At 37.7% G+C, this 52,873-nt stretch overlaps 2 protein-coding genes across 3 annotated transcripts; both read left to right on the top strand.

Moving 5' to 3' along the window:
• The first annotated feature begins 1,863 nt into the window (after window positions 1-1,863).
• rfwd3 (ring finger and WD repeat domain 3) lies at window positions 1,864-9,446 on the top strand. The gene is made up of 13 exons (XM_065291316.2): window positions 1,864-2,036; window positions 2,513-2,710; window positions 2,807-2,925; window positions 3,130-3,251; window positions 4,500-4,709; window positions 4,828-4,919; window positions 4,999-5,113; window positions 5,355-5,571; window positions 5,649-5,799; window positions 5,881-6,057; window positions 6,147-6,361; window positions 6,515-6,732; window positions 8,888-9,446. The coding sequence occupies exons 2-13, from the start codon at window positions 2,526-2,528 to the stop codon at window positions 9,029-9,031; spliced, it is 1,965 nt and encodes a 654-aa protein (XP_065147388.1). The 5' UTR covers window positions 1,864-2,036; window positions 2,513-2,525; the 3' UTR covers window positions 9,032-9,446.
• A 1,499-nt stretch (window positions 9,447-10,945) lies between these two features.
• On the top strand, window positions 10,946-48,238 carry glg1a (golgi glycoprotein 1a). 2 transcript variants are annotated; one of them, XM_065291307.2, is made up of 28 exons: window positions 10,946-11,288; window positions 21,843-21,872; window positions 23,857-23,943; window positions 24,115-24,330; window positions 25,319-25,522; window positions 25,608-25,679; window positions 26,560-26,746; window positions 26,832-27,043; window positions 27,561-27,682; window positions 30,148-30,249; window positions 30,334-30,487; window positions 30,676-30,720; window positions 33,205-33,342; window positions 33,448-33,534; window positions 33,993-34,055; window positions 35,811-35,924; window positions 36,019-36,107; window positions 36,362-36,479; window positions 37,041-37,133; window positions 37,635-37,772; window positions 37,876-37,999; window positions 40,602-40,744; window positions 41,378-41,479; window positions 41,625-41,732; window positions 43,565-43,685; window positions 43,770-43,876; window positions 45,616-45,779; window positions 47,288-48,238. In XM_065291307.2, the coding sequence occupies exons 1-28, from the start codon at window positions 10,983-10,985 to the stop codon at window positions 47,352-47,354; spliced, it is 3,513 nt and encodes a 1,170-aa protein (XP_065147379.1). In that variant the 5' UTR covers window positions 10,946-10,982; the 3' UTR covers window positions 47,355-48,238. The 2 variants fall into 2 exon arrangements, with proteins under 2 accessions (XP_065147379.1, XP_065147381.1); XM_065291309.2 differs by lacking the exon at window positions 30,676-30,720.
• The last annotated feature ends 4,635 nt before the right edge of the window (window positions 48,239-52,873 follow it).

Raw genomic sequence — 52,873 nt, forward strand, 5'->3', positions numbered from 1 at the left:
ATTAATTTATATATTACATTTATATTTTAATCTGTATGTCATGTAACCATAAAACAACACTACAATATGTCAGATAAATGAGAAGATAAACAGCTATGTACTAATAAAATAAAGGTCAGATAATAACATGGTCATATAAAATAGGTAATAATAACAATAACTATGTAAAGTATTACTGATAAAAACTTAAATATATATTATTTAGATAGCATGCAAATATGCTATTAATTACCATGTCTGTCCCAAACTCATGTGCGCCATCGTGGACTTGTGTCAAGGGTCCCTAAGGTCTGCACTACATGAAGTTTACTTTTTAATTGTTTGTCACATTTGTCATGTTTATTGTATTTGTTGATAATAAAGAGACAGCTCTGGGCTGCATACTACATTCTCCTGTAGGTTTGAAAAAATTGACGGTGCATTTGCAGTATGACTGCACTCTTCTGTTGACTAAAATTTCCTCCCATGCACTGTACGCGGATCCATGCATATGCAAAAAAGCAAGTATACTTTAGCCTAGAGTCTCCAATCTTGACACCACCTAGGTTCTGATGAAAGCATACATGTCCCGACATGTTCTTGAGGTAATTTTTGATCACACCTCTGTTTCTCAGCCAGGAAGCCAGGGCCCACAGGGGGGCCTCAACAGATTTAAAAGGGGGCCTTAAAGCCTTGAAGTAAAAAGGTAGAGAACCACTGCTCTAAAAGCTGCATCTGCAGATCAAAAGAAAGAATCAAACATTTCATTTAACAAGGAAGTGTATGTGATCTCTCTTCTACCTGGGGAGATGACGGGTTGTCTACCATCCAGAGCAAGAATGACCTTAATGCATGTGTTATATGAGATACATTTTTGATAAAGAAACAAAAGAGGTTACAAGCAGACATCCTGTCAACACCTCCGCACACACACACACACACACACACACACACACAGAGAGAGAGAGAGAGAGAGAGAGAGAGAGAGAGAGAGAGAGAGAGATTGCTCATGCAATTGCAGTCATATATCAATGAAAGTAAAGTATGTATTCGACTTCGAGCGGCGCTGTGTAGACCGTTTTGCTCTTGTGACATAAAAGTACCGCGAAAGCATAGCTTTTGAATCGCTCTCGCGGTACTGTGATGTAATATACCGATTCGTCTGCGCAGCCATATGTAGATAAACAAGCTGAGGTTGAGTTTCCAGACAACTCGGATTTAACATTTTGCTCCGAATTAAAAAGTTTAACTGAAACCCTATGTAAATTAAAGCAAAACAAAAAAGCAGTTAAAACATACCAGATTTGAATGGGTTTTGAATCACTTTTAAATTGAGATAAATTAACTTTCCTATCCCCCATACTTGAGTAATAAAATACGTATTATTTATGTCTATGTATGTATTTTTTTTCTAAATCCCTCGTAATTGAATGTTTGTTCTTATTCATTGTCTACTACTATGTTTTCAAATGTCAAATGTTAATGGCATAATGTTAATAAAAAACTCAGATTTAAATATTTCCCACCTCAACCCGGAAATAATGTCTGGAATGGCGCTCTTTTACTGTTACTAAACACTTTAAATATTTTGTTACTAAATCATTAGTAACATTAGGGTAGGAAATATCCTAAATACGATTTGTCTGGCAGTATTATCCAAGTCGTTCAGTGCACAGAAGAAATCAAGGGTTTACACAATAATATTTAAGTATTTAATAGATATACACGTCTGATAAACAAAATAAAAAAAAACTTTTTTTTTTAAATGAAAGTATGCCTTTCCTCCTCCCTGGTATTCACATTCCATCCCAGTAGGAAGCGCAAATGCACCAAAATCTGTTTTGCCAACCGCCATTAATCTCAAAAGAAGAAGAACCAGTGGGCGGAGCTTTATGTTGGCGGCTGTGTTCGTAGCGCGCAGTGTCGTTTAGCGCATATTTATAACGGGCTTGTCGATCTACTTTTGAAGTATTTGATCAGACTATGGTCGGTTTTTAAAACTGGTGCGTTGATGAACGAAAAAATTAATTCTGCCATAAAAGACGATCTTAGTCTGGGTAAGATATTTAAGTATTTAAGCTTTACTGTTGTGTTGTGGTTAGCAACGTTAGCGTGTTTACTTGCATGTTTTCGATTTAAGTTACATTAAAGATGCGGGGAACATCGGTTTTGATTTAAAAGCTGCTGGGTTTTGGTGTGTTTGCATTACTTAAATGACTCGTTATTTTATTAGCAATCTCTAAATTTAACTGGACAGCACAGATAACTTGTAGGCAATTACGTAAACTGAACCGTACACACTTCGTTAAACCGGATAATGTTTGCTACATGTAAGTAGTTAAACTATGTGAGTTGGACAGTGCATGCTGTTTGTTAGCAGACGAGGTATGTGGATTGATTTTAGGCCATAAATCACTTTGCTCAAGCTCACTTCCCCCTCTGTTTTGCAGCGATGGCCCTGACTTGCGGTATAAATTCCGCATGCATACCTGTGAGTTTCAGGTTGTTTTTTCCTTATTTTTGTCTCCTATAGGTTTTATTTAAAGATGGAGGATATGGAGGTGGATCCACAAGTGGAGGTAATAGCGCGTCCAAATGAGGAGAATCTGATTGTAGTGTCTGATTCTGACAGCAGCACGGATGAGGAGGATTCATCCATACAGATTATAGATCTCTCTGATCGAGCCAGACGTTCAGCCGTTGGCAATGCCCAAAGACAACTTATAGATGAGTAAGGAAATGTATATGTGCACAATCAAGACACAGCACTTCTTTAAATACAAGTTCTCAATGCCAAATTTAACACCACTCTTGTCTTTGCTCAAAGTCAATTTGTAGGACACAGTTACACCGAAAGACTTCTGTCACTCATCCACACAGTGCAAGAGATGTCACGTGCAGCTCCTGTGCTGCGCTCCAGCCAAACATCCACCACAACAACGTCAGGTGAGTTAGACATACAAATCTAGTATTGTTACTAGCATTTCAACAAAAATACAAAAATGAATACTGATCATGCACAGTCAAGATAAATCATTAGTTGTTTATATTTAAGACTGTACCTTAAAGACTTTGGTAAGTTAATGTAAATGATCCTATTTACGTTGGATGTTAAATGAGACTTAATATGAATGCATGTGTTAAATGCAGAGCCCAGTATTTCTACAGCGTCTGAAGGGACGGATGCTGTAGCACAGCCCCAAACACAGACAGAAGCACAGCCGCAAACACAGACAGAAGCACAGCCAGTTCATCCAAAACCAGACACTGAGGTGATTCATACATTGCCAAATATTATTATAATAATAATGATTTACAATTCATATATGATTTGGCAGAAAATGTTTTTTTTTTTGACTTTATCCAAAAAGTCCTTACAGTAGCTGTGCTTCCATTAAAGATTTGCATAACACTTTCAAGTTGACCTTATAAGTTTCAAGGGACAATGGCCAAAGACCATTGAGGTGCTCGTTGCGACATTCGTCTATTACAGGACAACTTGGTTTGAATAAACGAACAGACACTGATTAGCTACTTGCTCTACATTTATTTGTGTACTGGTAGCACAGATTGTTACTTATTTGCGCAACTTTGAGTGACCAAGAGAGAAAGAACGTCCGTTTCTCAATCCGTTAACATGAACCTGAAGACATCTCACTGGGCGAGGTTGTAGTTTATATTTTTCATAATTTGTGACGTGCACACAACCGCAGGACGCACTCCACCACCGCGGTTGTGCGGTGATCATCACAACCATCACAGCTCTAGATATACACACAAAATGATCTTGAAATACCACAGTTTTGGCAAGTAAAAACAGTGCATTATTATGTTTTGAACAAAAACAGTTCAGAAAGAAATCAGATGTGCGTTTCTGTGGATCTGTGCTTGTCCGGTCTTAAAGGGACAGTACCCTTCTAAATCTGCATATGTTTGTGTCATTATGTTAATCAAACAACAGAAGACAAAAGGAAAATCACTTCTGTAGCTTTAAGAAGATTAATTATATTTCATTTATAGAATGAAAACCGTGTTATTATTATTCATTTTATTCTTATTGTTTTTATTTTGTTTTCCCTATCCCAGTGTGTTTTTTTTGCTGATCCGACAATAATTTTATCCCTGACTCAAAAACTGCAATGTTATCCATTTAACAACTACTATATTGTAAAAAAAAAAAATTATTATTGTCAAGTATCTTTTTTTTTTCTCTGACAAGTGAATGACAATCACACGACAATGCTTAATATCATGCCCCTTTATCTCTGTTTCCAATTGCCTGATAGACCTCCTATATGGGAGTTTATGCGAAATGTTTCCATTGGGCGCATTTTCAATTCACTATTTTAATTTTCGCAATTTGAAGGGTAATGGAAACTCGGCTAGTAACACAAAGGTTCTTCTCATTGAGGAGTACTGAAACTGTATGTCAGAAGGTTTGATTTTGTGTCACATCATAAAAGCCAAATGTGTGTGAACACTTGTTTTTGTCCTGACTTGTTCATGTTTATGTCTTGTAGCCGGTCTCAGAGTCCATCCAGCAGACTACACCTGCGGTAAATCCCGCTGCACAGGGCGGTGGAGACGATGAAGACGGTGAAACCTGCTCCATCTGTTTTGAACCCTGGACAATGGCTGGCAAGCACCGCTTGGCTGCCCTTCGCTGCGGTCACCTTTTTGGCTATGAATGCATTAATCGCTGGCTCTATGGTGGAAATAAATGCCCACAGGTGGGTGTTGTGGTTTCAGTGAGATGATGTTATGCTTAAATTATAAGTGTAGTTTGGTATTATAGAAACATATTATTTTTTTCAGTTTTTACATTTTACAGTTTTTTTTTCTCTTTAGTGTAATAAAAAGGCCAAACGTGATCACATCATCTTTCTTTATGCACGAAAACTCCAAGCCATTGACAACACGGAAGAAGTGCAACTAAAGAAGTAGGAACTTTACACGATATGACCTGGTGCTGTATCTTGATAAGAGCTGAGGATTGTTTCTGACACTATATTTGTTTAGATCTTTAGAGGATGAACAGCGGTTACGCAGGATGAAAGAGGTGGAGACTGCTCAATGTCGTCTGCAGTTACAGACAATAAAGGATGAAAACACAAGACTACAGAAAGAGGTTGAGGTGGGTGTCTTTTTCAGGGGAAGCCCATCTCTGTTTTAAAAATTATTTAATCTTGGTGCTAGTGGTTTAGTCAATTAGCTTTTTAATAAAAGTGCAAATATCTTATAAAAATAGTTATTATATAAATATTGCTTTAATTAGGGATGAACCGAATGTTTGACACCCGAAATATTTAGCTTAAAATAACGGAGAAGCATTTTTGTAAATAAAAAAACATATAAACTCTCTTTCTTCTCTGTAGGAGTTGCGAAGATTAAAGGCTCAGGTGGCCTTCAGTTCTTCTCAGGGTGCTGCGTTGTCTTTATCCCAGCGGCAGGACTCATCCAGTGGGGGACGCTACGTCTTTTCTACAGCGGTGCTTGTTTCTCAAGCGGGGGGCTGTCGGGTGTTGGCCCACTGCGAGCGCCTCGGATGCCTCCTGGCATCCCAGCCCTCCCCACAAGCAACGTTTTTACCAGGTGAGAATTTGTTTCTGATTTCCTTTCCGTTGTAAAGTGTTTGCATTACGTTAGCATGATCGTTTGTTGCTCTCAAGGCTTTGGGGTGAAGAAGATCAGCACCGCCAATCTCAAACCCAGTCAGTACGTCCCCATTCACTCCAAACAGATCAGAGGTCTCGCCTTCAGCCAACAGCATGACAGCTTACTGCTGTCCGCAGCCCTGGACAACACTGTTAAACTTACTAGGTAACCAACTGACTAGTTGACCGTTCCTTTTGTGGAATAATGGTGCGTTTATGTCTTAACTGATGTATAATATCTCGACAGCTTAATGGCAAACACAGTGGTCCAGACCTACAACACAGGCAGACCTGTGTGGAGCTGCTGCTGGTGCCATGATAACAATAACTACATCTATGCCGGTCTCTGCAACGGATCGGTGCTAGTGTACGATACACGAGACACAAGCACTTTTGTGCAGGAATTAGTACCATTGGGCTCCAAGTAGGTTAAAATTTCTTTTATTTTCCAGAAATAAAACCATTAGCTTGTGAGTCTTTGAATTGTATTGCTACTCTACTCTTTCATCACAGGTGTCCGGTGGTGTCTCTGTCCTATATACCTCGCGCTGCCTCCAGTTCGTTCCCCTGTGGCGGTCTCATAGCTGGTACGCTGGATGGTGGCTGCTTTTGGGAGCACAGCGAAGGAACCGCGTACACACCTCACATTCTGCCTCTGGAGTCCGGTAACTGCACAGATATACAGGTGGAGCCGGACAGCAGACACTGTCTCATCACATACAGGCCTGGTAATGCTCTCATCTATATCAGAATTGGATACGATGTATAGTTATTATAGTTAAATATCTAGATATTTTTAAAATTGATCATTTGTTAAATCTGAGCTTGTAGGTCATGCAGATGTTATAGATAAATTTTTTTGCTGGTTGTATGTTTTTCAGGTCGTTTAAACCCAGCTCTGCGTTGTGTTCTGATGGAACTCAATCGAAGCCCTCATTCAGACAACGGCCAGCCTCCAGTGTGCTCTTGTTCGCCGGTCCAGACCTTCACTGCTGGCTCCTCGTGCAAGTTACTCACCAAGAACGCTGTCTTTAAGAGTCCAGCTGGAGAGGCTTCTACATTAGTATGTGCTGGAGATGAGAGCACAAACTCAACCATGGTGAGCAATGTTTTACTCGGGAGCTTTTGTGGACAATGACTGCATTAACATATCAGAATATTGCTCATGTTCTGGTGGGGTTTAACTCTTCCCCCCATTGACGAGTTATTTTGTCAATTAAGAGAAACGCTTCCCTGCCTATGACAGGTTTTTATGGCAATCCATATTTTTGCTATTATCCACTAGGTGGAGCTCTTACCCAAAGCATCCACTGATCCAAAAACCGTAAAAACTCCGTGTATGTTTTGATCATTGTTCTGAATCTGTCTCTAACAAAAGTTGTTTTTCAAAAATGCAATTATCTCAGCCTTTGAAGAAAATTTTGTATTGAGTTTTTTTTTTTTTAAGCAGAGTTATTTAATTTGATGTAAAGTATGTTTATATATTTATAGAATAAATATTTCTGGAAAGCAACACTTTTTTGAGAATCATAAAAATGCTAGTGCTGACAGGCAACTTTTTTTTAAAACGCTGACCGGGAAAGAGTTAGCCAAACAAACTAAGCCAAAATACTAGTTTATGAATCGGTGACAAAAACGGTTTGGCAAGATGAAAAAAATTAAAAAATCATTAAAAAAAATGCATCAGGTATATTTCAATGCACATAGTGTATTTGTTGATTTTATGCAATTAAAAATTACATTTGAATCATTTTTTATAAAAGTTAAAGGAATAGTCCATTTTCTTAAAAGAAAAATCCAGATAATTTACTCACCACAATGTCATCCAAATTGTTGATGTCTTTCTTTGTTCAGTCGAGAAGAAATTATGTTTTTTGAGGAAAACATTGCAGGATTTTTCTCATTTTAATGGACTTTAATAGAGCCCAACATTTAATACTTGACTCATCACTTAACAGTTTTTTACAACGTTTTTTCAAAGGACTATAAACGATCCCAAACGAGGCATAAGGGTCTTATCTAGGGAAACAATTGTCATTTTTGACAAAAAAATTAAAAATATGCTCTTTTAAACCACAACTTTTCGTCTAGGTCCGGTCCAGTGTGACCTAACGTAAATGCATAGTGATGTAGGGAGGTCACGTGTTACATATATAAAACGCACATTTGCGGACCATTGTAAACAATAAACTGACACAAAGACATTAATTAGTATCAGTTGACATACAACAACGTAGGAAAGGTCCTCTTTTAACACACTTGTAAACACTGGGGCGGAGTTTCGCATTCGTCCTCTGTGACCTCTTGACGTCATGACGTATTGCGTGGGGTCACGCTGGCGCATCACGACCGGATCTAGACGAAAAGTTGTGTTTTAAAAGTGCATATTTTTTGTCAAAAATGACAATCGTTTCACTAGATAAGACCGTTTGGGATCATTTATAGTCCTTTGAAACTCCGTTGAAAATTATTAAAGTCCATTAAAATGAGAAAAATCCTGCAATGTTTTCCTCAAAAAACATAATTTCTTCTCGACTGAACAAAGAAAGACATCAACATTTTGGATGACATGGTGGCGAGTAAATTATCTGGATTTTTCTTTTAAGAAAATGGACTATTCCTTTAAGACTGAATAGACCTGAAAATGCCAAATGGTGAAAATGTCAAATGGTGTAACCGCCAATTGCACCAAAGAATGAGAAATATTTAATAATTTATCCACCTTGATGGCATGTAAGCGTAATCATCATCAAAAAAAAATATTTTTACATATAATTTTTTGTTATTTCTAAATGTACGTTTTAATGCGTGTTTGTAATATTTGTTTAGAGTCTAGACATGTTGAAAACAGCTCTGTTTTCTAAATAATCTTTGACAAATGATGTAAAAATGTATGTAAAAAAATCATATTACACTAAACTAGATATTATATTTTATTCCACATTTTTTATTGATTATATTTTTATTTAAAAAAATACTAGTTACACCAATTGACACAGACCGGTTACACCACATTGACATTTTTGCAATTATCCCCCGAATATTCTTTCAAAATGAAATGAACCCAGAAATTTTTGACTTAAGAGAATATATGCAAGTCATCTGAAAATTTATTTTAACTTTTTAACTCTCTTTTATATTTAATTTAACCATACGGACACAAAAAGATTAATGTCACGTCATTGACCCTTATATACGTCAGAAAAGGATAACTGGCACTTGTGTTCACACTGATTTCTCTGTTCTGTCTGCAGGTTTGGGATGCTGGGACTGGGGCCTTACTCCAAAAACTTCCTGCAGATATTCCCGTACTAGATATCTGTCCCTTTGAGGTGAACCAGAGCAGCTACCTGGGATCTCTAACTGAGAAGATGCTAAAGGTTTATAAGTGGGAGTGATATACGGGTGCTGATCTACAGTATTCATACATTATAACAGCTTCTTCATTTGCAATCAACACTATCCACATTTCATATTATGTTCTTTATATACCGTGTTTCTTTCCCGGCCTTCAAATAAAGTGCAGAATCAAGAGTTTATTTTATGTTATGTTAGATTTCCAGTCACTTCTATCTTGATTGTTTGAAATCAGTGTTTTTATTGTGTATATATGTGTATGTTTTTATTTATTGTTTTTACCTTTTTTTGAAACAATAAATAACTTTTATGTTCTGAAGAAACATAAGTGTAGTGTTACTTATAAATATTTTCTGAATTGATTTGTTGTTTGTAAAGGAACTTTAAGCAGCACATCTGCATATATACATATACATACACATATACACATACACACACACACACACACACACACATATATATATATATATATATATTACTTTAGACAGCACAGGTATGTCCAAGTTGTGTCCATATCCAGAAGAACAAAAATATCAGACATTTAAACCAGTATTGGTGTTTAAGCTTATTCACTTTTTTAAGGCTGACTGCACCATTTTTAAATAAATGTTTATACAATATGTTTGTATTTGCAGTGTTTGGCAGCATTTTGGTGAATGTGCTTAAATAGACATGAATCTTGTAGGCTTGGTTATTTCACTGTTAGGGAATAAATGATTGGTTTGGATAGAATTTCACTAATTTATTACACAATTTGTGACATAAATCTATGAAAAACGTATCTTTGAAAAGCTCATGAGGCTCTAACTTAAGTTATATTTTAAGACATTGTGCAAAGTGTAAATTGCTGTCTCTTCCTCTAGGGAGCGCAATTTACACTAAGTTATACCCATTTAAACTTTTTTTTATCATTTGAACTACTTAAACCATAATTAATTAAATATGTTAACATTACAATTTGGTGCATGCCGTATAGACATACAGCCAATAAACCTCTGTAAATTATTTTTCAAATCCATTTAAAAGTAAGTTGTGGTTCATCTTGAAAAATACCTGTGGTAAGAAAAGTAACTGGTACCACGTGACGATCCCAGTATGTGCTACGTCAGCAACGATATAGAGGATTTACACCTCACAATTTAATTATATGGGACATTTTACAAGATATTTTTAAGATAGAAATAAATCTTTGGTGTCCCCGGAGTACGTACGTGAATTTCTAGCTCAAAATATCATATAGATAATTTATTATAACATGTTAAAATTGCCAGTTTGTAGGTGTGAGCAAAATATGTTGTTTTTTGGGTGTGTCCTTTAAAATGCAAATGAGTTGATCTCTGCACTAAATGGAAGTGCCATGGTTGGATAGTGCAGATTAAGGGGATGTTATTATTATAATAAGATCCCCTTCTGACATTACAAGGGAAGCCAGTTTACCTATTTTTTTCACATGCTTGCAGAGAATGGTTTATAAAAAACAAAGTTACTGGGTTGATCTTTTTCACATTTTCTCGGCTGATACAAGGACTGGGGACCCAATTTTAGCACTTAAACATGGAAAAAGTCAGATTTTCATAATATGTCCTCTTTAAATTTGACACATAAACTAATATAAATAATTATGTGGACCCGTTTCTCGTGACCAATAAAGGACGACGTCCGGGCTGTCAAACCCCGCCCACTTACAGAGCTTCTCTCTTTTATGCTTATTGCTTTGTTTATTTTATTCATACATATTTGATCTAGTGATCTATATGATTTCTTGTGTTCGTCTACGTGGCCCATGTTTGAGCCCGATCACTACGGCATCGTGCTACCGTAAAACCCAGCACAAGTGCTAAGTGACGAATCATACTATGGAGGAGGATTTGGCTACTGAATATTAATAAGATCTCGTGTTCCAACGCCTTCGTAAACTACGTAAGCGGCGCTAATGCATAGTCAGAAGCCACGCCTACGCCGTAGTAGGATTCGCAATTTCGCCAAGCGAAGATGGCGGCGTGTAGACGTGTGCAGCGAGTCCTGCTGTTGATATTCATCTCCGGCTGGATCTGTTGCGCTCATGGAGCCAAATCACTAAACGCAGAAAATGAAAATGTGGATAATGTCGAGCGAGGCAAAAACCAAGCGGAAGTGGGGAAGGCAGCGGCGGCTGATGGGGCCTCCGTGGTCCGGCGCGGCAGTGGCTGGAAGCTCGCTGAGGACGCGGCCTGTCGGGAGGACGTGAGCCGGATCTGCCCCAAACACTCCTGGAACAACAACCTCGCTGTGCTGGAGTGCCTGCAGGACCGTAAAGATGTAAGAAAATACAACCTTGTCTTCATTTTGTTTGAAGTCTCTTTGTGTGCTTTATTATTGACGCCAGTTATGGAGCAGAAGAGAATGGTCATGAGTTTGTTTTGTCTGCAGTAACAACTGGATTTGCTGTGTGCTCGTGCATTCGTGTGATTTCATGCTATAGATAATATAGGTACTGACACATGTATAAATGATGTGAGACGAGCTCAAGCGACGTCTGGTTTCCAAATATATAACAAGAAAGGCCTCGAGGCGCAGCCAGCAGCCCACATACAGCCATAGCGAGGGTTTTAATCAGATACTCGCGATTATAAAAGTATAGTGTGTACGGAAAACCCAATTTTTTATGGCCGTGTCTCAAACACTATCGAGTCGCCTACATAGACAGCATTTTGGGGCGAGACGGACATGCTCTGAGTCAGCTGAGCTCACTGGCTGTCCTGTGACATCACACTCACGCTTCGGTTCTTCGTGACGTCACGGGCACTTTTCGACTTGTGTTCGTTTCAAAATGGCCAAATAACCAACACTTAGCAAAACTTTAATTCATTTTAATGACTCATATTTCTCCAATCCAAAAAAATCGTATACTTTCAGATTAGTTGACAGCCGTCTTGAGGCCTGATAATCAAAAATCTGTTTTTTTTCCTAGAAAATCTCATAAATTACTCACCCTCGTGCTATAGGTGTATGTGACTTTCTTTTTACAGTTATTTGTGTAAAAATAATTTTATATTTAAATGTCATTGTGTTATCTTTCTATATGGTTAAGGGTTAAGCTGCACAAATTGCATTCATCCATCATTAAAGTAATTCAGATGAACCCAGTTGGTTGTCTTCTGAAGTGAAAAGTTATGTTTGCAAGAGACAACAGTTATGGTTTTGTTTAGTAAAAAAACAAAATAATCAATAAATTCCAGTATATGACGACATCTGTTTTGTTGCTATTTCATTATCGTAAACTGTTATTAAATTATGAGAGAATTTTTTTGTGAACTATTCCTTTATTCACAAATTATTATTTGCTTATCTAAGTTAGCCCATTGTTTGATTAAAACGGCACAGATTTTTTAATCCATTGCATGATTACAGAATGGGCACAATGTGATGTCTATAGTAATTTGCTCGCCTGGGGTGTTTGATGTGTAATACGAGATGATTTGTCTATAGTTACCAATTACAGTCCAAACATTTCCTTTGTAATCTATTCCCTACATCCATTGATTATAAGCTTAGTATTGTGTTTGTACATTAAATAGTTTAACACCCGTAAGGTAAAGCCGGTTTCATGCTAATAGTGATTTTGGGTAAGTGGCTGTTTATCACCCTTGGAGGATATTTGTGTGGAGATTTTGATTTAGTTCAAGCTCCTCTATTATTGCGCTTTTCCATTTGATTGTACAGGCCGGTACAGTTCACTTGTGGGGGGTTTCCACTGTGTACAGTACTTCGTACCTGATCCTTTTTTTAGTACCTCCTTAGTTGATGTTCCAAGCGAGCTGCACTGATACTAAAAAGTAACGTTTAAACACTGTAGATCACTGATTGGTCAGGGAGAATTGTCACTACTAGCGTTGTTGCTAAATGCAAGATTAGCTTATCCTCGTGCCTCGTCGAGCCAATCAAGTGATGTTTTCATCTGTGGTATGTTGTATTTATGGGTATCAAAGACACCACTTCCGCCATATTTGTGACCGTCTTGGCAGTGAACGCAGCATATCTAATGCAGTAAATCACATGTATTAGTGTAATTGAGGGTTTACCAGAGACAAATTACTGATTTTACAATCTGGAGTTAGATGTCGGCTGCCAGTCAGTGCCTACAGTTGTTCGGAATCGTGGAAGAGCGCAAAATCAACAAAATGTCGAGAATGTTTTCTGCATTGTTTGTCATATTCTGTATGTAAATTTCCAGAAATTAAAAATGTCTCAAAATAAATTAAATGTAATATCTCTGTCATTATAAATAAAGTAGACAACTTGGTAAATATTTTTGGCTTTAATTTAGGGATGCACCGATAGGATTTTTTTGGGCCGATACCGATTTAAACGGACAACTTCTGGCCGATGCCGGTACCGATATTAAACACTTGTATACAATACTATACAGTTGGTCTATTAGCTAGTTTATTTCTGCATCAAATTATTTTTACTGAACATGGATTGGATCTAATTAACATTCAACTGTCCAACATAATAAGAGAGGCACAAATTAAGCTAAAACAAATATAATAAGACAGCATGACAACCTTCAAAGGTGGTTTTTGATATTCAGCATTTATTTTATTAACAACATTAACTAATTTTTACATATAATGGATTTCTTTATGCATTTAATTAATAAACAATCGGTATCGGCCTGTCTCGTGCTATTGCCGATATGCCAATGGTTTCAAATTCATAAAAAATCGGCCGATAAATATCGGCAGCCGATACATCGGTGCATCACTACTTTAATTTACTAATGCGAATGATCAATCCCTGTTATAGCACGCTGTATTTTGTTATCATTAACAGCCCTGCACCCCACAGTTAACAGTGAATCACATCTTACACATAAGTACAAAGTTTATTGGTAAGTTATAATGCATTATTTTCATGACGACACACGTGAAAAGTCCTTGTAAAACCTGATTGGCGCACCTGTTGTCTCATATGCAAGGATCTGGTAAAGCAATATCATAATGTATATGTTAATCAAAAAACAATCTGCTACTTAATGTTATATTAATTTATGTAATAATAAATTAAATTTGTTTCTCTGTTCTTAAATTATTATAACTTACTGTTTACTTGATTATTGAATTACTTTCAATAATAAATAATAATAATAATAACTATTTACTATTCTTTTAATATTAGGCAAGAATTTAAGTTATCCTTGGTCACTTCTGTTGAAGGCAATCCTTCATTCTGCCAATTTAACTTCTTTGGAATAGAATAAAATTGTAGTTCAGGGTTCCTCTGACGACTGTTGCTACAGCCAACATCGCAACATATCCCGGACAAATTGTAATCTTGTTGTGAACCTCCTGGGAGTGTTTTATTGATCTTTATCCGGTAGTTGTGGCTGCTGTGACCATAAAATAAAGCAGAGCGCGCAGCTGTGACGGGGACAAAAATGACGCCGACAACACACAGTGACGTCACATAGTCCAGATGAACCAATTCAGGTGTGCCTCATACATCCTGAAAATTGAAGCTGCTGGCTCTTTGATTGCCCCGTGGTGGTTGGATGTAGTACAAGTCATAAACCCCGCCCTCTCCATGCAAACGAACGGGATTCGGGTCAAAATAAAATAATAAGTTACACTTCCAATAAAATTTTCCAAAAAATGGTTTTGGTCATTTAAGGTAGTTCTTATCACACTGATATATATTGTTCATTTTTGTGATAAGTTTCATTTTAGCTAGCAATTTGATGCGATAGAAACGGGGGGTGTCATTATGATTGACATTTGTGATCGATGGGTTCTCTTAACGATAAAAAATATAATAAATAAAATTAACTTTTTTCGATTTCTGTGTTATTTCACACACCTTATTTTTCGCACGCCTTATTTTTGCAAGCCAGTCAAATGAGACGTTTAAGTGGCGTGGTTGAATTGGGCGCGCGAGCGTTTGGGCGGCACTTTGATACTGCGGTTCTTTTGATATAAGGACGTATTTCTTTGTTCTGCTGAACACAAAGATATTTTGAGAAATGTTTGTAATCAAAGCATTTTTGAGCAACATTCTTTTTATAGTATTTTTCCTACTATGGAATTTAGGGGTGTTTTTTCTTTATTACAAATATCTTCTTGTTCAGAAGAGCAAAGACATTTATGCATTTTGTAATAAGATGCGATTGACTAAATGATGAAAGAATTAACATTTTTGGGTGAACTATCCCTTTAAGTACTTCTCTGATGTATTGAAAATCTGCTTGCTTTGTCACATACATAAAGTTTCTGTATGTATGTGAAAGGACTTTGTATGCTTTTTGTCAGTATGTTAAATGTTATGAGCAGCTATGAACTTCATAATGCAGTTTAATGGTCTTGTAAAGTAGTTTTTAAATCTTTATATATTGGATCTTAAAATGTATGTTCCTATTTATTTTAAATTGGTCCATTGTCTCTGTTGCATCAGACTGAGGCACCATAATTGTCCTACATATTACCAAGTTAAAATTCACACCCAAAAGTGTGCAGTTACTTTTAGTCTGAATAAGATGTGGAGGCCAAACAGAGCTGAAAAGGATCGCTGTGTCTCAGACTGGATTTGTGAGCCATTTTTAGTAACGTTGTGACCCTTATCAAGGGCTTTTGCTCAATGGGACTAGAGAATGCCATGCTTGAAATTTACGGTGAGCTGTTAACACTTCTTTGATGTGCTGATGATGCTTCCTTGTCTGGGCTTGTGCTCAGCTGTTCAAATAGACATCAGTATCAAGTTATCAACTCTTATTTGTTGATCGCACTCCTCGTCTCCCCACGCTGTTAAGTTCAAATTTGTGTGCGCTCACGAAAAGCTATTTAATACAGTGGAGCAAAATCGAGTTAAAATGCAGCCCTTGTTTTTAAAGCAAAGCAAATGTAATGGTTAACCTTCGAAGTTAACAGTTAAAGAAAGAGTTGCCTTTGATAAATCGATTCAGTCTTAAAGGAAGTTCTCACAAAAATGTGGTTTAAAAAAATCTACATGATGACTCAGTGACAGCACCACGCACATTTACATGTTCTGGTAAGATTTAATGAACGAGTTTAATAAACGAATCGTTGTAAGTTAGGAGGAGTGAGATCGTGTGGGTGCTTGAGTTGAGATTGCGATCTTTTTACAATTAATCGTGCATCACTAATTTGCAGAGGATGTTCATTTTAGTTCATGTTTCCGACCGACAACCACAGCTTGTTAACCGAACACTGATACGATTTATATCAAATTGTCATCGAGTAAAAATACTGTTGATGGTTGTCTTTGACCCGGTAAACCATACAAACATTTTATTTCATTTGCAACAGAACAGGATTCATACATTATCAATATTTCATGCTACATGTCATCATCAAAGAGCACGCAATCTGTCCAGAGGATTAATATCCAAAGATATTCACCTACCCCAGTCGCCATTTCTAAAGCAGGACTTCTTTCAAAAAGGTTTTGCTTTTTGCACCTTTCTTTGTTTGTGCCAAAAGCGAGATGTTTATGATCGGGGTCTAGGACTGAGGTGATCAGCGACAGTCTGGACACACGTGCGTCTCTGTGCCGCTTCCATACCATACTCAAGCATGGTACATATGCTGTAGGAAATGATTTTTGGGCAGCACTGATTGGCGTCATTTTACAGGACCTTCACAAATTAAGGATAGAAAAGTGGCGCAATGTCTCTAGGCACGTGTCGACGCGCACTGTAGGTTGACAATTTTTTTCCTTTTAACAGAGCATTAATCGGTCATAAATTCTTTCCTTTGGTTAACTGTTATCCCTACCGCTGAGATGTTTTAGCAAAAAAGTTGTTTTTCTAGTTGTTCAGGTGTTGAAATATTTCAGATGTTAAAGAGCACATGTTACATCGTGGTTTTTGGTTAAAAAACTTTTTCCACATACCGTACTAGGGATGCTTAACGATTAATCGCGATTAATCGTTAGCAGAATAAAAGTAATCGTGTGTGAACTGTGTATAATAACTTTGTATAAATAAATGTACACACATGCATGTATATGTTTTAGAAATGTTTACATGTGTATATACATTTGTATATTTATGTGTAATTTATATTATATATAAATATAAATACTTAATATATACTTTTTTCCTTAAAATTATACATGAATGTGTTCACATTTATTTATATATATATACATATTTATTATACACAGTTTACACACATATGTGATGTAAACAAATACTTTTATTCTGCTAGCGATTAATCACGATTAATTGTTTAGCATCCCTATACCGTACATTATTGTTGCTCCTCTAAGTCCTGCCTCCCTGAAGCGCATTCATTTTGTACAAAGCTCATCGTTCTGAAAAGCGCAGTGTCCTCCGATTGGTCGACTAACCAGAGCGTTGTGATGTTTGTCTGACTAACCAGAGCGTTGTGGTGATTGGCCGACTAACCAGAGCGTTGTGGTGATTGGCCGACTAACCAGAGCGTTGTGGTGATTGGTCGACTAACCAGAGCGTTGTGGTGATAGGCCGACTAACCAGATCGCTGTGGTGATCGGCCGACTAACCAGATCGCTGTGGTGATCGGCCGACTAACCAGATCGCTGTGGTGATCGGCCGACTAACCAGATCGCTGTGGTGATCGGCCGACTAACCAGATCGCTGTGGTGATCGGCCGACTAACCAGAACGCTGTGGTGATCGGCCGACTAACCAGAACGCTGTGGTGATCGGCCGACTAACCAGAACGCTGTGGTGATCGGCCGACTAACCAGATCGCTGTGGTGATCGGCCGACTAACCAGATCGCTGTGGTGATCGGCCGACTAACCAGATCGCTGTGGTGATCGGCCGACTAACCAGATCGCTGTGGTGATCGGCCGACTAACCAGATCGCTGTGGTGATCGGCCGACTAACCAGAGCGCTGTGGTGATCGGCCGACTAACCAGATCGCTGTGGTGATCGGCCGACTAACCAGAGCGCTGTGGTGATCGGCCGACTAACCAGAGCGCTGTGGTGATCGGCCGACTAACCAGAGCGCTGTGGTGATCGGCCGACTAACCAGAGCGCTGTGGTGATCGGCCGACTAACCAGAGCGCTGTGGTGATCGGCCGACTAACCAGAGCGCTGTGGTGATCGGCCGACTAACCAGAGCGCTGTGGTGATCGGCCGACTAACCAGAGCGCTGTGGTGATCGGCCGACTAACCAGAGCGCTGTGGTGATCGGCCGACTAACCAGAGCGCTGTGGTGATCGGCCGACTAACCAGAGCGCTGTGGTGATCGGCCGACTAACCAGAGCGCTGTGGTGATCGGCCGACTAACCAGAGCGCTGTGGTGGTCGGCCGACTAACCAGAGCGCTGTGGTGGTCGGCCGACTAACCAGATCGCTGTGGTGGTCGGCCGACTAACCAGATCGCTGTGGTGGTCGGCCGACTAACCAGATCGCTGTGGTGGTCGGCCGACTAACCAGATCGCTGTGGTGGTTGGCCGACTAACCAGATCGCTGTGGTGGTTGGCCGACTAACCAGAGCGTTGTGATTGGCCTGAACACTTCTGACGTTAGCCAGAAATGTGACGCTATTTACAATATTTGGAAGATCAGCTCTCAATACAATACTGACAGGAGTTAATATTGTCTTTACTTCCTTAGTAAACTGTTGCTTACAATCCGTGTGTTCTTTGTAGTCCAAGTAAAGAGATCACTCACGTCATCGTTTACTTTGGGGTTTGAACCTTTGCACATCATTAACATTTACTTACCAACACTTACCAGGAAATTTTAAATTGTGAATCACATAATAGGTGCTTTTTAATAAAGTATTGCCTGAAAGTCGCCATTTGTGAGAATTTTCTTTTCTTTTAAATCATATAAACAATACAGCCATTGTCAAACGTACAAATGCTGACAGCTGCCATAGCTTTCTTGCTAAATTGTCGTGTCAAGCATAGCTGGAGTGCCATTACTGATAGTCACACAGGAAGACGTAACCTTTCACTTTTTTTCTATGTAGCAGAGTTGTATGAAGGAAACAGTCATGATGTCAAATCATACAAAGATAACAGTGAAATAAACACAACCAGTACATTAGTCTGCTCTATACAAACCTTATAATATACATCCACCAATCAGTTAAATAGATTGTTTGGTGTTTATTGTGACACTACCAAGAACTGAAAGTTTAAAGAGAAACCTTTGACACATTTATATTCATGTTTTTGTTTCACTTCTTTCTGTTTATTCTCCATAATCGGAAGGGCCTTAATTCTGTTAAATACTATAATACACTTCCTGTATTAAATGTGTTGTATTAAAGGCTGGATGTATTAACCTCCTAGTCATAAACTATAATAGATGTCATATATGTGATGACAGTGTTTCCCACAGGATTTTGAGAGACTTGTGGCAGTGATGACGTCACACGCTAATTAGCATATATGTGACGTCATCACGTGTTTGCGTTTGATCGAGTGTTGGCACCTGAAATATGTTACACTACTACTCTTTGATCTGTCACGTTACATTGCATTTTAACACAACTGGTTGCTATTTGCTATCAGTTCTGTTGTCAGACATAAAATGAGTAGACTATAGCCCTATTCGGATGGGATTAGTTTTACGGTTGTAGATGGCGTAATGTAATTTTACCACAGGACGTCTGTAATATTGATGGTCAATTCGGACGGGATTAGAAATCTCAGTAAAACATTCAGAAGTGGGAGGGTAACTCGATTGCGCAGCAGGTCACCTCTCTCGTCGTCATGTGCACGTTACCTTGCTTCCTGATATCAACATGACACAGACGAGAAAAACTCGAAACACTGTGTTTTAATTTCAGTTTGGGGAGAACGTCAGTTTCAGGAACAGTTCCGTGCGTCTGAGAAGTGAATTTGACTTTTTAAAGTTTGTGTCGTGGTATTCAGGAACTGACTTGGCACTGACTTGTTTTTTCGCCTAGTACGCAAGAAAATGCTTAAGCACTTTTATATTTGAAAGAAACCCGCAAAATAACAGGAAATTACGAAATGTATGCGTTTATTTACAGCTGGTCTATAAATCACCATACATTTATATTAGGGCTGGAACGACGCGTCGACGTAGTCGATTACGTCGATTACATAATTACGTCGATTTGCCGGAAATGCGTCGATGCGTCGCACTGTTTACATTTTGAAATGAAGGCGGCTTCAGCTCCGACCGGGTGACACAAGTGTTATACCAAACAGACAGAACGCGATCAAAAGTGTGGGAATACTTTAAGCAGAGACCAACTAAACACATACTGTGTAAAACTGAAATGGCATACCACAGCAGCGCAACACCTGTGTATGATCATCTTAAAAGAAAACAACCTGGGGCTCTCCGACCTCAAAATGACGAGACGTCAGCGTAAGAATTTGAACTATTACAGTAAGTTTTTATACTTACTCTATAAACAATAGAATCAATACATATTGTGCTTAATACAGCTGTGTTTACATCTTCGTTTAATACGAGCTGCGAGACGCCTGACAGACGCGACATTGCATCGCTTCTGGGCAGTATGTTGAAACAGTAAATAAAGAGCAGGACATGTTTTTATATTAAGAAGTTATGAAATAATAAGTTACTGTCACATTGAGAACTGATAGGCATGTGCCCGCGTGCACTGAAAGCCAGCTGGCAGTGCGGAGTTCCCAATGAACGTCTTTTTTTGCGAATATGTGCGCAGATATTACAGAAGCTCGTCTTGTAAGGTATTCCTGACATGCGTTTATTTAAAGTAACAGCGGCGTAAACGCTGTTTATAAAATATTAGAAGATCATACTAACTGAACTTGTTTTTTACCCGGAACTTAAGAAAAGTTAAATGTTAAAGTTAAATGAGAATGCAGTACTACTAATAGTAATAATATTAACAGTAATAATATAACCATTACATTTTATATAAGGGTTCATGAATCACAATGAACTTATTTTTACTTCAGTCTGAACTAATGCTGAGTTAATGCATGTACTAATCATAAACTAATGTTTAAAATATTAATATATGCCTATTTTATTGTTTAAGGTGAATAATGCCTCTTTTAAAGTGGCACTGCCACTTTATTTTTCATGTTGAAAATGTTGGTTTGTGTGTTTGTTTAATTAAGAAAATGCTTAAATAAAATGTTGGCGTTAATGGCAGATGTTACATTTATTATTTGTTGGGGAATTATATGTATAAAAAAATCATTAGACTATTCGATTAATCGAAAAAATAATCGATAGATTAATCGGTTGAAAAAATAGTCGATAGTTGCAGCTCTAATTTATATTGAACTCTTACTGCTGTTGAGTTTTGTTGTCGGGTATAGCGGGTGCTTGCAACAATGAATTAAGAGATTTTTAAACAGTAAAATATAAATGTAAATGGGAATCATGAAAAATCTATTTGCGGCGGCCAGTGTTGATTCCGTGGCGATGCGCCACGAGTAAATCAATGTATGGGAAACACTGGATGAGAGTTAAAGCAGCAGGAAAAGGCTTAAAATAATATTTGCTTATGTGCTACTAGTTTGTATCAGTTGAATACCAGAAGTCCCAGGATGAAGACAGTTGACTTCGAAAGCATAAACATGAGATTTAAGATCTGAAAACAAATCCAAACGTACAATATGGTTGTTATAAGTGTGTCGTGACCATCTCAGGAACCGTAATAACCAGATACAGCCCAAATGATGGTTAAATGTCTTAAATAAACAGACAACAATGCTCATTTTAAAATAGGATCACAACTCATGTGTTATAACACGGCACAGTTATGACTTTACTTGTGTTAAGAGAGATTATTTGGGTTTGGGAGGTAGACGTTACAAATGATGTGTGTATGAAAAAAACCCATTATCATTCCGTTTATACTCTCTTTTTTCTTTGTTTTTAGGACAACGAGATCACCTCAGCCTGCAATCATGTAAGTCTTCACACTTCAACTGCATTGCTAACTAGTTTAACACAAGTAACTATTTGTGATCTTGTCTGTAAAATCCAGTCTAAATTCTTGATGAGATTTGGAACATCAAAGTAATTTATGTTGGAATATTTTATGTAGAAAACAGTAAATCACACAAAAATGACTATACTGTGGTGAGAAATGTCAGATAATTGTGATCCAGTCAGTGAAAACCATCTAAAGAAATACTAGGGCTGGGTAAAAAATATAGATTTTAAGATTTTTTTGGTCTTTAATTTAACAAAACGCTATTGATTCGGGAAATCCCTGAATTGACACACTATATTCGTGCTTTAGTTCAGGCAGGGCTTGTGAGGAGTGCCTGATGGTCCTGGGCAACCATGAACAATGCTCGTGGTAGTTTATAAAACCCACATGGGCCAGTGCTACGTTGCCACAGTTTATTATTTGCAAGTGTTTTAGGTCTTCCCCATTTAAATATTCAATATTTATTTATAACTCGCGTGCTGTTTGAATATTGTCATCAGACAATGTGCAAACATTCACGTTTCCTTGGAATTGATAAGACATATTTGCACAATTATTTGTGTAATGCCGCTTGGGATACACCAAATTTTCGGCAACCGAAATTATACGGACGAAAATGGCCAAAAAGGGTTTACGTTAGGGATGTGCATTTATGTCATTTTTTCATTTCGATTAATCCATAGGTCTGAAGAATGAGTACTCGATTAACTGGGGGCGGGGCAATCAAAGGGGCGGGGCGTAGACGTCATGGTGAAAATTAAAATATTTTGATTAAAACACTCAAATAAAACTTAATTTTGAAGAAACTATGACAGAACAATGAACACATACTAGATTCCTAATTAATTATATGTTTTTAACAGAAACCTCTAACAGGAAAAGCTGCGGGATGAAGTGAAACTAAAGGGTTAATAAACACAAACCGAAGCGCTTTCTATTTGACGCACTCTGCATAATATTAAGCCTTTACCACATAAATATACAACGTGCATCTATCTGCATAAAATGCAAGACTTCAACTAAGTTTTCAACTAAGTTATCTAAAAAAAAGAAAGAAAGTTTAACTCCCTTTGTGGATGTGCATCAAAAACAGCGCCCTTTTAAACACGTCCAGTCAAAGCTCAAGCTTCATAACATTAAGCAGCTTTAAGTGTTTTGCTATCATTTTAGCGTTTAGCTGTGTCGTGTCGTCCTCTTACCTCAGTCAAGATGTAATGGTAATGCTCGTATGGCTCTCTGTATCTCTTGACATTTGATGTTTAAATATGAGATGATAATCCATTGAACTTTTGACGGCGCTGTACATTTTTCACCTGACTGACTGTTTCCGAAAATCACGACATCCTTTTAAACCATAGTGCCTCAGTGATGTGAGTTGTGGCTGGCTTCACGGGATCGGCGGGCTGGCGGGCTGTCGCGCATTGCGCGGATCGGCGGGTTTCTGCGGTGCGGTCGCGCAGAATTATCTGTTTGTTTTTGAATCACGCATGGTAATGTTACTGATGTCATACGTCGGTCTGCGTAGCTTGACACGACGTCAAACACGCATCTCCAGACCCAGTCTTTACTACCACATGCGCTTGTAATGCTCACCAGACATCCAAATGCCACCATATCCACAATAAATAAATAAATAAACCCACATGATCATCGTTTTCGTGATCGATCATCGATGCCACGTTCGAGTACTCGAGCAATCGAGTACTCGTGCCCATCCCTAGTTTACGTATAAACAAAGGACGCGAACGAATGTAAATGTCTTCGTTTTTCAAAATAACCATGTACGTGTAAACATAGCCTTAAAATTAAGACATTTGAGAAACTCTTACTTGTTTCAAATACTTGGTTGTCGAGAATCTTATAGCACCTTTCTAAGATATAGACATTTAAATAAATTACTTGGTTCCTTATTGAGTCCATTCACAGATTCTGTCAAATAAAATGTTATAATTTCTAGTTGCTGTGGAACTACAAGCTGAATTTGACAACCGATCCAAAGTTTGAGAATGTTGCCAGTGAGGTTTGCAAGAGTACCATCACTGGGGTGAGTAGATATTTACACACGTCTCTCTTATATTTCATTTACTTCCTTTTTATGAAGTCGTTTCTATAACATTTCCTAAGAGTTATATTTAGATCTAAGGAAACATGTGGTTTAAAGTCTCTGTACACAAAGTCAAGCTACACCAATTTGCTCATGATTATTTTAATTTAGATTAAGGAGTGTGCGGCAGAGGAGCGCGGGAAGGGTTACCTGGTCTCGTGTTTGGTGGATCACCGCAGTAATATCTCAGAGTACCAGTGTAACCAGTATATTACAAAGATGACCTCCATCATCTTCAGCAATTTTCGCCTCATCTGTGGCTTTATGGACAACTGCAAAGAAGACATCAACACACTGCACTGTGGCAGCGTCAACACCATTGAAAAGGTAAACATGAGCACTTCGTGTATAAACTTACAGCAGCCAATCAGGCTGTGCCTTTTTTTTTTTTTTTTTGCAATAAATAGTATTTTGCTATGCAATCAGTAGCCACGTTGACAGCTACTTTAAACTGTATGTAATGTTTATTCTGTCCTTGTTTCATAACTAGGTCATTTTTTGTAGGTTGTACAGTACCATATCTTCCTAAACATTTTTTAGCCCAGTTCTTTGCATCCCAACCATTCTGTGACGGTGTGTATATTTGACATTGCATGTATATTGCATTTTACACTGATCACAACTACATGAGCACTTTAATAAACGGAAACCAAAACTTTAAAAATACTTTGGGGAACCCCACTTGTGAAAACTGCTTAAGATTTTTATTCTGGTGACAAAATGTACTTCACACCCACTATAGAGATGTGCCAATATTACATTTTTCACCGATAGAGGAGAGCGGGGCACAACCTAACGCTTATTGATTTTGACTCAATCATTTAAAAAATATATTGGAGTTTAATTATATTTTTACACAAGCAACACACACATCTCTGCTACAAATGAACATTTGAAGTTTGTTTCTAGTACTTACCATTCTTGGACAAATACACCAAACGTGACAGAAGTGCAAACGTGTTACAACTTACCCCATAGATGGTTAATAACTAAATTCTGAAGATTAAATTTTCTGATTGTTAAATTAATCATTTATTGATATTAATATTGAACATTAAACTACTGATGTTTCATTTACATACTTACATTTTTATACACTTTCTATCAAATTTCATTAAATTAAATTCATTGCATGTTCCGTTTGTCTTTTGATTGACAGAATATATTGACCATGTCTACTGGATGTTGTTAAACAGTTGCCTGAGTGTTAAAAATAGTTTTATCGGCCGATACAGAATATTGGCTGATATATTGGTGCATCTCTGGTAAAAAGTAAAGTATACTTAGGCCTTTAAGCTCTCTCGCTCTCTCTCAGGATCTTCACTCTCAGGGAGAGGTGATCTCGTGTCTGGAGAAAGGACTGATTAGCGAAGCCGAGGGGCAGCCTGGTCACTACATTATCAAAGAAGAGTGTAAGAAGGCCATCATGCGTGTGGCCGAGCTTTCCTCCGACGACTTCCACCTGGACCGCCACCTCTACTTCGCCTGCCGGGAGGACCGCGAACGCTATTGTGAAAATGTAACGTGGAACGCACTTGCGCATATACTTGCGATCATGACAATCTTGTGTGCTAATTATTTCGCTTGTTTTATTTGTGTTTCAGACTCCGGCAGGAGAAGGCAAGGTCTATAAATGTCTCTTCAACCACAAGTTTGAGGAGGGCATGTCAGATAAAGTACGCATTTTTTTTTTTCTTTTATCTTTAATTTATAAGGAATAATTAAGGTCTTCACATAGTTATTTTTTTTTACATTTGGTGTAGTTGCACTGCAAAAAAAATGACTTTCTTTCTTACACTGCAAAAAAATTATTTTCAAGAAAAATAATTCTTATTTCGTACTTTTGTCTTGATTTCAGTAAAAATATCTAAAAATTCTTAAATTAAGATGCATTTTCTTGATGAGCAAAACGACCCAAGAAAATAAAGTGTAGTTTTTAGACCAAAAAAATCAAATTTAAGTGATTTTGTGCATTAAACAAGCAACAAAAATCTGTCAATGGGGTAGGCAAAAAAATCTTGAAATTTTTTTTTTTTCAAACACTAAATTCAAGAAAAATGTGCTTATCCCATTGGCAGATTTTTTTTTTTTTTTGCTTGGCTTGTTTAATGCACAAAATCACTTATTTTATTGGGTCGTTATGCTCATCAAGAAAATGCATCTTAATTTAAGAATTTTTAGATATTTTTACTGAAAGCAAGACAAAATACTAAGAATTTTTTTTCTTGAAAATAATTTTTTTGCGGTGTACTATTTTTGTCTTGTTTTCAATTTAGATGTATTTTCTTTGAGCAAAATAACCTAGGAAAATGAGTCTAGTTTTTAGAAGAGAAATATAAAATTTAAGCGAATTTGTGCTTAAACGAGCAAAAAAAAACAGTTAATGGAATAAGAAAAATTTTCTTGAATCAAGAAAATACATCTTAATTTAAGAATTTTTAGATATTTTTGCTGAAACAAGACAAAAATACTAAGTTAGAAAGTCATTTTATGCAGTGCATTGTTCCAATTAAATTAAATCACCTTTTATATAAATGTGTGTTGTGTTATTTGCAGTGTAAGGACGCCCTTTCCACTCGCCAGAAGCTAATAGCTCAGGACTATAAGGTCAGCTATTCACTGGCTAAAGCTTGCAAACCAGACTTGCGCAAATACCGTTGCAACATGGACTCGGCGATGCCGCGTGCCCGGGAGGCGAAACTTTCTTATCTCCTGTTGTGTCTTGAGTCAGCCGTACACCGAGGTACAGCTGCCGACGTGCATGCAACGAAACCGAGTCTTCTACAGGAAGATTTCTTTTTAAAACACACTCATGCTTTGTTTTCCAGGTCAAACCGTGACCGGGGAATGTCAGGGAGAGATGTTAGACTACAGACGGATGTTGATGGAAGATTATTCCCTCAGTCCAGAGATTGTGCTGCATTGCAGAAGCGAGATCGAGAGCCAGTGCTCTGGCCTTCACCACAAGGGTCGAACGCTCCACTGTCTCATGAGAGTGTCTCGGGAAAAGGGAATAATGGAAAACCACTGCCAGAAAGCTGTGAGTATTTACGTACACATGCTGGTTTCTTGCTAAAAGGGCTGGGGGATACTCCTTAGGTCCATTTGTCTGGATAATGTGTCCAGTTTTGTGTTTGGAGATCTGTTTTGTTGTCATTAATCAGCATTTTATTGGACATCGATCATTGAATACCAGAACTGCTATTCAACAGATTTTTTTGCTATTTAAAATGAACCTACCTTGTAATAACTGCAGTGATTTTAATGCACTTTTATTTTATATTGTGGCAGTAGGCAGGTTCACCTCATCCTTGTGTCTTTTCTTATAACTTGTCGTACTTATGCCCGGCCCTCCTTTCTAGATAGTTTCCTTTATTTCAACCGGATAAGCATATTTGGGAGCATTCACTGTGTCTCGTAGCTCCTGTAATGAATGAACTGAGGTCGAATTCATTTCATTCATAAATGCAAGAAGATCCGTTTTCATTCATATTAAGTAAAGCGGTGGTCATGATGAACGATGCTGATGATGTCTCTGACTGTCTGTATCCCATCAGCTCCAGACATTGATACAGGAAACAGACCCCGGGGCAGACTATCGTATCGACCGGGCTCTGAACGAGGCCTGCGAATCCGTCATACAGACCGCCTGCAAACACATCCGAAACGGAGACCCCATGTAAGTAACTCTGTTTTTGTAATGGTCGTTGCTATCAACATCGGTTTTCAGAGATCATGCACCCCGTCTTTAAATGGGTAGAAGACTACATGTGGCAGAAATAATTGGTTTCCACTCCCTTACAAATGGACAGCCACTACAGAGAGAGGGATTTGATTCGTACAATCAGGGGTTACATTGAGGGGGCGGTTTTCTGATCTTACTTTATATAATTAGACTTCATTATCACCATGAATATAGTCTTAAAAGCTGGCTTGGTCTTCGAGAGAGAGAGAGAAAGAAAGATTTGTTATTAGTGTGTTATTATATGCTTCTTGTTTTATGTATAATGCTTTGGCAATATTGTAAGTGACACCATCATGCCAATAAAGTTCCTTTAAATTAAAATTAAAAAAAGAGATTTAAGGTATAGGCAAGCATTGACCTTCCTTTCATGAGAATGAATGAAATCAGGTTGTTATTTCTAAAACACTGCCCTCAATGTCCTCATAACTTACCTTTATCTGATCATAATAGACCTTATTCGGCCCACAACCATTTTAATTCAGACTGTGAGGGTTTAAAGTCGAGAGCGTGCACTTGTTGTGTATTGTTGTGTACAGGGATATTGGTTTTTAGCCATCAAGATAGAGAACAAAATTCACAAATTCCAACAGGCAGAATCTGAATTCTTTTTGTTTTATGATTGGTTTCAGTACAAATACTTCTTAGGATAAGTAAATATTGGCTTTAATGTTGGCGTGGTTTCTCATATTTGTGATGAGAACTATTCCGGCATTGTGTTCACTCTGACCAAACCAGTTTTAGACTAAGCATATATTGTGTTGTGGTTTTTCAAAACCTGTTTGCGTGTTTCAGTGCAGTTCATTTCTGTAGATGAAAGACAAACATTTCTTTTAAAAGCTTTTCTGTTGTAGTTTAATGTGCAGGAAGATAAAACTTAAAACCTTGAGAAATGTCAACTTCGGCACTCTGGTGCTATCAAAATTGCTACAGTGTTTGTGTTTCCATTACACTTAAAATTGTGCAAATTTATAATGTGAATTGTAAACATCAATTGTGCAAAAATTCCCATATATCGCATAGGGATGCACCGATACTGGTATCGGGTATCGGCCTCGATACCACATTTTCTAACGTACTCGTTAAAAGTCCCCCGATACCAGGGATCGATACCACGGTCTGAGAAATGTCTATGTTTGAGCGGCGTGTAAGGGGTTAATGCCTCTTGTGTTGTCCAAAGAGGCAGAGTTTACAACAAACTGGAAAACTAGTCCCTTGTTTTTTTGTTAAATTATATGACTAAAGCTGTTACCTGTAAATTTAAATCATGTTTTTTTATTAAGTACTCTGTATCGGTATCGGCAAGTACTGAAATGCAAGTACTCGTACTCGTATTCCAAAAAAGTGGTATCGGTGCATCCCTAATATCGGATACGTTTTACGCTCACATAAGGTGGTCTTTCAGGCTATTTGAAAAAGGAATATATTGCAAAACTGCAATAGAAACTGTTTTATGCACATTTACAGGTCACCTGACATGTGTTAAAGTCCCATGATAATTTTTTTATTGCGAAATCGAGTACTATAACGTCACAGAAACACCTCATACATGGCCACTCCCAAGTATAACATTTGCATTTAGTCATTTGGCAGACGCTTTTGTTCAAAGCAACTTACAAATGATGTAAACAATAAAAGCAATTATAGCAACACAAGAACAAAAATACATAAGTGCACTGGAAATAGTCTCATCAAGTCTACCACAGTATACATAGCCATGGGTTAGTTTACCTTGCCATTAGTTCTTGGATAACATATAGGGCTGTAACGATTTAATCGTGCAAATGCGCGTTTTTTCAATGAATGAATTTGAATGAATTAAGGTGAAATCCCGGCACATCCTAAAGCCAGGGGGCGCTCTCGTGCAGAAACTCCCTTTGTGCCACAGAAGTATCATTACAAACGCTAATCCAGGAAATATTTATATCGCTGTTCTTTAAATTGTTTCAGGTATTTTCATAATATTAGATCATATTAAATATAAGTAGATCATGCTAGCTAAACTTGTTTTACTCTCAATTTTAGAAAAGTTCAATGTTAAAGTTGATGCTTATTCAGTTTGTTTTATTTTTATTATTTCATTAAAATTATTATTATATGCCTATTTTAGGCTATATTGTTTAAGGTGATGTTAGGCTGAATTTATGCTAGAAATGTGATTTTGTTATATTTTCCTTGGCACGGTCACTTTATTTTTCATGTTGAAATTTTTTCATGTGTTTGTTTAATTGAGAAAATGCTTAAATAAAATGTCAGCATTAATGGCCGATGTTACATGTTACTTGGACATATAGTTTGTTTAAGCAATTACAGATGTTATACCTGTAAATAAAAAAAAAAGAAATGAGATGCTTGTTGTAGGATGAAAGTGAAACTAATGCTGTGTTTGTGTGTGTTTGTAGGATCCTTTCCTGTCTTATGGAGCATCTGTACACTGATAAAATGGTTGAAGGTTGTGAACAGAGATTACTTGAGCTGCAATACTTCATATCCAGAGACTGGAGGTGAGTGAAAACTACTTTTACCTGTTAAATATAACCAAAGACAATAATGTTAGATCAGATAATATCCCATAATTCTCTTTACAGGCTGGACCCAATCCTGTATAAAAAGTGTCAGAATGATGCCGCCCGTATTTGTCACACTCACGGCTGGAACGAGACCAGCGAGTTCATGCCACCCGGGGCAGTTTTCTCCTGTCTGTACCGCCACGCTTACCGCACTGAGATGCAGGGACGACGGGTACGTGCGTTTACTAAAATATACTGAACCAGTATAACAGTCTGTACATTAAACTTTGAATTGTGGATCAGGAAATATTGTAAAAAATTTGTCATACAGTATGTTGTTATCGGATCCAGTAAAAAATGTTTAAGGCCATAACTAACTGAAACAGTAGCTTATCTGAGACTTCCTGAATGTAACCGCAGGGTTCATCAGAAAGCTCTGACGTAAATACCAAAGTAAGTTTGAAAGTAAGTATTCCTTCGGTTTCTTAAGGGAGCGAATCTCACGGGACCTGTCAAGAACGCTCACTTTTTATCCTAAAAACAAAAGGAGGAAACAGGATTGGCATAAAGGAAGTTTAAGTTTAGTTTTTAATGACAGTTAAGCATAACTAACAATTGTTTTTATAATGCAAAACTGCCCTATATATGAAACCCCTAAATACCATAATGTAAAAAATGAATTGTCCTTTTTTTTACTTTGAAATAGTATTCTGTAAACTAGTATTTGTTGTTGTTGTGTCTGGACTGGGTTGATTTGTTTTACTGTATTAATGTAATGAGAAATCATGCAATGGAAAGACACAACTGCCATTCAGGTCAATTCAAGTTTCTTTATTAAGGTTTTCCACAGCTGTACAAAAAATACATTGTGGAACAGACAGTAAAGTAGTAATAATAATTTTATAATAAAAAATAGGGACAAAATCTCATAAGAGACTTTGTATTAAAAATATATTAATAAATATAAAGAAATAATTGAGGAGCTAGGATAAAAACGCTGCTAAACCCGCCTCTGTCAAAATTGAGAGGGTTATATTAACTGAATGCTCTCGGCACATATTATATGTTCATCCAATACTTTTTCTTCAAATCTGCAAAATTGCGACCCGGGTCATTTTGTTCAAGAGTTTGATGAAAAATGTGTTTTCTCATTTACAAGAAAACATGTCACACTTAAATGGTTTTGCATCTGAGCTCTTACCGTGGGTTCACACCAGCCGCGCTTGAGGCGTCAAAATTGCGTCTACCGCATCTAGTTTCCTTCGGGTGACTGCTCCTGGACTATATCAAGCGTTCCTCCATGTTGAATGAGTGACTACGGGCGGGGCTGCCGCCACAGCAGCAAGCAGGCTCCTCATTGGTTAACTTGGCGCGAAAATCGACCAAAGTTCAAATTTTTCAACTCGGGCGTCAGACGCAAATTCACGTGAAATGCAAAATGCACAAAATGCACCATTCGGGCGTACCGCGACGGACGCTCAATTTGCGGCATTTGCGCTAACGAAGCGTAATCGCATCTGCCGCGCTAAACGCCTCATTCGTGCCGCGAGACCTCCAGACACGTGTCTTTACATTGACTTAACATAGAAATCACTCGCGCTTGATGCCTCTACCGCGGCTGGTTGAATGCAGCATTAAAGGAATAGTCTACCCTTTTGCCATATTAAACTATGTTATTACCTCAACTTAGACGAATTAATACATACCTATCTTTTTTCAATGCGTGCACTGTACATCGCGTTGTGAATGTCTTGGCTTTTAGCCTAGCGCCATTCATTCCTATGGTACCAAAAAAAAGTTTTCTTTTGTGGCACCATACTTACTGGTATAACTCCTCATGTAACAGTTTTTAAATAGGGAAAACACGGAAGTGTTTGGTAGCTTCCCTGTTTGGTACCATAGGAATGAATGGGGCTAGGCTAAATGCTAACACATTCATGACGCGCTGTACAGTGCACGCATTGAAAAAAGATAGATATGTATTAATTTGTCTAAGTTGAGGTAATAACATAGTTTAATATGGCAAAAGGGTAGACTATTCCTTTAAAGGGACACTACACTTTTTTTATAGACTCATTTTCCAGCTCCCCTACCACTTTGGAATCCATTCAGCTGATCTCTAGGTCTGGCGCTAACACTTTTAGCATAGCTTAGCATAATTCATTGAATCTGATAAAACCATTAGCATCGCGCCCAAAAATGACCAAAGAGTTTCAATATTTTTCCTATTTAAAACTTGACTCTTCTGTAGTTACATTGTGTACTGAGACCGACGGAAAATTATACTACGCACTGCCTGAAAAGAATCCCCCTTGGTTACTTTGAATAGCAGGGCACTACGTAAAATCATAGCACCTGCTGCATTATGCTTCGTCAAAATACATGCCTGCTACACATGTGTCGAAATTGTGGCAAGCTTCACATTGTGCCCCTTAAAAAAAAATTTAGTCCCCACCACTGACTATTAATAATAACATGTATGAATTCATAGTAATATAGCATTTTTCTTTGCTAAATATTTCTTGATTTGTATTTTGGAGTGATATATGACCTGAACGTGTTCTTGACAGGCTTGGTGACGTTCACCCTTTATATTAAACATGCCTTTAAGATGCATGTGAAAAGCAAATTAGCAAGTCAAATCAGTCTTTCTCTCTTTAAAAGATTTACAATCACATCAATTCATGGTTTGGGGTTATAAATGGAGTGTTTTATAGTTCATTTGATCAAATGATTTGGGTTTCGGGATTAATTGTAGAGCTTAATTTACATAATCAATATCAAAATTGATGACAATCAAACACGGGTTGCTGCTGTTTGTTAGTTGCTTATTTGTTTGAATAGAGTTGTAGAAGTGTGAGAGTTTGTTTTTGACTGCATGGGTGTGGGTCTATGTGCTTCATATGAGTGTTTATAAAGGCATACTAACGCTTTAGATTGAATATGTAGTTATCTCGGGACTGTAAAACGGAAGTTCAGAGGATACTTCACCAGAGGGCGCTGGACATGAAGCTGGATCCTGAACTGCAGCAGCGATGCATGACGGACCTCGGAAAGTGGTGCAGTGAAAAAACCGAATCCGGTCAGGTCAGTATGTGGTTGTAGCTGTGGAAACGCATTGTTTAAATGTTTAAACTTTATGCACATCTTTGCAAATATAAGAGACACACAAAATGTTTGTGTGTTTGGCAGGAATTGGAGTGTTTGCAGGATCATTTAGATGATTTGGTCTCTACCTGCCGGGATGTGGTCGGAAACCTCACAGAACTGGAATCCGAGGTATAAAATTAGGATTTCTGTTATATTGTCATTTGAATTTGAAAAGCCTTAAGGGGTTCGCACACCGGACAAGAAGTGTCGCATCGCATCTAGGACAACTCTGAGGTATCGCTCACCAGAAGTGCACATTAAATAGTCAGATAGCATCTACTTTAAATGCAAAATATACATTTGCAGCCAGTGTTAATCGCTAATGATTTGGGAAAATATGATGTTATTTAATGTTAAAATATGTGAGTGGATTTAAGCAGTGTCCAGAGTGACAGCGGATAGCTGCCGGCAGGCGCCACCGGTGTGCGTACATTCATAGAAAATAATGTGTTCTGTTTTTAGATTCATGGCGCAACGCTGTGCCTCTCGTCCGGTGTGCGACACCCCCTTCAGTGTTGAGCCAGTGTTTTGGTTTGGTGGCTTGTGTGAGATAATCTTTACTGTTTGTGTGTGTGTTTTTTTTTCAGGACATTCAGATCGAAGCGCTGTTGATCCGTGCCTGTGAGCCCGTCATTCAGTCTTACTGTCATGTAAGTCATGTCTTGATTTTAAAGCTTTTTATACTTAACATTATAAACATCAATTAAAGGGATAGTTCACCCAAAAATTAAAAATTGTCATAATTTTCTCACTCTCATGTTGTTACAAACTTGTATAATTTTTTTTGTTTTAATGAACACGAAGAAAGATACTTTGAGGAATGTTTGTAACCAAACCGATCAGAAGCCCCACTGGCTTCCATAGTAGGAAAAAAAGAGTACTATGGAGGTCAATGGGGCTTGGATTTTTACTCATGACAAGCCACGCGTACACAGGCTAACTGTTTCTATCTCTTGCTCCCTTTCTCGTTCTCTTGCTCCCTCTCTCGTTCTCTTGCTCGCTCGCTCTATCTCTCTCTTGCTCCATCTCTTTCTCATGCTCTCTCTCACACACTCTCTCTCTTTCATGCTTGCTCGCTCACTCTCTTTCTTGCTATCTCTCTCGCTCGCTCTCTTTCTTGCTCGATCTTTCTCTCTCTCGCTCGCTCGCTCTATCTCTCTCTTGCTCTATCTCTCTCTCTCGCTCTTTCTCATGCTCTCTCACACTCTCTCTCTTGCTCGCTCGCTCACTCTCTTTCTTGCTCGCTCGCTCTTTCTTGCTTGCTCTCTTGCTCGCTCACTCGCTCTCTTTCTTGCTCGCTCGCTCTTTCTTGCTCGCTTGCTCTCTTTCTTGCTTGCTCTCTTGCTCGCTCACTCGCTCTCTTTCTTGCTCGCTCGCTCGCTCTCTTTTTTGCTCACTCGCTCGCTCTCTTTCTTGCTCTCTCTGTCTCTTTCTTGCTCGCTCACGCGCTCTCTTTCATGCTTGCTCGCTCGCTCGCTCTCTTGTTCGCTCTCTTGCTCGCTCGCTCGCTGTTTCTCTCTCTCACTTGTTCTTGCTCGGTCGCTTGCTCTCTTGCTCGCTCGCTCGCTCTCTTTCTTGCTCGCTCGCTCGCTCTCTTTCTTGCTCGCTCGCTCTCTTTTTTGCTCACTCGCTCGCTCTCTTTCTTGCTCTCTCTGTCTCTTTCTTGCTCGCTCACGCGCTCTCTTTCATGCTTGCTCGCTCGCTCTCTTGTTCGCTCTCTTGCTCGCTCGCTCGCTGTTTCTCTCTCTCACTTGTTCTTGCTCGGTCGCTTGCTCTCTTGCTCGCTCGCTCGCTCTCTTTCTTGGTCGCTCGCTCGCTCTCTTTCTTGCTCGCTCGCTCGCTCTCTTTCTTGCTCTCTCTGTCTCTTTCTTGCTCGCTCACGTGCTATCTTTCATGCTTTCTCGCTCGCTCGCTCTCTTGTTCGCTCTCATGCTCTCTCTCACACACTCGCTCTTTCTTGCTCGCTCTCTTTCTTGCTCGCTCGCTCGCTCTCTTTCTTGCTCGCTCGCTCTCTTTCTTGCTCGCTCGCTCGCTCTCTTTCTTGCTCGCTCGCTCGCTCTCTTTCTTGCTCGCTCGCTCGCTCGCTCTCTTTCTTGCTCGCTCGCTCGCTCGCTCTCTTTCTTGCTCGCTCGCTCGCTCGCTCTCTTTCTTGCTCGCTCGCTCTCTCTCGCTCTCTTTCTTGCTCGCTCGCTCGCTCTCGCTCTCTTTCTTGCTCGCTCGCTCTCTCTCGCTCTCTTTATTGCTCGCTCGCTCTCTCTCTTTATTGCTCGCTCACTCGCTTGCTGTCCATCTTGCTCGCTCTCTCGCTCACTCTCTTTCTCGATTGCTCGCTCTCTTTCTTGCTCACTCTCTTTCTCGATTGCTCGCTCTCTTTCTTGCTCTGTCTCTCGCTCTCTGTCTGATAGGAGGTGGCTGATAATCAGATAGACACAGGAGATCTGATGGAGTGTCTTGTTGCCAACAAGCACCAGAGGGAAATGAATGAGAAATGTGCGGTCGGAGTCACACACTTCCAACTGGTACGTCTGCTGATCACACTCTTCATCTTGTTTTTCATTACTGTTTTACTTTCTTTAGTTTTTTGTTTTTTAACTCAACCGTACTTATCCTTAGATCCAGATGAAAGACTTCCGCTTCTCGTACAAGTTTAAGATGGCGTGCAAGGAGGACGTGCTCAAACTGTGTCCCAACATCAAAAAGAAGTGAGAGCAAAGCTATAGTCATTGAATTTGTCAATCTAAATTAGGAAGGAAGCTCAAATATGTAAAATATTTCCAAAGCTACATTCAGTTTTAAACCATAATTGTTGCCTCTTTATCATCATATATGTTTAAAGCATAAAATTGCAGGTTACTTTATGTGTCGATCCTTACATCTCATAATGTCAAACTTGCATTCTTTTAAATCAAAGTCAGTTGTTAAGGTTTGGGTGGGTGTTGTTATTGTTTTGTCTCAGGGTGGATGTGGTGGTCTGTCTCAGCACCACTGTGAGGAACGACACTTTACAGGATGCCAAAGAGCAGCGAGTTTCCTTGAAATGCCGAAAACAACTCCGAGTTGAGGAACTAGAGATGGTCAGTGGCGATTTTCATTTCTCCATCTCAATTCATTATCAGTTTCTCTTTCAACTAATCTGGCAATGAAAACCTTACATAGTTTCACAGTTCAAAAATAACACGTCACCCAAAAATTTGACATGGGTGTAGTTCCAGAGCCATCTGAGATATTTTTAATTTGTAGCACTTTTATGCTGTAAAGTCTTAGGATAGCTTTCTGTGAAGAGCGGACTGAAATTTAAACCACTTATTGTACACACTACACTGGCACAAAAGTTGTGTTGCTGTATGCCAAAGTGTAAAGTACTCGAGTATTTTTACTTTAGTATCTGTATCTTTTTTTTCTGTGGCAAACTTTTACTTTACTATGCGTAATACTGTACTTTTTACTTGACTACATTTCATACCTTTAAGACTTAAATACATTAGCATCTTGTTTAACGCAGTATGTTTTTTATGAACCATATTTAACAAGTACACAATATTATCAAAGCATGCAAAAGGTAAATATAAGGCTTGAGTAAACATGTACTGCAATATGGTAGATATGCTCATATCTGTCACCCTCGTGTCATGCAGTCTGAGGATATCCGCCTGGAGCCGGAGCTGTACGAGAGCTGTCGACAAGACATCAAACAGCACTGTCAGAATGTAGTGTTTGGAAATGCTCAGGTAACCCTACACGCCTCTATTCATAGGCCACATGTCAATACTTGGACTGAAACACAAATCCCTATACCAATGTATATTTTGTAAACTCAGTTTGGGCTACTAGCTTTTCAAAATGCTCTAATGTTTTTTATACATAAAAAATTACTTAAAGGTGCATTGTGTAATTTTAAGAAGGATCTCTTGACAGACATGCAATATAATATACAAAACTATATTATTAGTGGTGTATAAAGACCTTACATAATGAACAGTTATGTTTTTATTACCTTAGCATGAGTCGTTTTTATCTACATACATCGAGGGTCCCCTTACATGGAAGTGACCATTTTGTTTTTAGAGAAACCCTTAATGAACAAACATATTGATAAAAATGTAAACCTTGTAAGTCGAAATCTCCCATATACATAAATCCTAACTCGAATGTGAAACCTGTTCAAGCCTGTTCCCCAACTCAACTTGACATAGTATGTGTAAAAATGTTGCTTGTGTGTTTGTATAAAGGTCATTGAATGTCTGAAGGAGAACAAGAAGTTGTTGAATCCACACTGTCACCAGAAAGTCTTCAGACTACAGGAACAGGAAATGATGGATCCAGAACTGGACTTTCAGCTGATGAGAGTTTGCAAGCAGATGATCAGGGTGTGTGTTGAATTATAAACCATTATAAGATCCTTCATGGATGTAATTTTTGGTCAATTGTTTTAATGTGTATCTTTGTCGTGTCTTCTGTAATCTCCTACAGCGCTTCTGCACTGAGACCGATTCTAAGAACATGTTGCAGTGTCTCAAACAAAACAAAAACAGCGAACTAATGGACCCGAAATGCAAACAAATGATTACCAAAAGGCAGATCACCCAGAACACAGGTAAAGCTTCACACTCTTAACCTGTTCGACTAAAGCTTTTAATGCTTACAGAGTCTGTTTGATACCAGCTCAGTTTGTTTGGTTGGTGATAAAAAGTGGTGGCAAACTTTACCCAAGACTGATGGGAACAAATTATGAGTTAGATTTGTGCTAGACTCGTTTAATAAACCATGTATAAAGTGTCTTTCATATTATAACAAAAACAATAACTTTAGAGCTAATCATTAACCTTCAATAGCATTAACTAATATTGCATATTTCCTTCAATAAAGGAAATTGTTGTCATTGTTTGCATGTCATTAAGTGTATAAATATGCTGCATTTACACCGCGGTTATAAACAGCAGATGTCCTCAACACACCGCGTTTGTGTAAACACTGAGTCTAGTAGTTTGTGTAATCTAATATTTTACTGGTTGGAGTTGAATAGAAAGTATTACGTAGTCAATTTCAAAGCAACTGCATCAGCGCGGGACACCTGAGGTCATTTTATGTTATGGACCTCTGCATTGAGTTTAGCTACCGTGTCGTACTGTGTGAACGCCGTTTTTCTCTTTAATATATATATATATATATATATATATATATATATATATATATATATATATATATATATATATATATATATATATATATATATATATATATATATATATATATATATATATATATATATATATATATATATATATATATATATTTTTTTTTTTTTATAATAATATAAAAATTATATAATAAAATTATTTAATATAATAAAAAAAATTTTTAATTATATTTGGTAATGCTTTATTAGAAGCGTGTGCATAAAAATGACACAACACCATGACATGACACGTGTCATGAACATGAAGGAGATTTTATGCACATTATGACAACTGTCATTAAGTGCCGTTTGTACAATTACGTCATTTTTAATGCAAATATGACATTGTTTGATGTCTTTATTATGACAACTTGACATACACCAGTGTTGTTTTTGGCAGCCCTTTTAGTTTAAGTCTTAGTCTTTTGGTCGAAAATGCTTTTTAGTTTTAGTCACATTTTAGTCACTTATAAACTTGATTGTTTTAGTCAAGTTTACACAAAAGTGTATTTAACAAATTTATTTAGGTTAAAAAGTGTGGTGTATTTAATACTATTAAAATGTGCATTAAGGTTGTCCCTGAGGGCTTGCCGTTGTTTTAGTCGATGTGCCTTCTGCGCATGTCATAAGAAAGAAGTTGAGCCTGATATACCCTCATGTGGGGTTTGGGTGTTATGGTGAGACCTCGCTTATAAAGTTGAGAAACGCGTGCCTTGCCTTATTTAAATACACCACAAAAAGTTTTTGGAAATGGGCTTAGATTTGACAAGTAGATACATATAAAACCTTAAGCTGTGTCACAAGCTGATTGTCGAGTAAAATTGAATGTATATGATTGTTAACAGCGTGACTAGTTACCTTTAAAAAATATTAGCATGATGAGCCTTCAGGTGCCACTTGAGGTTGGTGGTATCCTTCCCACCTAGTTTGTGGCCACATTTACCGTCGTCTCCCAATATGCATTACGTTTTTCTTTCTGATGGATTATACTGAAAGTATGTCCATATATCATCTAGTCATTTCCGTTTATTGGTGTCACCGCCACAGGCCTTCGAACTCGCCACAGCCGCAGGTGTGTTGTTGTTGTGTAAAATATGTTGCATGGTGGCAACCGGGTGGTCAGCGTACCCAAAACAAGGATAGGAAGCGGCAGCATTGCTGATACTTTTTAAGCTAAAAAAAGACGCAAAATAGGCAGAAATGACATGCATTGTGAACGTCAGACTTATAATAATTTTCGTTCCGTCTCGTCAACGAAAACTCGAAAGCGTCTCATCGTGTTTTTGTCACCTTAGAGACATTTTTAGCTAGTCATCATCGCGTTAGAGTCATAAAAAAAGGTGCGTCAACTAAATCATTTCGTTATCGTCATCGTTGACGAAAGCAACACTGACATAAACCAATACATCATAAATCTGTTATAAACATGACATAGCAGAATAATTATCAAACTTAAGAAACCACCTAGCTTTATGGGTTAACATTAAACTGTCATTTAAGTGTCTTTAAGTGTTAATACTATGCCAAATAGTTTTAAAACAACATCGTGAATATTTTTCTTGACCTCAGCTACAGTAGTACAAATTGAGTCTTAACACTTGATAACTTTTTAATGACAAATTCAATTTGTATCACTAGTAAAAAGTGGTCAGTTGTGTTGTCTTGGTATTGACAAGTTATGATGTATTTGTTAATGTCAAGTTGTCATAACAAAGACATCTCAAACAATGTCATCTGTGCATTAAAAAATACATAATTGAACAAATGACACTTAATGACAATTGTCATTAACGTGAATAAAATCTCCTTTATCTTCATAGCATGTGTCATGTCATGGTTATGAAGGTGTCTTATCAGTCTTATAAACACCCTTTCAAGTAAAGTGTTACCCTATATTTTTATAGTTATCGTTATAAAGTGAACGGTCCTTAAATCAAACAAATTTTAAGACAAAAAAGAAGTTTCCTGGTGTTTAATAATTCATCTGGTGAAGTTCACACACTGTTGGTCTCTGTTTCAGATTATCGTCTGAACCCTGTGCTCAGGAAGGCTTGCAAAGCTGACATCCCCAAGTTTTGCCAGGGTATTCTGAGCAAGGCCAAGGATGACAATGAGCTGGAGGGACAGGTCGTCTCCTGTCTCAAACTTAAATATGCAGACCAGGTTCGTAACCTTCCAGATGCTTTCGCATAAATGTACGTTGACATCGAAAGCAATACAGCAACAGGATTTCATTTAATTTTCGTTTTGTCATTTACCGACCCAGCTTTTCTTTCCAGCTGTATGAGTGTCTTAAGAAAATAAAATGAGATAAGATAATATAATATGATAAACGTCCTCTTGGATGACTTTTTTACACTGGCCCACCAAACGCATAATAAAGCACTTTAAGGTGGGGTGCATGATCTCTGAAAGCCAATGTTGACATTTGAAATCATCTAAACAAACACACCCCTACCCCAATAGAATCTGGACCACCTTTTGATAGACACGCCCCTTACTGCTGATTGGCTACAAGTGTTTTGGTACTCGGCCAGACTCCCTTTTCCAAAGTGTTTTTTTTTAAATCATGCACCCTGCCTTTAAGAGTGTTAAGAAGTAAGAATGAATAAGTGTTGTTTTTTTTTTTTTTGCAATTCATGCAAATGAGTCAAGACGCAGTAGAGCTCCATTGATCCAGTTGATCTGGATCAGCATTCAGATTGATGTCAGTGTGAATGCACCTGATCAGTGTAATGTTTTCCATAACTTTTTTAATTTTGTTCACTCAAAGCAATACATTTTTTGTCTCTCCAGCGTCTTTCTCCGGACTGTGAAGATCAGATCCGTGTGATTCTGCAGGAGTCTGCGCTGGACTACAGACTCGACCCGCAGCTTCAGCTCCAATGCACTGAGGAGGTTACATCACTTTCTGAGCTTAGATCACTTTGTTAGCTTTATGGAAGCATATCGGTTTGATTCCTAGAAACACACATACTGATAAAAAATGTCACTTAAGTCACTTTGCATAAAAGCTGAACCTGAGCGTGTTTGTGTGTCGCAGATCCCGCGGCTCTGTGCGGAGGAAGTCGCTGCGCAGGAGCAGACGGGTCAGGTCGAGGAGTGTCTGAAAGTCAACCTGCTGAAGATAAGTCACGAAGGCTGTAAAAAAGTAAGAAATGTTCATGCAAATAATCACAGTGTAGTTGAATATTTAACAGTGCGTCTTGCTTGTTTATTTTCTGTTCGATAGACTAGACCAGTGGTTCCCAAACTTTTTCAGCGTGTGGCCCCCCTTGTGTACGGTGCATTCCTTCGCGGCCCCCCAAAGAAAATTTGTGACAAAAAACTGTTCTAAAACTCAACATTTTAATAAAAAAAACATTAAATTATACAAAAAAGTAGTACTTTTGGTTAGTAGCCTTATTTTTTTAGGTTTAATTTCACAGAATTCATGATAAATTAATCTATTTGATAAAATGTCATAAAACTGGGGCCCCCCTGGCACAATCTCGCGGCCCCCCTGGGGGCCCCGGCCCCCAGTTTGAAAACCACTGGACTAGACTATTGCTAAGTTTGGTCTACTTTGTAGTCTATGGCTGAAAACTGCCTACTTTAATAAAATAAATTGATTTTAATGCAAATATTAATTTGGAACTCTAAAGCTGCATTCAGACTAGCAGTAGCAAAGCGGCGCGATCTCATTGCCTACCGGTTTATCACTCATCCCTATAGATGAATTTCAGTCATGTGACCTTTTACGTCATGCCGCCATCTTGAGGACCTACCGAGTACCAGTAGGCTATTGGCAAGCATTGGCTACCTTGCTACGATTTACGGATTTCTTATCTTTTACTGTCTATGATTCTTACGGATACAGTAAAGGGCTACGAAAGACAACATGTCGCATCTCGACTGTCATGAAAATAAACGCTACTTTAAAAAAATATAAACTTTAATAAAATATAACGTTGCTCGAAGTATCACCTGGATCTCTACACATGAACGCAAGCATTGAGAACATTGTTTGTGTACACAGAGTTTAGTAAAAATAAAGGTTTTGTACAACTGACTTTGGCTGTTATGGTGTCCGCTCGTCATCTCTGCCAGACGTAAATAATCAATTTCCGAATGCGAATGAATGAATCTCATATGAGGCTCCTTTTCAACTAGAAGGTCAATATTGTTTTTCACTTGCGACAAAACAACGAATTATCCGTGCATTTTTATGGAACTATGCTTTAGGAGATATCAATCTTTACAATCCTCCCTCCTTACGTCACAATTGGAGATCGATACATATTGACTGGGAAGAAGGCGGCGAGCGGACACCAAAACAACCAAAGTCAGTTGTTCAAAACCTTCTTTTTAGTAAACTAACTTTTTATTAAACAAACTTTTGTACACAAACAATGTTCTCAATGCTCGAGTTCACGTGTAGAGACACAGGCGATACTTCGAGCAAAATATCATGTTGTGTTGAGCCTTCTTAGTGTTGTTAAAATAGCGATTTTGATGCTCACAGCATATTGAAGGCATAGCTTCTAGTTCTTTTGCGACCACTTCAGGTCCTCAAAATGGCGGAAGACAAGTGAGTGACGTCAGCTGATATCCATGTATAGTAGAGTATGAAACTTAATCCAACTTTATTATTTTTTACTGTCTTATATGTTGGTTGAAGTTTTTGGCTTAAAGGTCGGACCTGGTAAGACCAGCACAGATGGTGTCGCTAACTCCGCATACTTATATTCTCACCAACAAGTACCAATTTGGAAGCAATCTGGTGTTTTTGTCGCAGACCTCAAATATCTAAATTGTGTAGTAGCGTTAAGAGCCTTGTATAAAAAGCTTCATGTTGAAAGCATAACAGCCTGTCAGTTTATAACCGTTTGCTGCTTTTGTTGTATGCGATAAACTGATGCGTTCAGGAGAATCGTAACACTTGCATTGATGTCAGTCTATAATAAAAGTGCTTACGAATGATCTGCCTTATTCCCATTCTAGGAGGTTTTGAACATTTTGAAGGAGAGTAAAGCCGATATTTTTGTGGATCCGGTTCTACACACAGCTTGCGCTCTGGACATTAAACACCAGTGTGCCGCTATCCTACCAGGCAGAGGCAGACGTACGTAATTCCCAAACAGACGGATGATCTTACTGTGTTTAGCAGCTTATAGATAATGATGACTGTGCTCTGTGTTTTGTACAGAGATGTCCTGTCTAATGGAAGCTCTCCAGGACAAGCGTGTGAGACTGCAACCGGAGTGTAAGAAGAGATTACAGGACCGAATCGACATGTGGAGCTACGCTGCCAAGGTGAACACACCAAAAACCAACCTCCTTTCCAGCCTCTCGTATTTTAACTCATTCCCCGCCATTGACGGGTTATCTCGTAATTTAAGACTGAAAAACGTGTTCCTGATGAGTTTTCATATTAATCTGTAATATCATGATTATCCACTAGATACCCACTCTTACACAATTTATAAAAAACTGAAGCAAAAAATTATTAATTTTACACTCCGTGTATGTTTTGATAATCGTTCTGAATCTGATCTCTAACAAAATTCCTTCACAAAAATGCATTTATTTAAGCTTTTTGCAAAAAAAAAAATTATTTTTGAAGAAAAATACCCATATTTGGGAGATTATAGACCGTTTCAGCAGTAACAACATAAACAAGCGGCTGTCGCGGTCCGCACGTAACTTCCGGTAAACTCCGCTAAGAATAAATAACAACAAAGTACTTTAAACGTAGTTTATTTATATAACAAGCAAAAAAACAACCCATAGATAATCTAGGAAACCAAAACATTTGTTATTTTCGAGGAGGCATTCGTTCAAGAGATCAGTTTAGAAACTAGTCCATTAAAAAAACGAAACCGGAAGTAAGGTTTGGATCCAGACGTGTATCATGTGCGTCTGATGAAACCGTCTATAAGCAGAGGAAAAAATAAAATATGAAACGTTCTTTCGCAGGTTTTTTTATTGTTTGTTTGAAAGCAGAGGGTCTGTTCTTTCATTTGCTATATTTGTATGTTTTATTATTTTTAAAAGAAATTTGTCCTGGAATGCATTTTGTGAAAATCACGAAAAAATATTGGCGTAAATATTGAAAAAAATGGCATGCAACTTTTCAAAAAAAGGCTGGCAGGGAATGAGTTAAGGCTAGGGCTGTCAAACGATTAATCGCAATTAATCAAATACAAAATACAAGTTTGTTTTTTCATAATGTTTGTGCACTGTGTGTAATTATTTTGTATTTATTTAAATACACACACATGCTTGTATTTATATTTGTTTATATTTTATATGTATATTTTTATATAGATTTTGATTTTCATGTATTTTATATTATACATGTATACATATATAATATACAGAAATACAATATTTCTAAAATTTATACATGTATGTGTGTATTTATATATACTTAATAATTACACACAATACACACACAAATATATTATGCAAAAACTTTTATTTTGTATGCAATTAATCGCGATTAGTCTTTTGACAGCCCTAATTTATTAAACCGGTAATTGCTGTTCTTATGAAACAGGAGTGTTTGTTTACCGCTTGTAAAAAATTTTGGATTGTTTTTACAAACTATTCACACAAATTTAAATTTTTCATAAATTAAATGACGTTTACGCAGTAGTTATTTTTTTTTATACATATTTCTTCTGCTTGTTTCAGCATAATTTTTACTTTTTGTTGTCGGCACATTGATAAATTAATGTCGTAGCTAATTGTCAACTACGTTCCGACTATCAAAAAGTATTTTTAGAGGAAATTAATTTTAAACATCTTTTCTAGTCTTTCTTTATTTAATTACACTTTATTCTCGCCATAAATATAGCCTTAGAAGCTGGTATGGCGTTTAAAAGAAAGAAACAAAAAGTATTTTCTGCGTATTTTTTTAGATAACCGTTTTTATTTGTTCTGCCATATTTGTATCATAGCATTTTATGTCTATATAATCATGCTATCGACATGCAGGTACAAATATTTAACGCCATTTTTTTCTGATGTGTTTGTAATCTATCTAACAGGTAGCACCAGCCGATGGTTTCTCTGATCTGGCCGGGCAGGTTTTAACTTCCCCCGCCAAGACCTACATCTTAAGCATGCTGTCGATGAGCGTGCTCCTGCTTTTCTTCATGGGTCTGCTGTGCGGTCGCATTACCAAACGCGTGACGCAGGAGTTGAAGGACAGGTAGAAAGGGGGGTGACGCGCAGGGGCGCTGCCTCGGCTCCCCCTGCAGGGCATACGGCCCATCACACGCCATTCCCCGTCCTGGGCCGGGGAAGGACACTGGGGTCGATAAAGCGAACTTGACGGACGGGGGCGGGTGTTAAGACTCGTGCTGTGTGTGTGCATTTTCGTGGTACCGCCGACGGCCACAATGGGACCCAGTTTTAATTGCTACACACACTCTTATTTGTTTTTCCCTGACTGTGCTTGTCCTTCGTCATCGCCTGCTTCTCTACGAATAGATCTGCCTGCTGCGGACCCGGCGAGCATCTTTTCTGCTGAACGCATCTGTGTGCTCACAAAGACTTGATTTGCTTTTTCCCTAAATGATTTTATTTATTGTTGACGCTTTGCTGTTTTGGATTGAGGTAGCGGGAGTTTTGTGTCATTTCATGAAATTCGTTTTTTCTTTATTGCTCGCGGGACGTGTGCACAGGCAGCGGGTTGTCACGACCTTTAACATACACGTTTAGGAAACAGCCAGTTACTGAAGATGTGCTTGTTGACAATGATTGAATGGATGTGCGTTTGTGCCTTTCTGCCCGTCCGAGTGAGAGGATTAATTTGTGTGTCTGATTTAGGGGTGTTTTTGTTGTTTCATCATGGGCTTTTTCTATTTCGTCATGTAATTGGGAACATTTTTAACCAATATTTCTTTGCATAAGGGGTTTAATTTGGTTGGTTTTGAAGGACTGTTTCTTGGGTGGCTATGGCGTCAACTCCAAATTGTTTCTCCATTTTCATAGTGCCATGTTATCAGACCTCTTCACTTTGATATCTGTGAATGAAATCTGTGATTCGCTCGTGTCTTTATCATCACAGGTGTTCATTTACTTGTTTTTTTATATGTTCTCATAATGCCTTTTATATCATTGGAGGTCAAGATCACATCACATCATAAGGGCAACTGTCAGTTTTAAACACTCCATGATTCATTGCGGTTTCGAAATAAGCTTTTCTTCACAGTTGGTCTGTATTTTCTGTGGTTTTAAATGTTTTAAAAATCATTATTACTACAGTCTGAAGCTAATTTTTCTCAAACTTTAAAGAGTTAAACACTATCTTGCAGAGTTATGGTCTGTTAAGAGCTGTTAAATCTCAAACCCATCCAATCTATTGTTAACCAAGTTTCTTCTTTATTTGATTTATACCTTTTTTTATTATTTTCCCCAATCATTTCCTCATACCCTTGAATCAATAATGTCACTGAACCTCTGCATCCCTGCCTTTGCAATTAATTTTCGCTTTTGCGTTGCTCTGTTTGTATGCTTTTGTACAAAAATGACATTAAAGTGGACTTTGGTTATAGTGTTCGTGCATCCAAGCTGTGCATTAATAATTCATGATGCTGTTTAAGAGGGGGCGGGGCATCTGTACTGTAAATAGCTGTTAATATTTTATCAGAGGTTTGTGGGTAAGACGACAACTCGGCCTTAACTTTCGACATGTTGTTCTTTTCTTCTTTGCAGAAATCTTGGTCAGCCATGGTTTGAGCCCTTAGACACGAACAGGAAAGGATACGATCTTATTTACTAACATATAAAAATCATTCAAATTCACTAATTTGGTGTCTGCTTAAATTACTTCTGGGCCCATAAAATGTTTCATGTTAGCCCGTGTTATTGAATGTATCCTCATTTGGAAAATCTTGGATCCATACATAGTGTGTGTGATGTGCTTGTATACTTCATATGCTCTCATTGCTCTTATATACCCGCTTGACTCTGTGATCAGGGTTTCTGGCAAAGATACATTTTGAAGAAATCCTTCATGTTTCTCGTTTTAAGCTATAAATCAGTACAGCTTTCCCCTTCACTCTTATTTTTCTGCATAAACTGATTCTTAGACATCCACTGTGCTTGTGTACACTGTAGTCCTGTTGGTACAAATGACTTAAACTGGTATTTTTAGATATAAACATATTTCGGTCACAAGATTAGTATTCGACCAAGCCCACAAATAATGTCTTCCTCGCAGAAATGTTCTGTTTGTGTATAAATAAAAGCGCACAACCCATTGAGTAGTTTGTATTAATTATAAAAATGCAATGCAGTTTCTATAACCTGATGCAGTCCAGGTTTGCAGCTGTGAGGTTGACTGAATGAAACTTGGCAAAATTTTTGGACTAGTTAACTACCACCAGAGAAACTTCAATATGTGTGTCATGCTCATTCACAACCACTGCTTTGTGTTTGTCAAGTCAACCTGTCAATGATGATAAATGACATTGATTAATTGTTTTTGTTTTTTTTCAGTGTACAAATTTATTATGAGAAGTATTTTCCTCAAATCCGATTAAACAATGTACTATACAGATATGAGATAACTCTGCTTTACTTTTGTCTTTACTTTTCTTTTGCTTTTGTTTGATTGTAAGTTGAATTGGACCGTTGTTAATAAAATTGATCTAATGGTTTGTATCTGCTGTACATTTTTTTTCTCATGCTTTAACTTATAAACGACTGTATTTCAATCACAATTTGGGTTTTGGGATTTTTTTGGCACCTTCCACAATATGCACCTTAAAGGTGCATTGTGTAACTTTAAGAATGATCTTTTGATTGAAATGCAATATAATATACAAAACTTTATTATCAGTGGTGTATAAAGACCTTACATAATGAACCGTATTGTTTTCATGAGACGTTTTATCTCCATACACCGTGAGTCTCCTTAAATGGAAGTTGCCGTTATGTTACTACAGTAGCCTTAAATGGATAAACTGCTCTACAGAGGGCGTTTCCTCCCCTATACATGTATGTTGTCCTGGAAGACGACATGTTTGTCCTGTGGCGACAACCATATGCGTTTTGAAATTGAGGGATGAGCTGTTGGTTGCAATTCACAATCTTACCACTAGACAGCTCAAATTTACATACACCGCCTTTAAAGAGTTTTTTTGTTATTAAAGCAACACTATGCAGTTTTTTAACCTTTAAATAATGTTTCTAAAATTATTTCAGTGATAGAACAACTTTTAACTGGACAATTTGTACTGTTGCTGCAACCTGAGCAGCCTCCTAGCTGCTACAAGCACACTCTAAAAAGTGGCGGTGGAGGGTAGAGCACACAGCCCCGCCCCTCCCCCTGTCTGCAGAAGAGTGTCTGATACCAGGCACTGTTGCACTTTTCAACCACATGGGGGAGCTGTAAGTCATTTTTACATGGAAACTACATAGTGTTGCTTTAAGAAATTATTAATTAATGATTGTAAAATTGACATAACATGAGCTGTTTGTTCTGTCAGCGTGGGTAACAGGATTGGAAATTTAAATTAATTTGATACAAATACAATGAATCAGTGAAGTAGAGACCACCTTAAAGACCAGATGTTAATTATAATGTTAAACTAAATATAACAATGTTTCAATCATTGGATACAGTTGAGAAGGTCAAGATCTTTGGGTGTGATAGGCCAAACTCATCATCTTAAAGAGCACCAATTATCCGATTCAAGTTTTTACATTTTCTTTAGTATTTAAGTGTGTATTAGTACATGTTAACAATATGCAAGTGGCACAAATCCCAAAGTTAACGATGACACAAGTTATCGTCTCTTAACATAAATCTCTTCTTTCTTGGACTACAACAAACACATGGATTGTAGGCAACAGTTTACTTCCTGGGATTGATGATGTAGACAAGACCGACATTATCATAATTCCTCCCGCTTTGGACTATGAGCGTCACATTTCCGGCAGAGGTAGAGGTATTCAGGCCCATCGCAATGTACAGATTAGCTGGCCAATCAGGGACACAGAGCAGGGCTCGAAAGTGCGACCTAATTTCTCAATGGTGCGACTTAAAAAAATACCAGGTTGCACTGGTGCGCACATGGTCCAGATCTACGTGTGTGCAATCTGGTCAGACAGAGAGAGGCGAGTAGCCTTGGTCTGTCAGATAAACAGTGGATGTAGCCGCGGATTATTCTGTATTAAACCACCATGGGCGCTAAACTTGCGGTGTTAAAGGGACAGTTCACCCAAAAATGAAAATTCTGTCATCGTTAACTCTCCCTCATTTTGTTACAAACCTGTATACATTTCTTTGTTCTGATGAACACGAAGCAAGATATCTTTTTTTGTGCTGGTGCACCTAAGAAAAATTTTAGGCGCACCAGTGCAAAAGTTAGTGTAGAGCCCTGCAGAGCTTTTCAAATCTGTGCATTTCAGGAAGAGAGTAAAATCAAAGAGAGGAAAAGCCACAAAAATGTACTGTATGTGAAAAATAATGTGATTACCATAAACCATGCAAACACATTTTATTATACCAAATACACAAAATAATGTTGTTTTTGTCAATGAAATGGGTACTCTTTAAAGAGAGAGTTCACCCAAAAATGAAAATCCTTTAATCAATTATTCACCGTCATGTTGTTTTAAACCTGTATGGGTTTCTTTATTCTGTTAAACACAGTAGATATTTTGATAAATTATGGTAACCTTTCAGTGGCCATTCACTTCCATAGTATTTGTTTTTTATAAAAATATTTACTTTTGTGTTAAAGAAACTCATGCAGAGGGGAGGAGATTTGCATTTTTACTAAAGATTATGAGGGCACATTAAAGGGATAGTTCAACCAAAAATGATATTAAACCCATGATTTACTCGCCCCCAAGCTTTCTGAGTAGCATATGTCCATCGTTTTTCAGACGAACACATTTTTGGATATTTTAGAAAATGTTTTCGATCTTTCAGTTGATTAAATGTAATGTTCAGGGGTCCACGACCTTCAAGTCCGGCTCCAGGATGATAAACAAAGGTCTTTTGAGGGTAATCTGCGCGGTGTTGTTGTAGAAATATCCATATTTAAAACTTTATTAACGAAAATAAATACCTTCCGGTAGCGCCGCCATCTTAGACTCCTCTGTATTCAGGAGAGAGTATTAGCGTAGTGTACGCACTTTTCTTAGTGACGTATGACAAATTCGGAGGGGGGGCACAGAGCAGCAGCAGAGTAGCCTCCGTACGCTGTGTACGCTCTCATCTTGAATGCGAACGCGACTAAGATGGCGGCGCTACCGGAAGGTAGTTATTTACGTTAATAAAGTTTTAAATATGGATATTTTTACAACAACACCGCGCGGATTACCCTCAGAAGACCTTTGTTTATCATCCTGGAGCCGTTTGACTTTAATTTGTGAAGGATGGACGCACTTTTTTTGGACTTAAAGGACGTGGACCCCGTAACATTACATTTAATCAACTGAAAGATCTAAAACATTTTCTAAAATATCCGAAAATGTGTTTGTCTGAAAAACGATGGACATATGCAACTCGGACAGCTTGGGGGTGAGTAAATCATGGGTTTAATATCGTTTTTGGCCGAACTATCCCTTTAATTTATTTAAAATAATGAAGATAGCACAATATTCCAAAACAAATTACAGCTTTTCATTTCAATTTCATTGCAACTTTAAGTGTCAATGTTAAAAAATCTGCCTGTCATGCTTCACTGTTAAAAAAATCCTTGTTGTACTTAATGTTTTTAATTAAATCCAATTGAATTTACAAATCATGTCAACTTTTGACTAGTGGGGAGCTGCTATAAATTGTAAAAATAAAGATAAATTAGCTTACTTTTTTATGATTTATACACTGTCAGAAATAAAGGTACAAAACTGTACCTTTTCTGTCACTGGGGCTGTACCCTAAGTTTGCGTTTGTTACCTTTACATGAATAAAAAACAAAATACAATTTTGGGTAGATTACCGTACCTTAATGACCTACATTCATAGGTGTCATTTACACTGGGGATGCTGGGGACATGTCCCCACCACTTTTTGAAATGGCTGATTTTGTCCCCACCACTTTTTTAAAAGCATTTGGTTAAAAAGTTCTGAAAATCAAACAATACTTGTGCAACTTACACTGCAAAAATGACTTTGTTACTTAGTATTTTTGTCTGGTTTTCAGTACAAATATCTAAAAATTCGTAAACCAAGATGCTTTTTCTTGATAAACAAAATGACGTAAGAAAATAAGTCTAGTTTTTAGACAAAAAATATACAATTTAAGTGAATTTGTGATTAAAACAAGCAAAAATATCTGCCAATGGGGTGAGAAAAAAAAATCTAAAAATAAGATTTATTTTTTTCTTAAACACTTAATTTAAGTACAATTTTCTCAACCCATTGGCAGAAATTCTTAGTATTTTTGTCTTGTTTTCAGTAAAAATATCTTAAAATTCTTAAATTAAGATGCTTTTCTTGATGAGCAAAAATCTAGTTTTTAGACCAAAAATATCAAATTTAAGTGATTTTGTGCATAAAACAAGCAAAAAAAATTGCCAACGGGGTGAGACATTTTTTTTTTTTTTAATTTTTCTTGAATTAAGTGTTACAGAAAAATTTTCAAGATTTTTTGCTTGTTTTATGCACAAAATCACTTACATTTGGTATTTTTGGTCTAAAAACTAGACTTATTTTCTTAGGTTATTTTGCTCATCAAGAAAAAGCATCTTAATTAAAGATATTTTTAGATATTTTTACTGAAAACAAGACAAAAATACGAAGAACATTTTTTCTTGAAACTAATGTTTTGCAGTGTACAACTGGTTTTGTGGTCCAGGGTCACATATGTTGCGTTGTGTGCTTAAAGTGTGTTTTCTTTTACATATGTAATACATTTCATTGTAATCATTGACTTAACGTGCTGCTGTTTTCTACAGTATGGTGGCACTGTTCGGTTGAGCTGATGTTGTAGGGATATGTGCAGTCAACATTGTTGAGGGTTTTATGCTGAGTATTTTTGTGTTGTTGACCAGCCTCCACTATGCCCTTTTTTGATGCCCCGTTATTCAATATTTTTCTCATCCTGCTGTAATGGTTTTTTATCTGACCTTTTGTTCCCACCACTTTTCAACACAAACTGACGCCCTACATTGTCAGAAAAAAGTCACAATATGTACCCTAGCTGTCAGTGGGGCAGCACCCTTTTAAAAGGTAATTGTATGGACCAATAGGTACAGATATGTAAACATTTAATACCAATATTGAGATACTAATATGTATTTTTGAGGTACTAATAAGCTCTCTTTGGTCCCAGAATGTAC

The sequence above is a fragment of the Paramisgurnus dabryanus genome, chromosome 23, assembly GCF_030506205.2.
Source record: "Paramisgurnus dabryanus chromosome 23, PD_genome_1.1, whole genome shotgun sequence".
Lineage (NCBI taxonomy): Eukaryota > Metazoa > Chordata > Actinopteri > Cypriniformes > Cobitidae > Paramisgurnus > Paramisgurnus dabryanus.

Excerpts from the sequence above, each read along its gene's own strand:
- glg1a (XM_065291307.2), top strand. The coding sequence starts at position 10,983 with ATGGCGGCGTGTAGACGTGTGCAGCGAGTCCTGCTGTTGATATTCATC. Across the intron at positions 23,944-24,114 it reads GCAAGAGTACCATCACTGGG|ATTAAGGAGTGTGCGGCAGA; the intron begins GTGAGTAGATAT and ends ATTTTAATTTAG. Across the intron at positions 30,250-30,333 it reads TTCATATCCAGAGACTGGAG|GCTGGACCCAATCCTGTATA; the intron begins GTGAGTGAAAAC and ends TTCTCTTTACAG.
- rfwd3 (XM_065291316.2), top strand. The coding sequence starts at position 2,526 with ATGGAGGATATGGAGGTGGATCCACAAGTGGAGGTAATAGCGCGTCCA. Across the intron at positions 3,252-4,499 it reads ATCCAAAACCAGACACTGAG|CCGGTCTCAGAGTCCATCCA; the intron begins GTGATTCATACA and ends TATGTCTTGTAG. Across the intron at positions 5,114-5,354 it reads GACTACAGAAAGAGGTTGAG|GAGTTGCGAAGATTAAAGGC; the intron begins GTGGGTGTCTTT and ends TCTTCTCTGTAG.